This window comes from Enoplosus armatus, chromosome 12, assembly GCF_043641665.1.
Source record: "Enoplosus armatus isolate fEnoArm2 chromosome 12, fEnoArm2.hap1, whole genome shotgun sequence".
In the NCBI taxonomy this organism is placed as follows: Eukaryota; Metazoa; Chordata; class Actinopteri; order Centrarchiformes; family Enoplosidae; genus Enoplosus; species Enoplosus armatus.
In genome coordinates this window covers 9370595-9442683 of record NC_092191.1, presented here as the reverse complement: position 1 = coordinate 9442683, position 72089 = coordinate 9370595, and the positions used below count along the sequence as shown (strand labels likewise).

General features: G+C 39.7%; 1 protein-coding gene across 1 annotated transcript; it reads left to right on the top strand.

Annotated features, from left to right (window-relative positions):
• Window positions 1-56270: 56270 nt before the first annotated feature.
• insyn2ab (inhibitory synaptic factor 2Ab) lies at window positions 56271-69758 on the top strand. Its single transcript, XM_070916572.1, has 3 exons — window positions 56271-57436; window positions 61016-61087; window positions 69575-69758. Exons 1-3 carry the CDS (start codon window positions 56271-56273, stop codon window positions 69756-69758), a joined length of 1422 nt encoding a protein of 473 aa, XP_070772673.1.
• Window positions 69759-72089: the final 2331 nt, after the last annotated feature.

Below are 72089 nucleotides of genomic sequence, written 5' to 3'. Positions count from 1 at the left end.
CAGTCTAATTGTAAACAGTTGCAGTGTTTCATAAAGTTATGAGGTCTCTCCAAACAACTCACAGTGGTCAGTGCACACATGCAGACAGTCATAACTCTTATTTCAGTGATAATCAGTAGAAATGGTGCCAGACAACAGACAAAGAAACAGACACAAAAGTCAGACAGTTAAGATCATCAAATTATGAAGGCTAATTACCCAGGCACCTAATGAAAAATTCATATGGCTAAATTAACTCAGATTAACCCACACGACTTAATGTGCCAGCCACGATAAAAAAGAGTGTACTCAAGATAACAAAATGTTAGAATATAAAATCAGTTTGGCTAAAGTTTGGATAAAGGACTTGCTTTCCCACACTGTAAAAATCCTCTCTGGCTTAAATATTTTTCTTCTCACCAAAAGAACTTGAACAAAATCCATAAAACAAATCTCTAAAACTTCAAGTGCACACAAAACTGATTGTGAACAGGGAGAGGAGTTGCAAAACTTTTTGAATACAAAACTCTGGGATGGAAAAATTGATACCAGTGTCCTCCAGTGACTGCTTGTTTTGAAATTTAGATACTACAGTTGAGGGGGCATTATTAGACTCTCATCTCCCCCCATTGCTCTTCCTCCATTCTTCTTTCAGCCCAGGAGTTTCTCATACCTGATGGTGAAACCCTGAATAAGTTCAGATAATAACATCTAATCGGGCATCTATGGCAACCTCTGAATTATCCCTCAAGCAGATGGACTTCACTTTGAGCAAGAGACGTGGATCATGTTGACTCAACAGTGACTCATGTCTTTCTACACCCACAGTTGTCATATCAATGTGCTGCATTCAAATGTCAAAGTTCATATAAACTGTATATAATCCTTTATCATACTTATACAGTACAATGGCCAACACTCACAGCTATACTGCTAGACCAGTTAAAAACAGGCCAGTGTGAATGCATTTAATACATCAGCATCATTCTCACCTTAGGATATTGAAAAGTCATCATCAGGAAATTAATCTCTGCATTAGCATGTGTCTAACTATAGCTCATGTATTCCCGGGGGGGGAGATGTGAGCCAAATATTCATACCACAGATGAGGAATCTGAGGCAATACTAAAATTAACATGAGCTTTTATTAGGCCATTTAATCAGAGATGGAACTGAAGGCCAAGTTATTGTGAATGAGGTTATGGTGAATGAGGGACATTTATAAAGCATGTATGAACATGTGACACTTCCATCAGTTTCATACTGAAACAATTATGAATATCATCTCATTGTGACATTATTATCACATTAAGATCAGAGTCTGTACTAACCAGCTGGGAAAATGAATTACATCTTCCTGTCTATTCCTTTTGCTTTCAGATACAGGGTCAGTATTTGCCACTCCTGCTATAATGAAACTGGTAGAAATGTGGGACCATGTGTGGAAGAGATGTGTGTGTTTTGAAGATGTTTATTTCATCTTTTAACTAAAGGTTAGATCTGAAAATGCCCTTGCATCAAAATAAAACGACCTGACGCAATGTTATCCTTTCAGGTGATATAAAACAACCCATACTGTGTAAGCTACAGCGTCCAGTGTGATGGTTGAGTATGCAGCGTACAGGCCTGTCTACTATACTACATGTACTCGCCCCCTTGCGTTTTCTGTCTAGACCAGTGATGCTGCATATAGCCTACCCAATGCGCCCCCATCGCCATAAAATCTGAACGGAATTTTAGCATGAAATTAAACATTTCTCTGCTCACTCTACAACTGATGTAACAACAATGATTGTTAAGAGAGAAAATAATCCAGTGAAGCATCCTGGTGGTCGCAGGGCGTATGGATTTGCTCCACTAACCCATATTTACAGTAGTCCGTGTTGTCTATGTTCAGGAATGGCAGCGGAATAGAAATATCCAATCCGTTGTCCCTCCCTGGAGATCGGCTGTTGCAAAAGCATTTTCTGCTTTCAGCGAAACGCAGTGTGGTGTAATTATAAGAGAGATGCATGGAGCCTAATGCATCACAGCTACCCTGAGAGCGGGGGAGAGGTTTCAAAGACGAGGCTGGATAAATAACCGACAGACAACAGTCGGTTTTTACGCATAAATTCGCAGATGGAGAAGCAGCCCGGCTGGTTTTCACTGCTGTTTTTTTTTTTTTTGGCATCTTACCGTGGTACTCTGCGGTGACCTCGCCTCACACGGCGCAGCAGCGGCTGATGATGTCGGCTTGTGTCTTTCCTGCGCGGACCCGACGCCTGCCTCTTCTGTTACGTCCTTTGGAGAATAACACAAAACACGCCGAGTTGTCGAATCATCTGACCGCAGCCGAAGAATGCGTTTATGTTCCCCTGATGATCATGTTTGCTGCAGATCTCTCTGAGGATGCGCTTCCCCCCTGCCTGCCTGCCTGCCTGCCTGAGCTGAGCCGTGTTATGGCAGCCGGAGTGAGACTGGAGACCCTCCCCCGGGCGCAGAGCCGTGTATCAGGTGGACACTCAGCATCCCTCACATTCCTGCATCACTGGACGTTAAAGGGCATGCCTGTACATAAAACGGCTCAGTTTGTTCTTGTTTTCAGTCCCTTAAGATAGTTTTTTTTATGGTTGACATTTTCTTATGTGACGTTTTTTTTCAATACATTAAGAAGGCTGTACACTGAAACAGTCCTGTAGTGTTGCTCTGGAGGTTTTCATGACGAGTTCACATTGAGCTTATCAAACTTTATGGTGGGTTTTTTTTTTATGTCATGTGATGTTGCAAACTTGCATGTACGGTGGCATATTTTTGACAACCAGACCTATTTCTGTATTTGTAGTATTTTTCTATTTTCTATTAGCCTTATTCGGCTAGGAGTTCCAATTTCCAAAAAAGATGGAAGACGATGCAGTTCAGAGTGCCTTAGGCCAGTACATCACAAAATCAACCTTTGTGGTAAAATATGAAGAACTGGCCAAAGGTTTTCTTACTTATAGACCATACAGTGAATGTATGTAGAGCCATCTGCTGGCAATCCTGAACCTGCCATGCTGCCATCATGTGCTCACAAAAAGTTGTAAAAAGGATGAGCAAACAGTAAAAGAATGAGAGAGTGATATTTTTTATATAATTTCATGTTGACAATTCAAGGAAAAGGTGTAAAATGTAATATTAGTCCTAGGTGTAAGTTTTGCATTGGTGGCGAGTATACAAAACATTTCTTTTATGTATTGCTTTGTTAATTTTGGAATTTTGTTTTGAGTAAATTATGGATCATACACAATTTGCATGCATTATTCTGCTGCATCACAGCTAACATGTACGATCACATTTTGTTACCGTGCTAATGCCACCAGCCAGTGGCATTAGCATGTGTGACTCATGAGTCAGAAACATCAGCTTCTAAGTAAAACTTGAGGGCAGTTTCGTCAAAGGGCAGCTGTGTGAAAGCTCCTCTATTCCCAGGATGTGCAGCCATACAGGCTCCTTTCAAGTCCACAGAGGCTGATGAATAAAAAAAAAGAAAATTTGGCATTGTTTAACATAGCTAGAAAATGTGGTAAACAAATGTGCTTCTTGGACAGCATGTCGGATATTCCTCTGTGGCGTTTATTGACATTCGCAAAACATGAAAACAAATCATTTAGTATAATTGGCAACTTTTGCTGACCTCTTGTGGAAGCTAGATTGAGTTAATGATGTGATTCTTCTGTTAGGGGGAATAAACTGCTGCAAAATAAATACATTCAAGAGGTGGGGCAAATCATTTACAAATGATGATGTAATGTCTCTGTAAGAGTTGAGGGATCCATTTATTTGAAGGTGTATTAAAATTGTGTTAATACTTTTAAACTTTGTAGTTTTTTGATTTGCAGCTTGATGGAAGTAATTGGACTGGGTGGTTATAAAATCAGCCATCATTATTTTTCAGTTCTGTTAAAGTAGTTTTGACGAAACATGTTGAGGATTTTCTGACAACATTTGAGTCTGCACAGTCATCCCATATATATGAGAGAGAGAGAGAGAGAGAGAGAGAGAGAGAGACTGTAATAGCCATTAAAGGACTGCGCAGTTTGGTAGTTCTATTGCATTAATTATGCACACATCTCAACAACTCTCTGAAGTGGAAATAATTTTAGAGACATTTACTTGAAATGAGGCTATTAACAGTAAGGGAGATTGAATTTTCTTTTAATGTGGTGCAGAGCCTCATGGACGGATGCCTGTGGGAAAATACAGTAAAAAATTTTTTCCTGTGACCTGAAGTATTTCGTGTAGGACAGTTGACACAGTCAAAAAGGCCCAATGTAAAATAAAGCCGAGCCTTTCAAATCAATTTTGTAATAAAGTCAGGACCATAACTAAATATTCTTGGAGAACTAAAAACACAGATGACAAAATAGACTTTACATGTGTCAGTTATACAGAGTTAGCAAGAGATGTGTTTGTTATCAAGTGTATGAATATGAGTCCACATGACCAGGGCAGCAGGTATTTGATTCAGATGACATTATGTTGTTTTTGTAAGGGTTAGTCAATGTTGTGCGGTTACTGAACATATGATTCTACAACCTACATAACCTCACCATCACCGTGTCACAGTCAGCTGAAGTTTCCCATGTACTGATGCGATTACACGCTGTCAGAGATAATCTATATATTTAAATATTTGCCCTGTATTTTGACTCCATAATATGCATTATTTCAGATGAGATTGTACATGTAAATTTAAATTTATAGCAGAATTTCTGATCAATTTATAGTATCACTTAATCATTGGTTGTGAGTTATCAGCTGAAACTCGTTTTCAGTTTCAAAACATCCACGAGTCCACTCATCTGCACTGTACCTTTGAAATTATTTAAGGTGTACATTTCTAAAACCATGTTTCTGCATAAATATGTGTTTTAAAGCACAATTTGCGTTTGTGTTCACTTTTCTCTGCAGCATGTACTCCATTGAACTTGCAGCACCAGTAGCACACACCACATTTCAGCTGGGGGCAGTGTTGCTCTATAAATACCGAAAAAACATCTACTAATGCTGTACTCTGCTTAGTGATTCATAAAGTGTTGTGTGTGTGAGTTTGTGTGGGTGCAACAATGACCCAATCACTTACCTAATTTACCTCATCATATAATTGAATTGTTTTAGTTTCACTCCATATTGAAGTCAAAAGAGATCCGACCGTCATGCTCGGCTCTAATTAGCCAAAATGCATTGTGAGTGAATAGTGTGGATTGCTCGCCCAGCTGAAGTTAATTGCCACAGATGAAACACTTAAGCATGCTGGGTAAAAAAAAGAAAAGAAATCATCTCTTAAATACAGAATCTTCATAGAATATCTTTGTCCTTATCAGTGCTGCAACAATTAGTGTATTAGTGTCAATAGTGTACCTAATTGCTGTGGTCCTCAGCTGTGGTCCTCATACTTTTTTCTTTTTTTTTTGTTTGCTTTTTCCAGATAATATTAAAATGTGCAGGTTTTTCACAGGGAAACAGCACTGAGGCTTTTAGCGCAGGGCATTTCATGGATGGACAATGTGGCACTATGTTGTAGGTACATTTGCTTCCTCAAGGCTCAGGAGACCTTTAGGGAGGAAAATGTTTTCCACCTGCATGTCAAATAGACTTCTGTCCTGGAAAAACAACCCAATCTGACCTTCATCACTTCATTTTATCACATCTGTGGGAGGGATTTCTTCAAGTGGCATTTAATAAGACAGTTCCAATGTTTTTTTCTTCATATCTACTACCATACATTGATTGATGACACTGATTTGATATATTAATGCTTACCACAGAGCAGAAATATCTTGTCTGGGACCAATGGCAAATCCACACTGCACATCTTAAGCTGTGCCCTTGTACTTGAAGCATCCACAGCTTGGCACTAGCGGGTATATTGCTCTGAAATAGGCCATGATGACAAGTTGTTCACTAGTGACCGCTGGCAGTGATATAAATTTTTCTTTCTGTCGTGCCTGTTGGCTCTAATGCCAGACTAAGAGAAAAGGCACTGCTGTGAGCTTTATGACAAAATGCTTTATCCCCCATTAACCTTCACAGAGTGAGTATCAGGAGGGGATTTCAGGTGGAATAAAGCACCGGTGTCAATAGGCAGGTGTGTCACTGAGCTCAAAGGAGACGACAGGCTAGCATGAGGCGCCCTCCGTCCTTCATTTCTCCTTTCTTTTGGGGTCATTCCTTAGCTGGGCTCTGACAGCAACCACTGATAAGAAAATGATTAAGTATCATGGACTCAACCACAGTCCAATTCACGTTCCTGGTTGTTCTGCAGACTACATAAAAGCTGTGTCAGAAGCTTTTTTTTTTTTCCAATCAGGTAAGTCCTAACAGCTTTTTGATTGCTCTCCATATAAGCCACATGTGTGTAAGGATGCCTTACCTACAGCCCGACAAATCAGGCTGAACTCTCCACTGTATCTGAAATGGATCAGCCTGAGTTGACATACTGTAAAACACCAACTCTGTGGAAACATATACATACACAAACATACATATACTGTATGTGCAAAGGCAGATTTAGTCGACAGGGATCAGCTATCAGCCGTGAAATTCCACCCGCGATGCATCTGGGCACCCATGAAAATGGAAATGGCAGCGGCTGATCTGTCGATGGGGACCAATCTGCCTCCTCATCAGGGCTCTTCATTAAAGTCGAGCACTGTCCATTAGACCCCATAATCCTCCTCACCCAGTGCCACGCACGACCTTGAGGTGTAACAGTACACACTGTTTTAACAGCTCCGAAGTCCTCACAGAGGTATAGTAAATGTCAGAGGCACTTTGGTTGCTGGCGTCTGTTGGAGAAAAAGTTGTTCTGAAACAGGATTTCAAGAGTTCTCTCGACTCAACAACTCCTTGTAGAGTCGTCAGCCACATTACAGCCAATCATAACTCGTAAATTAACTTATCCTCATGATGCTGTCAGTGCACAGTGTGACTTTTTTCACTGTCTACTACAGAATGTGATCATTCCTTGCTCACCATAGTAGCTGCTTAATTGAGCTGGATGCGCGTCAATGATTTCACTTAGAGGGGATCATCAAGATTCAGACAAGCACCTGGTCTTTTATGTGCCTGTAGAAGGCTGGCAGGAAAAACGATTACCGGCCTCATTTGTTCTCTATAGACAGTTGTGACCTTTCCAATTGGCACATCCTCTTACGAATATGACAGCTTTTCTTTCCTGAAACCAGGAGTGATCTTGCATTTAATATGCACATAAATTGCATTTTCGCCTATTGAGTAGCTTGGAGCAAGAACATACTGTACAATCAGCATGGCGGTGCTTTTTGACATTGGATGTGAGAGTTGTCAGTGGAAGTTTATGGTATGGTCTCATTGTGCTCGCCTTTCAGCTCCATTATCACAGTTAAAGGCTCCTTCAAGCAAATGATTTCTATAGGTGCCTGAGCATATGCTGAATTATGGCTTAATTTTATGTCCAGCGTGGTGAATAAATAACAAGTCATGTAATATTAACAGTAGATTGTGGAGGTTGTTTTAAAAAAACGAAATTTATCTTGAATGCAGATACATGTAAATGTATGAAGAAGCTGGGGCCATACACAGCAATTAAAACAGCTGTAATATTATGAATGACCGACATATAAGCCTTTATTTGGCATTAAAATGTAGTGTGCCATGCCAACAAACCCAATGAGAACTATTGGCCTGGAAGATCTGATTTGCTGGACCGTTAACACATGCTGTAAGAAGTACAAGCTAAAATACACACATGGGAGATACATAGCAAAATACAACGTTCACAGTATGTACCAATAAAATCCCCAGTCTCCCTTTCTACGGTGTGGTTAGATTGTATCATAAAATGCATTTCTGCTGAGGGGTTGGGGATGGAAGCACAAGGAGCGATTGCCAAAATCACTGTTTACTTGAATGGATTACCTTTCAGTGGAACTGTTAGGATGTGCAATCACCAGGAAATATCAGTGCAGAGAGAACTGGCTGGACTATATCAAAACAAAAAGCTTGAGTGGATGTTTGATTTGGAACTGGTATCCTCACCAGGAGCCACAGGGTTTACAGTAAATGCTATTTTTGTACTTGATAAGTGCTGTTTTAAAGCGCAAGTCCACTTCTATCATGTTTATCATATAAATAACAGTGTGAATGCTTTTAATCCAAGTATTTTCTGGTGTATGTTGTGTGTTATGGTGTATCCCTATAAACGACACTTTATTTTCATTTGGTGGAGCTTATAGTCGTGTATCGCACATAAATTGCATCGCTAAGGCCTTTTTAGTAGTGAAAAAACTGGGCATTCATTGGGAAACTGAAAATGAAACTGAGGAAAGAAAAATAGTCAAATACTATTATCAGTTTTAATTAAAAATGTATAATTTTTCTAATCTAATATTTGTCTTAAGATAGTGAAAGGGGGGAAAAAAACACAGCCAGGAAAATGTGGTGTGATGTTGACCTAAGGAGCACAGCTGACAACTCGAATTACAAGCATGATGCAAAGGCAAAGACTTCTCATTTTTGCACGACACAAAAGCGAAGAATTCAATTTGAGTAGGTTATAGAGAAGAATTCATCTTTTTTTTTTTTTCTATTGCGAAGCAACAGAGAGAGAAAAGGCAGAGAGGAATATATTCCAGGCCCTTCTCTCCTTCCATGGGAGTGTTAATGCTTTTTGTTGTTGCTTCTGTTTGTTGTGCAGTGCCCGGGTCGATCAGTGTCTGCTGCCTCACTGTCTGTGGAGGCCATCTCTAGTGATGAGCTTGCACAGACTGTGTCTCAATTGCCCACACATACCCCCCCCCCCCCCCCCCCCCCACACACACACACACAAAACACATACAGTACAAACAGAAAAAATGACACATGTGTCCATAACTCATGGACACACGCAAGGGAACCCACAAACACACACAAACTGTGTTTACACACCTCTCTCTTGCTTCGTCTAGCTCTCACACTTTTGAATCACTGCTTCTGTTTCAAGGTTTCAGCCAAAGGCCTTTTAAGTCATTTTTTAACCAGTGGCTCTTCTGTCCATCACTGCTTTCATATCTTGAACATGATTGGAGCCCAGTCTAAACCTGGGCCTTAGTACTGATGACCACAGGCACAACAACCATCTGTAATGTGTCCGCTCCTCCCTTCAGGGAGCTGGAGAAGGATCTGCTGTCACTCTAGCAGGGGAAACATCTGTTCCCATTAAATTACTGTGGCCCTGCCATGCAAGTTATCTCTACTGCACTCCATTTTACTGCCTGAGTCCTACGCCTGTCGACAAGGGGATAAAACAAGATTAGTTAAATGACTGGGAACTGGGGAAGTAGTAAGGGAGGGACGGAGGGGCAGAGCAGCGAAAGAGAGGGAGACGTCTCTTCCCTTGTCGTCTGCTTTCTTACCAATTAGAAACTGGGGACTGTCCTCGAGTGAAGCAAAAGAGGGATATAATCACCTCATCCATCAGCTAACTTGTCACCACACAGCCTAAACCCATTACATGGGTAACACTGTGAGTGGCCGGTGAGAAGAAGCTTGTCCATACTGTAGATCTCTCAGCTTTTCAGATGTCGCAATGACTGTGTGTAAAGACGTTGTCCTGGCTGGTCAGGGTCGGAACCTTTTTACATTTTATTTTCAAACTTGAATCTGTTTTGAGCAGCACCCAGAACGCAGCTGCTGCAGTATTGTGGTAGGATTGATGTAGAATGAATGCATCACGGACACCACTGTACATTGAGGTTGACAAGATAAAAACTTGCAGCTGGGCATATGGCACACAACCACAACCTGCAACATCTGGTGTTATCTGACTGCAGATGAAAGAGCTGTAACTGTGTCACATCCAGTTTTGTTCTTTTTCTTTCAAAGGACACATAAATAAACAAAGTGCAGCACAATTTGGACAGTTTGTTCAGTCAGCATGAATTAAATATAGCAGAGGAAGGTTTCTGTGTGTGTGTGTGTGTGTGTGTGTGTTCATGTTCGGCTAAGTGCTCTCTGTGACTTTAACCTTTGTATCGGATTTCATTGTAGTTTTGACATTCTCCTCTGACAGCTAGAAAAAAGGCGGAACAATCTTGATATTTATGCATCTGTAACAGATGCCACTTGAAGTGAAGCGGAGCAGAATATTTTTTGGGTATGAATTTGTTATGTAAACCTGATTCTTCACACATGCATTCATTTGGTATTCAACAAATACAGATGTGAGCTAAATAAAAGGCTGCTGTAGGCTCCTAATGCAACACGCCAGCTCAAAACCCTTAACAAAGATTTATACTGTCATGAAAGATCACTGTACTTTTCGCCACAGGAAAAGTGCCACTGTGTTTTTAACACATGCTTAAGAGCATGAAGTATGACCACATGTGGCATTTGCTGCTGAAATGCATTGCAAACTACAAGTCACAGCATCAACTGAGGTACATTACATTTTTAAAGACATTTGGCACACAGCTTTGCCTTGTGAGGTTTTCTTTTTCTTATGTGACGGTAAAATAGAACTATTTCCTTTTTTTCCCATGTCATGTTACAATATTGACATTGGTCAATTACAGCCCAACATTGTAGGAAATGACATTTAAAATGTGTTTTTAATTAAAATAACAGATGACAATTTGACATTCGCTTTGCAGGAGTTTGAGCTGTAAATGACTGCATGTTTAGTCATTCTGTCACAGCTTGAAGGAGCGCAGGTGAGAGTTGTGTGTGGGAAGAGGACTGGGTGAGGAACACAGGGCCAGCCAGGTAAGAAGAAAAAGAGATATCTGGAGGGTAAAAACAGCAGGGGAGACGAGAAGTAATGAAGAATATTGGCTGAGAGAAAACCCTGCTGAGTGTCATGACAAAGTGAGGCGGCAACGATTTAGGCTAAAAATAGAGATCCTCAAGTGGAGGGACATAAACCAAATGAAAGCAATCGAGTGACTTTTGCATAGCCCCCCCCCTCCCCAACACACACACACACACACACACACACATGCACACACACACATCAGATGACATATGTGTCCTTGACAAAAGAGAGGGAAACTAAGTGTGCTGCAAGTCAGAGCTTTGCACAAAGATCTGGAGTAAACTGATAAGTCTGGAAAGTACAGTGGCCCTGAGAGCTAAACCCACTTTATTTTAAGAACACACTTGCAAACAGACAAAACACATGCAAATTAGAAACATCCTCATCAATTTAACAACACACTGCGAATACATAAAACGACAACACAAGTGTTTCCAGAGGACAGTTAAATGGGATGAACACAGCTTGGACACGCTTGTTGTTGCCATGGTTTGTGACTCATGAAGTTACTGGATCATCCATTTATGTTTGTGCTGTGACTAGCTGTTTCCCCCAGCTTCCTTTCTTTATGTTAAGCGAAGCTAGCTGTAGCTTCATATTTGATGGACAGATATTAGAGTAGTATCAACATTCTCATCTATAAGTGTATTTCCCAAAATGTCTAACTATTCCTTTGAATCTACTGTAGAAAATAAGGGTTTTTTACACCTTCACTGTATACATTCTTTAAACATATTACAGCATAGGCTCTTATAACAATTAACTCCAAATCATTAAGCTTTGCAGAGGCGACATATTCCAGCCTTTGCCTCATTGCCGTCTATCTCTCTTGATGTCTATCACCTGCTGACTTGTGCAAGCACAACACACTCATTCTGTGATGATCACCCTGAATAACATCATAGGTGTAATGTATTCCCATACAGCTGATGGAACGAACTGTTTCATAGTAATTAATAGACCTTTTAATTATTCGGCAGAGTTTAGCGAGTGTCATAAAGCTAATAGTAAAAAGCAGGAGTGGCTATCATCTTTCACCCGGATAGTTTAATTCTTAGCGCTGCCTAAGTCTGATTAAAGCTCTGCAGCTCATTGCTATGCTTTTCAATACAATGCCTGGGAGCTGTGATAAACAACTTTTTAATTGCAAATGCCTGAAGTGTGACCAATGTTAGAAGTTTGCAGTTTCCATCAGCGCACTGTTTCCATTGCACTATGGCTCACCTCCCCTAAAAGACGGTGAAATGCATACCCAGGCTACTCAAAACACTAAATGCTGATTTATTAATTTACACAGAAGATTCAGTTTTGATTTATTTTTTACTTTACATGGGTAGCTTAAGACAAATACTACATGGTTAAGAAATGTCCCATGTGGGCACCCTTTTTTGAATGTGAGCATGATAATTAATCACCTCTGAATATTCATTAGAAAATCCTTATTACCATCTACTACATGTAATACATCACAAACCATCTTTCTTCTGATAAGGACGTAATTGTCTTTCGGGGTCCGCAGACACTAGTGGGCTTCAAGAGATTCTCACAAAGTAACGATTGGCCTTCGGTGTTGGACATGGATAATCAATGTGTAATTATTCTTTCAATGTGAAACCAAATGAATATGCAAAGACGACGACACCGGGGCTCAATCTTTCTCTTGAGTTTTAATCACTCAGATGAAATACTGCTTTGCCCCCATTTCCATGTGTGAATAAATCAATGACATAAAAAGAGATAAGAGAATCTATCTCTCTTTTCTCTCTCTCTCTTATAAATCTGCTGGCCCATGACTCCCTCCATCATTCAGATTCGTTTTACAGTAAACTTTTACAAGATAGATATCTTGTAATGAGACAAATATAGATTTTACAGGTTAGCAGTGTCTATCTGGCAGAGTTTCTTCCCCTGCTGTGATAAACAACATTTGGTAATATGCATTTCACCTTGAAAAATGTTTGGCTGCGTCATCACTGTATCATAAACAACAGTTTGAAGCAGTCTTATCATTCCACTTCATAAAAAATACAAAAGAGTGAAAATAAAACACTGGGTATCTTGATAACAGAGCAGCACCCGGCTTTCAGCTTTCATCAATATTTATTCAGAAACAAAACACTGTATCACTGTTGTGTAATACAGGCTTATATTATAGAATTGCATTCACAGCAAACAGCAGCAATACCTACATGCCCTTGATGCCCCATGGTACAGTATAAGACATTTATCTTGCTTACAAGCACATGTAAGCATATCTTAAAGCATGTGCACACACAATATCACATGAGCACTCATGCACAGCCTCTGCCTTGGCCTCTTTCTTGCTCTCATATCACAGGGATGCTTCTGAACTACTTTGAACACAAAGAACGAGCATCATGACCTCTGCTGTGGCGAGTCTTTGTAAATTGTTCCCTTTAAATTATTCATCACTAACATATTTGTCAGCCAGATCCTAGTGTGCTGTAGAGGGTTTTAAATATTGAATATATTTCACATCTAATAACGCAGGAGTACGCGCTAAACTTCATAAAGTAACTACCAGGCAATGCATGACTCATATACAGGATGTGTCAGCCAAGCTCTAACAGCAGAAGAGAATCCCGCTGCATATGTCAGCATCACTCCCAGTCTGCCACTGTGCTGTATGAAAAATGGTAAACACTGTGAGAGCATCCCATTGAATCTGCCTCCCACTCACATTCTCTCTGCTTGGTTTTCTGACACTCTGCTGGTGGGAAACAGGGGGGTGGGGGTCAGAGTCACACTGCCCTGGTGCTCAAGAGAACATAGAGTTCAGGACTAGCTCTAATTGTGGTTCTGGAGTGGAGGAGGATTTGACCTTTACTGATTTATTTACACACAAACATCTCTATCATCACAGGCATGGCTGGTTATCTTCCCTGTGAGAAATCCGTCATGGATCCAGCTCCAAAATACCTCTTATGAATAAAGGCTGCTTTTATAAGACAACAAATACACACAAGCAGTGAGACTGGGTTTTGCAAGTCCTGGAATACACACACACATAAACTCAAGCTCACAAAGACACACACACACACACACACACACACACACACACACACACACACACACACACACACACACAAACACTATCACTGGAGCAGAAACTGAGCAGAGTCATTTGATATTAGGGCAGCGTTAAGATGAATTAATTAAACTAACCAGTTTGGGGTTACATTTAAATCTTTCTTGAAGGGACATTTTCCTCAGGACTTCAGTAATGCTTGCATTTTATTCAGGGCTAAAGATATATTGTTCCATATATAAGCCCCAGTGAATATATTCAAATTTGTAGAGAGGTCATTAAGTAACACTGTGTTCAACAACAGTGTCTCTTCTGATGTAATCCCCCAAATAGAAACTTAAATTCTTTAAGTTTTGCCTTTTATGTTTTGTATTCAGGGTCACTTGATTTTGGACTTTCAACAAGTTAAAAGTATTGGACTGGGGCCTTTCATCATGTTACCTCAAAATAACAGCCAATAAAACCATTGATTACTTCCACCGCAGCTATATTATAGAAATCATATAATGGTGCTCATGAGAAATACACCTTTTCAGCCCCTTTGCCAGCAGCAGTGTTGCTAACATTACAGCAGCAAACTGCTACATCTTTCATTTAAAGGGAAATAACCTTTCTTCACTCCCCTCCTGTTACAGTGCAATGCAATATATGTTGTTTTTTGATGTCGTCAATTGTCGAGGTCAGCATTTTCAACCTGAAACACATTACATGATGGCTGGAACACAACAGTAATCAATGCAAACTGGCCACCAAATAACCAACCAGCTCAATACAGCACCATGTAAAGCTTTGTAAAAAATAAAAACATGCATCTTCCAAATGCTGCAGATATGTAAAAATACAAATACTACACAAACTCAAACATGGCAATCATATCTGAGGGTTGTGTCAGGACAAAATCTCATTAGAACTTTTTATATTCTATATACTTTATGGAAGGCTTCTGTGTAAGTATTATTTAAAGAAAAGGTCATGTCTTGTTTCTGTGAGTATAACACTTCCTCAGTCCCCCGTCTTTTCTCTTTTTCATTTTATGTTTACATTAAAAGCACGTAATTGCATGCAATAACTTGCCCTGAAGGTGGTAGTGAAAACCTGACAAATCGGATGAATATTATGAAGGTATTGCAAGTGTCCTCTATTTAGTTGCTGAATCGTCATCTAAGATCATGCGGCTAATTTAAAAGTTGAGTAAGAGGTATGCCAGGATGAGAAATTGAATACTGGTCATGCAAAGAATAATGTAATTGGATCAGGCAGATATGTTGCAAAAATGATTAATTCATGAAATTACAGCACATAATGAGATACAAAGAAACACCATCTCACACTGATAAATGCCTGAAAAAGTCTAATTACACAAACATAACAATCAGGCTCAGAACATTAACAGTGTCTGTGTGTCTGTCATCTCAAAACTATTTGCCATCAGTGGAATGAATATCTATCTTTGGAGATCTGACTTGCAAAATATTAGACTGGGATCCCTGAGATGAGTCAGTTTGCCTGTTAAAGAAGGACGCACATCATCATTAATGCAAAGGCCCAACACAGTTTAACAGCAGAAATGGAGACAAGAATAATTGTGATGTGTCAGTGTGTCACTTGCAGCGTCCCTGTTCCCACAAATTGCATTTTAATTACCCGGCTTGCCCTTGCTGGTAAAATTACTTTGTAATTCGTAAACTTAAAAGTAATTCGATTTCCCAATTATGTTATGTTGCAATGCATTTTACCGTAGCTGCCTGGATTATGTTTTCATGCAAAGGAAGTTCTTTATTTCTGTACCACAGACAAGTCATAGGGATGATGGGCATTGACTGTGCAGGACTTTTAAAGATTTCTTTTTGGAATTTACGCCTTTATTGGATGCTGATGATGTGGACAAGAAGAGAGCGAGAGGGATATGACAAGCAACAAAGATCCCCGACTGGAATCAAATCAAAATATGTCATGTGTCTTAAACATTTTGCTACCAGATGTGGTTAGGCTAAGGTAACAAAAGGGAAAGATTATGGTTTCTGTTAAATATTGAAAAAGTACACATGTCCCGTCTTGTGCTTCAAGTCAGTGTCTAGCGGATAAAATACAATCGTAAGAGAACATTTTACTGAGTAGTATCAACACTTTACAACTTGCCAGATATGTTAATGAATGTTTCCTCAGCATGTTGATAAAAAAAACAGCAACATGTTGTTCTAAATCAGTAGTACTGTATATGAACATAATGTCTAATTCTAATGGTCCTTTCAGGGCTAATAGTATAACCACAAATTAATTAATGTTGTTCACTTGCTATAAAATGTCAAATAGGAGACCTCTTGATTCATCAAGTTTTTGGTCATCATTAAACTCGCATTCAAAATCATCACTCGACGAATGTGTTCTTGATAACGGGCTATCTCTCCCGGTGAGACATAACCTGAGCAGATCAAATTAACAGGCAGTACACTGAGAATTTCTCCAACGTTGCTCACCCACCATGTGTGCAGCGGCCACAGGGGACAAAGTGAACAGCAATAAAAGAAGATGAGTGAGGGATTTGGATAAGTCACCCAGGATCACCCCATTATATGAGCTATTCCTTTTTAAACCCTCATCAGCATAGCAGGGATTTCCACTGCAGCTTTACCACAGCTCAGGCAAGACTACAGTCTCCCAAGAGAAAAAAAAAAATCTATCTTTTTATACATGATGCATGATGCAGCTGTCACTTATCAGCTCGTGAAAATAAAGACCTCCTCATTTATGAGATTTAACAAATTCCTGAGGCAACACCTAACATTAAGGTGGTATCTCCAAAAACTTCCTATGGAATAGGGAATACTCAATTCTTTAAATGTGCCATCCGTGTCGTGAGAGTAATTTGTAGGCAACTGTTTATCTGCAAAGGATATTCAATAGGTCATCCTCAGACAGTGTTGAATAGCTTTCTGTGACAGCTTATCTAAACAAGGAAACACAATCGAGAAGGCAAGGGTCAAGTGTTTGTGTCAGACAGTATCAAGTGAACAAGCTTTGCGGTCAGAAGGTGACAAAGTGAAGACGATGGACATGGGAGGACTCAGACAAAATAACTTAATGCTGCCTGAGGGCTCTGACAAGGAGAGAAAAGACTCCAGATTCACTAAAATCTGCAGAGACTCAACCGTACATCCCTTTCTCTGTTGTCCTTGTAAGCCAATACGTTTTTCAAAACATGTGACCATTAAAGTGAAAGTGCTGGCTGTTACTTGGATTGCTGTTGTAGTTAGATGTCATTGCTTTGGTCAACCCGGAGCTGCCTCACAAACAACACAGGAGACCTCTGAAGCAGCACACTAACAGGCAGGATTGTGAGCTATAAACTGCAAATATTTGAACTTATCTTTGTTGTTTAACCACATTTGTTTGTTTGTTTAGTACACAGTATGTTCTGTGTCCACTTGAAATAGGATGTCCAGGTGAAGAAGAGTTTGTAATGACTGACTGTTCTGCCAAAATATTTTCACTTCTGAGAGAGAAGAGTTTAGGTTCAGACAAAAGTCCTTGCCATGTACTTGAGTTGAACTTAAAACAGCTTACAGTTAAATATTGATTGAACTTCTTCGAGAGGAAATGGATGTGGTTGGCTCCAGTCAGCAGAACAAAACCCACAGATAAATGTTGCATGTTTCCTTTAATCAAGTCAAAAATAATTAAATAAAGCTGACCATCAGTGGAGGGACGTCTTCAGATTTAATTTCCTGTAAATAACCTATGAACTGGTGCGTTGCCAAGTCTCTAAGGTAGAAGTGCCTCTCTGCTGTCTTTTATTACACTTAAAAGTCCATGATAAGTACTGACATTGACCAATGCTTGTGGCAACTGGCCAGTGAAACATCCAAGCAAACTGGATTTGTAGATGTGTTTTATTCTATACAGGAAGTGGCCAATGCCAGTATGCATAAAGGTTTGAGGTCCAATAATAACAACGGGTGGCAGATTTACCACTGGAAATTCATGGCCATTTTTGAAACAATGGGTCGTTGAGTACAGACAGACAAAAGCTGGCTTTAAATTTTTAGCTGGCAACTGTCCATTTTGCCATATGAAATGACAGAAACTGTCTCCAACTGACGTTTTAACGTTTGTTGCTGACTCATTTTAAAATAAGAGTATTGTAAAATTATCTTAAATATGTACATAATGGCTACACACATGAGACCGTGATTATTTATATAATAACACAATGTTTTATCCATTATTTACACTTTTGCTCTTGTGTTTTTGATTTTAGAGAGGCTCTTACTTCAGCAGGTGGAGAACTACAAAGCTTGACAGGTCTGTTGTGCATACAGTTGATAAGCTATGATTGGACAATTGCTCTTCAAGGGTTATAGCGAAGGTTTAATTGCTTACTAGAATAATTTAATATTTGTTTCTGCTGGCAAGTATAAGTTTCAATCGGTGCTCCACAGTGCACTTTATGATACTGATTCATTTGCCTGAATTGTGAGTGTATAAATTAGACTCAGATTTATTTCTCTCTAGGCCATTTAATCGCTCCACTGTAAATCTATTATGAGGGGGGAAAAACATGAGGTGTAATTCAAGCACAGCAGGCGCAACCACAGACCTTCAGAGCAGGTGTGAGGATACAGTAGAGAGGCTTTATTAAGCCGGTGTCAGGTAAACAGACCGCAGTAGAGAGAACAAGTAGCGGGGGTAGGTGTCATTCTGACAGGCTGCACAGAGACGAACAGGGGTAACAGTGCTGGGATCAAGAAGCACCTGCTGCTCCCTCAAGAGCTCCTCAACAGCATGGAAATGCGGAGAAAAAGAAAACAATAAACACTTTGCTATGCAGTGAACAAATAATTGTAGCTAGGCGTTTTGAGTAGGGAGCCTAATAACGGCATGAGATGTGTTTCCAATTCCATCTCTGCTGAGACCGTAATCACATTATGCATAACATTTTTGCGTCTGAATACAACTGGCCCTTTTACCTGCACAGTGGGACATCACGACATGCGGGGCTCAATTTGCCAAATACCAATCCTGCTCTTTTCTTTCTGTCAACCCAGGGAGGCATACACAAAAACACACATGAAAACGTTTCATATGTATATTCATGTGCCGTTTTAGTTCTCTCGAAGCTGCAAATGGCAAGGGCATGCGATACTGCAAAGTTAGACTTCTTTTCTAACAGACATGCACATACATCACATACGTAATGTTCCAAATTAAACAATGTTAGCCTTATTTTAACTACCACGCAGCGGTGATACACCACTGCAAAGCTGAGTGGGCTCACACTTGAATAGAGGTCAGCACTGAAATGATGACCGACAGAAGCAATCAGAGCTCTTTCTCCAGATTGTGTTACTTTCAGACAGCACTGTATGTGTTCATTATGCACCCTGGGCACATCCCTTTAGTGGACTACCAATTCCTTAGCCTCATCACCCGCAACCACTGCTTTTTAAACTGAGCCAGTGCATTTGCCCATGCATCACAGCTACTGCACAAATCAAAGGGGAATGACTACAGGACTTAGAATCACTAAAGTGTGTTAAAGTGTTTTTAAATGCCAGTGTAATGTAATGATGCTTTACAGTGAACATTTTCTTGTGAAGCCTTTTTCTGCTTTTAAATCTGTGTGAGAAACGTAATTGCTGCCAGGATTATGTTCCCTGGTAACATGACGTTTAAGTGTGAGAAGCAGCATGGGCTAGTCATGGGGAGGTGGTCAGGGCGGATGGCACATGACTTAGACTCTGGAGACCAGGGTTCACATTCTGAGAAGAAAGAAAGAAAAAGGGCTTTAATTTTCAGGTCGTTATTAAAGACGCTCAACTTAGACACATTTAAAATGATGATAAAAAATTAAAAAATTATTTGTCTTTTGAAAGAGACTATAACTATTAACACCTCCCTTGCACAACTGCTTTCACTGAAAGGTGTCACAGCACTGAAGACACTGACAATTGGTGCCAAATACCTTTCATAACCAAAATGAAATAAAGGATAGAACAAAAGCCATAAATGCATTTTTCTAAGAAAGAAATATAGTTAAATGGGAATACTTAATGTAGTCCCAATAAGGCCTTACATCATCAAAGCAGTTCAATAATTTAGCTGCATGATAAAAAGGACCTATTTCAGATGGAAATCACAAACATATCCACGCTTACAGATTAGTATTACTAATCTACTAATAATCTAATTACAGCGAAAGTACAGTGAAACAACCCAAAAATCACCACTATGTTACAATTCCACAAAACCTTTATGCAGAGATAATGTACAGTATCATGCTTAAAATCTATAAATCTATCTTTTATGCCCACTAATTTTATGTTTTAGGGTTTTGATGCATTTCCAATATACATCAAAACACATATCATTGTATCATATTGTATCAAAGGACAAGGTACATGTATCATTGATGGGGTAACGTTTTCCATCGTGTGTAACTGGAAAAAAAAATCATCATTAGTAGAAAACTCTCTCTTTCTCCACCCACTCTCTGTACTTTGTAGGATATAATGTGCATCAACAGCAGGGGGTCATGTCATGTGAATAAAGCCTGAATAACACTGAATGAAATGCATATACAGTTTCATATTGCTGTTTTGGAGCTGAAGCACCAAAGACATTCAACAAAATAAAAGATGTAAAATGCCTGTTTTTGCTTAAGGCATGTGACCACAATAGAATACAAATGTTTGATGTAGGCCAAATTTCAATAAAAAAAAAAAAGTTAAAGTTATAAGTTAGGAACCAGAACAAATCTAGTATGCAGAAGTAGAAACATGGCGTAAAGTGGGGGGAGCAATGGCCTTTTCCCTTCCTCCTACCCCCCTACGTCCGGCGCCAGACATATAAACACCACACACCGACTCACAAGGTGAAAACAATACGAGCCACACGCTGTCGCGGCTGGTAAATATCAAATAACATGAACACCCCTCTTTGTTATTAGTGTGAGTTCAGCAAACACAGTGAGGGGAACCATGACAAGACAAAATGAGAGTCTGACATGCACCACAACCCTGCAGTTAATAGACTCTCATACGCCATGAATGATTGTCAGTGATAGCGGAGAACACCATTACACATGTCCTCTGTTTCCATTCTTCATCACGGAGAGCGGGTGGAGAGGTTAGCAGCCGGAGAGTTAAAAGGAAGAAAAGTCATTGATTCTTGCTTCAATGCTATTTGTTATACTGGTTTTAAAATGAAAGTTATGCTGCATCGAGATACTCCTGTTGTAATGGAATATATTTTACAATATTTGGCTCATGTACAGTTTTGCCTGTTTATAATAAATCATGTATTTCCACAGGCAGGTACTGTTTTACTGTTAGGTACTGTTTTTATTTTGCAAGGTTAAGTAGATAAAATAGAACAACTGGTGATTTTTCCTCGAAGGTTGCTGGGTGCATCTTTGTGTTGCAGCAGAGAGAAAAAGAAACACAAAACAGTGATTTCAAAGAGGAACCAACGCACATGATACAAAAACAAAATCAGCAACCAGTTGCCTGCTCGTCCTCCAATCTGTATTCAGACTCTATCGTCCTCATCCAGCATGGATCATCTTGAATCAATGGACAGTAATGCACCAACAATGCCCCTGTCATACACACCTCCCCCCTACAAAGGCAACAGCACAGCGGCGAGATTAACGATGGCTCGGCTCTGTGCTGGAATTGCCAGGTGTGATCACAGAGAAAGAGTGGAGAGAAAAATGCAGACAGAAACCATACTTAAACACACAAACACACACATTGCACATCCAGAGACTGGAGGTCTAAAAAGCCCAATTTGGAACGGATTATGAAGCTCCCTGTCATTTCACTACTGCGCTCTGAAGACATTTTTCATTCTCAAGTGGGTCGACTGAGTTATTAATATAAGGACATAATGGAGGAAAAAAATCCCCCTGTATTTTGATTTACAGAGGAATCAGAAAGTTGTAAAGGGATTAGTCTCCATTAGCATGTCCTGCCAGGTATTGAGACTTCAAATAAACATCTTTCAACCTCAGCTAAATTGACAGGGCTTAACAGTTGCATTCGCTGTATCCACGACAGTAATGAATTCTATTTTTAAGGTCTTACTCAGAATATGCTGCTAACATGCATTTAGTTTAGCTTTATAAAATCTTTTCCTCCTTTCACATCAGCAAACAATCAAAAAATGTCAGGTAATTGTATGCTCGATATTTTCTTGACACGTTGGTCTATCAACTCAACTTTGAATATCAATAATGTACACAATCTGAGCTTGAGCAAGAGCTCGTGTGGAGCGCTGTTGATGGCGAAGAGAAAAAACATGAAAGCCTCATTGTTGAAATTGTGTAGCATTATGGAATCAAACTGCACCCGTCTCTTAGAAATAACATTTATGTGCTACTAATTTGCCAATTAAATTTAGTGAGGAAACGTAATTGCTGCCAGGATTATGTTCCCTGGTAACATGACGTTTAAGTGTGAGAAGCAGCATGGGCTAGTCATGGGGAGGTGGTCAGGGCGGATGGCACATGACTTAGACTCTGGAGACCAGGGTTCACATTCTGAGAAGAAAGAAAGAAAAAGGGCTTTAGTTAAGGTCAGGTTTCTATTACATTTTAATACAGTGAACACCTCGTGCTTCAAGTCACTTTTTACTTTTTGAAGTCAACACTACAATCGTTCCCGATTGTTAAAAAAGTGCTGCGAGTCCCTAAACACGATCATAAAAACAAGAATAGGATGAAACCTAGCATATGTGGCCAAATTGCTACACAGAGAGCCAGTGGTTGTGCCTATGATGTGAATTAGTGTCCAACACCAGCACAATATTCTGTTCTTGGTGTGCAATAGATTTGGAATGAGTGGCAGTCAATGAGTGGAACCGCTGTAAAAGCCTCCTGAGGACATAATTGAGGACTATTGGCGCCTATTCATCTTGAAAGAGCAACGGTGTAACTTCATCACTCGCTAAGTCAGGGACAGATGTTTGTGCTTTTAGGGCTGGCCCCACTCTGCTGTGGTCCGGCCAAAAACATCAATCATGCTTTAGTTGCTATGAGAGGATATTGTATTGCTATGAGAAGATATATACAATGAAATACATTGTCAGCGTTTTGCACCTCTGCAGATATGTCACATAACAATCTTTACTCATGACGTTGATAGAAAACATAATCAGGGCGGGATTAGATTTCTTAAAAAACGCATGTGCTGTTGCAAAGTAGTTGCATTAAGATAAAATTTCTATGAGAATGGCTTGAGAACAGCTGCATCATTATTGAGGTTATTGTACATGTAACATTATTTCAGCATATCTGCAATAAAGCTACATACCAAGTTATGCATTTCTTGTGGTTTTCAAAACAAAATCTTAGAGTTTTTTTAAAAAGTTATGGTTTGGATTTATGGATGGACTCTTTTTCTAAGTCAAAATCCACATAGAAATTGAAAGTTTGGACTTTGGGGAAGTTCAGCCCAGATGTCGCCAATCCATAATTGATGTGAATAAACATAATCTCCATATCAATGACATTCAAATGACTTTCACATTAGCTTCACTCTATTAATTCACTGCCGTCACCAGAGGCTTTGTGGGGTGTTTTGGTACACGTGGTAGCTCTCCAAATGGTCCCGTTGCAACAATGGCACGAGGGAGTCACAGCACTGCTAGTTATAATGAAGTGAGTGCTCTGATGGCAGTTTAAAGATGTCACTGACACAGACGAGCCAATGGTTTTTGAGTATTTCTTTAGTAGGTTGAAAGCACTGAGACACTTAACACGACTCACATGTCATTGAAATCAAGTTGGTGACAGTTAATTCCACTCTGTGATGCCTAGCTGGTTAATGAGAAGACTGCTGTGGGTTTGACTAGTAAATTACATGAGAATTGAATCTGAAATAGTAATAACAATAAAAACGATATTGAAATTTGAAGGATGATGTTTAAACCAGAGTTTGTGACAGCATAAAAGTAATATTATACTGAGTATCTGTTTCAGGATAACCACAGGTTACATGTTGCAAGTGATTTTCATTTGTCATTGGATTGATGATGTAACTCATTTCAACTGGGATGCTGATGAGTTGCAAGTGCTAGCAAGTGCTTCAACAAGCCACTAAAATACCTGCAGTTCACAACATCCCTGTTGTAAATTGTGAAATGTTCCAGATTTTACAATTGCTTAATCTTGTAAATCTGTATTTGTATACATGACATAATTTTTAATGGCCGACTGATTACACAAGGAATCTACTCCTCTTCCACTCTCAGAAGAAGCCATGAACACAGGTGGCGCCTAAATATGAATGTTTAGCCATTCACTATGTTGCAATTCCCATAATGAGCCATATTTTTGAAATAAATGAAATAGCCTCTAATGTGAGGATTCTGCAGTCCTGTGTTTCATAGCAATAAGGTTTCCTCAATTAAAAAGGATAAATAAATAAGATAACTTGTTAAAATTTGACACAAATGACTGCATTTTGGCTGGACTGGCTAAATGTGGTATAATGCTCAGACAGCACAGTAAAAGATAAAGGGTTATGATATTCAGCAGAGACTTGCCTGGCCCTGGTTTTTAATAAGGGCTGACTATGAGCTGCTGAGATCTGTAGCGCTGTGTATTTCCACTGGGACTGTGTTGTGTATCGACTCCATACACTGGCTCTGAACACACCTATCACTGAGTCTTGCTTGCTTATTTCCCTGACTAACCATTAAACACTCCATACTTGGTTGCATCTCATTTTACAGGATGTACCAAATGATTTACTGAAATTAGAAAATAAAACCAGATCTCATTTAATATCTAAGATTCCAGCTAATACCCTTGGAGCAGATTTTGAACTGACCCATGCATTGTTTGCTTCTGTAAACATAATTTCGTTGTAGTATTTGCCTTTATAATGCTGTTGTAGTCATACCAGTATTATCCCTGTCCTGTTTTCATATTCAGAATATAATACAGATAACAGACCACAGGTTTTTTTTTCTTTTAATTCAGATCAAGGTTCCCTGGACTTATTCCTGTTAACAGAAAATCCAACATTTCCAACATTGTTCTGAAAGTCAAAAGTGATTTCACTGATTATGCAGAGCAGCGGAAGTATTCAATTTATGCACCCTGAGTTTGCAGTGAGTGGGTTGTGCAGTCTCCCCTGAAATCCCATTGTTGGCTTTGCTTGTCAGATGTTTATTTCAACCCACTTGTGAATCTATATGGACTTTCTGGGGTTTACTTTATCACTTGATAACTGCGAGAGGCTTACCTCACCAGTTTCATATCTCACTCCATATTTGCCTGAAAATAACCTCAACTCAAATGAGCACCAGCAAATTACCCTGTGTATTTGAATGTGCTATGTACTGTACGTGTTTGTGTGTACCTCTGCAAGCAATAGCTGGCCAAACGCCACAAGATTGCAAAGAAAACCAGCCTCACTTTGACACCGCTGAATAGGAGCTACTCTTGGCCTGTTCCATTATAAACTATAAGGAAATGTCTGACAACTTTTCCCAAGCAAATCTAATCAGCTTTCCAAAATAACTAAACCTAAGCAAAACATGGCGTTTGAAAAGATCGGCAGTTAAATATGTGTCACCTTTGGCTTGCCCAATCTTTTAAGTGTATTAAAGATGGCAGCCAACTATTCTTCTGGGTTTCTTTCGAACTGTATTGGAAAATGCTGGATGCACAAGAAAAAGGGCATAGAGTTGGTAGCTATTTTTGATCCACATGAAAACACCCAAAGTTCAACTCGATAAAAGCATCCAGCATCCAAACACTGCAGCTGTGCATAATTAGGGCCACTTGCCCTGTCACAGTGCATTTCCTGTCAGACTATTTTTATCATTCAGAAGGCATTTTTAAACTTAAAGTAAATTTACTTGAAATGTGTGTTACTTGAAATGGCTCATACATTGTCATGGTAAGGACGCATCACGTGGTTAAAGAGGCCAGTAAGATTATTTCAGCAGCCGACTCACGTGTAATAGATTATTATGTAAATGTAGAATATATACAGCACTAATGTTTGGCGTCTAGGCCTTGTCGCTTCCCACAAGGAAACATTGAGGTCAGCTCAGAAGCAGATGAGGAATGACAATACTAACTTTTTTGTTTTTTGCCTAAGATGCTCAGTATACATTGAAAAATATAACCACATGGCAGCATATCATATGTAATGTGGAATTAATATGTGCCAGATTTATATTTCTATAAGACTGCTTTAACCCATTGGACTAGTTTCTCTTTGGCATGTTGACATGTGTCTAACCAAATTAATGTTAATTAGCCACGCTGGTTTGTCACCAACTCCGGTATCAGAACTCACGGTCACGCCCTTTGACCCCGCACCTCCAGCTGGAGGTTTGTGACTCTCTGCAGGCTTGATAAAAGGTGCGATAAGAGTTTTAGCAACTAAGAGGTAGGGGCCTGTTGAGAGAATTGTAGACAGAGGAAGTGGCAGTCTAAATGGAAAGTAATGGATTGACGATGGGATGGAGCACATACAACTTTTTTTTCTCCAGGCTCTGACTTCAGCAACCTCCGCTCTCCCTCATCTGGGCCAGTCTGTGTGACCCGAGCCCCAGACTGTTGCCTCTTCATTCATTATCTCTGCTGCCCGCTTTCTGTTCCACTCTCAGTTTGAACTGCCCTCTCTCTTAACATCCCTCTTACCCTACAAAAATCTCTTTCATTTCAAGAATATTTGTTTCCATTTAACTTCATTCAAACACATAACATGCTGTTAGAAAGTAAAGGAAATTGTACAGTAAAGAGACGGACGGCATGAATGATGGATGAGTAAAGCTCAAATTAATTTTGAACCTGTTCAAACAGGAAGATTACCTAATCACATAATTCACTAATTCTCGTATTAATCATATTGTCTTTGCTCAAATAAGTATGTGCAGAATTTGTCAAGTAATTTTACATTACAAGCAGTAATTTTGCTAAAAGCGTAGATTTGGTTTTGTGGTTTGAAAATGGTTTATAGCTGACAGTTGGTTCAAGCACATTACCTACTGGGTGTTAATTAAATATTTATAAAGAAGTTAAAATGTGAAATATTGGTTTAAAATCAGAGAAAATGTAATATGCTACAAGTCCTGTTTTAGGCAAGCTACAGTATATAATCAAATACAGTGAATAAACTACACGTTTTGCAGAGTCAATCTCTTTTTGCGTGTACGTGTTTGTGTGCATGTGTCCATATGAAAGAGAAAAAAGAGAGACAGCAAGTGGACACACACACACACACACACACACACACACACATACACATACGTGTGCATACAGGTTGTCTGTTAAAAAATGTCCCTACCAAAGTTAAAACCAAATCTATGCTCTTCCATTATGCACATGATACTGCATGGCAATGTGTAAAGAAAAACAAAACAAAGAACACGTGAATCTGAGTGATCTTCCAAATCCATCATTTTGGGTGCTCTGTCCCTCCATTTGTACTTCAGGCTAATTTTAACATATATGTGATCATTTCAAAGCCCTACACACCTCAGCTTAAATTAGCTAGAGGGTATACATCCAGAAGTTCCCATCAGAAAACATCAGATTATGGGGTGAAGAGATTCCTGTTCTTCCACTTCATTCATGACAAAAGTATGATATAAGAACACACTGTATTTCATAGAGGAAGATAAGCAAAATTTTTAATAATTATATTGATGAAACAACAGTTTAACATTTCCAGGGCTACAGATGTTGGCAGATTAGCAGTACTTTATAGTAGAGCAACACACTTTGTCTGTGTCAACCAGAGCCTGCAGCTATGCCTGTCTGACTCTTTCAAAACCCCTCATGCATTTACACAGGAACACATTGTATAATTCATCAGCTGTTTTCTTGATGGGGAAGCCCTTGAAGTTACAGTGGGTGATTCATGAATTGTAATACAATATCTGGGTCTTGTCAAATGCTTTAATGTATTACTTGGCTGTTGATTCACTAAGTAAGGAACTGTTTATGTGTACTTAGAACTCGTCCTATCTTTCCTTTGGTGTGTCAACAGAAGAGGGATTGATCTGTACCGCAAAAATCATTCAGTCATGTGATGAACTGATTTGAATATTCCGGGAAAGGGCATGCATATGTTCGGGTTAGTCTCATAGAGTAAGTGATGAGTTGTCAGTTCCTGGAAATCCTATAGGAAGACTGTGTCCCCTGACACATAAACAGGTAAGGAATAAATGAGCGCTCATTTGTAAAATGTCACAGGAAATTGAAAAGGCAAAGACGGTCATCTCATGTATGAACTGAGAGAAAGGTTTTGCACTTTCCTGTTTCAAATAGTTTGATTTCATATGAAATGACTCAAGTGACATAGTTAAGTGCTGACATCTCTCTGTATATATAACATATTAATATAAAAAAAGCCTCTGCTGTGCTGCACTGTAAACAATACCAAGAGTCTACAGCCACACTAGTGGTTCTGTGATGACATTTAACAGGTATAATGTTTACCATGTTCACCATTTTTGTTTAGGTTGATAGCATGATAACATTAGCTAATTAGCAGATTAGGACAGGTTTGGGGGCTGAGCCACTAGGGGCGCTGCCGCGGACTCGGCTGAGGACAGTAGATGCGGCATGATAAAGTTGTTGTCTGTTAGAGTTTACATTTCCACTACGTTCACGGTTGATCCTGTTGTATTCCTGTGTGTTCGTCCATAGAAATAACCACACACACACACACACACACATACACACACCATGCATTAAAGTGCACTAAAGTGAGGAAACAGTGTCAGGATCCTTTATTTTACACCAGTCTTGGGGGAGCATAGGGAGTGCATTCTGGCAGATGCACACTCTGTGATTAAAGCTGAGAGTAGCCAGCTTGTAATAATCGAGCCTCCACAACAAGATCAGCCCCAACCAACATTCCACTCAAAAACACAAATGTCAACCTCATGAAGGTGCTAAAGGAAAAGTCAGGGGATCACCTATATATACAGACATTATATGGGGACCATAAATATCAGTGGTTCAATCCACCAAGTAGATGTTGAAGTATTTCACTGCATACCTAAAAACATTGTGCTTTTTCCACATTAACAGAACAAATGAAGAAACTCAAACAATCTCTTTTTGATCATTAACCACTTGGATACAGCGTTCAGTGTCTGTGTGTGGGTGTATGTGTGTGCATGTACTGTATGTGACTGACTGACTGAACAGTGAGGCGTCTTGCAGCCAAGAAGAGGGGTTGCAGTGTTGCTTTCTGGTAAGCTCTGCTTTTGTTGGACTCAGAGAGAGCGTGTCTGGTTTAGGAGAGGGATCAGACTGTTGTGCAATTGATGTCTTTGACTGGATATCCAAAGCTGCAACATCAACAGTGAAAAAATAGTCAAACTTTTGAGCAGTGCATTCTTGGATAGAAATTACTAAAATAATTAGAATGGATACTCAGCTAGTTAAACCTTGGAGCAGCAGAAGATGAATGTGACAAGCCTAGTAAATGAAGGGTTCAGATTTGTTTTCCAGAGAGAAGTTTGGTTTGAGCAGATCAAGGAAGCACAAAAACAAAGAGGTCCTTACATGAACTAGTGAAACTGACATTGTGTAGCGTCAACTATGACAGTAATTAAATGCAATGCACATTTGTTTTGCAATGCATGTTCCAAACTTTTCTTTCAACAATTTATCAGTGGATCTCAGATTTGGAAGCAAAGCTGGTGGAGGGGGGAACAAATATTCTGTTGGACATTTCAAAAGATTAGCACAACCACAGAGTTGTGTAGTGTGAAATTGCCAAGTGGTGTACTGTGAACGATTCTGCAACTGAAAAGACCCTCACCATAAAATGTTTCTTCTCTTATCCAGTGTGTGAAAATAAAATGTCTGTAGTTGCTTTGGATGATAAAAGTGCTCAAGTTCTAAGAGATACCAAGCAGCAGTGAAGTGCAACAGTAAACACACATTTTAAAACTCAGACCAACGTCTGTTTCACTTCTCTACAGTTGTTGCCTTTTTTCCCCCCATGTTGGTCATACACAGGACTCACCAGAAAAGAATTTTAAAAAGCTGATAAAAAAAACTCTCTTCCATCTCTTGGAAGTGCCATTTTATTATCAAAACAATACCACACAGCTATGCAAAACTAAAAATTTAATAGTTCAGAACTCATTCAGAGCTTGTGATTTGCTACTTTGAATGTTTCCTTTTGTAACTGCATCACAATGTTGGAATGCAGAGTCATCTTTGCTAAATGTTTGTCATTTTCGTGCTCGATCATTCACTCAAAAATGTCAGAAAAAGATGAGCTTGATGAAATGTAACAACTAAAAAAACTAATGTTCCAGTGAGGCCAACTTTCAAATCAAGACATCCAACTGGCGCCTGCACAACTATGCTACCAGAGCACAGACTCTTCTTTTTGTACACAGGCAAGTGACAAACAGCAGTAAACTAAACTTTAGCATCATTTCCATATATCCACATCCCACTGTCTTCTTTTTCCTTTTCTTCCTTCTTCACAGTACTATAAGTGTTCAATTTACTGCCTGTCTGCATTTGACAAAAAAGCCAGCTTTGAACTGCAAAGAGAAAGGGACACATCTGATCTCCTATTGTTATGCCACCAGAGTGTGTAAAACATTGGTACCTCTGAAGTGAAACAATCTCAGCTGCCACAGTTTCGGAAGTCTTTTGAGTAAAGTGTCAATCGTATATGAGAGCGTACATATACACCGCCATGTTCAGACTAACAGGTAAATGCTTTTCCTTCAGTCTATCCATGTCCGATGAAGTCAAGGTTGCGACAGTCAGAGCTACAACTACACTTTTTGATTGATTTCCCTGGTAAAGGCAAAGTTAAACTCTATCAAAGTCCATTGTTTGAAACTAGAAAACACACCGACTAATATTTATCAGCATGACCACAACAGGATTGTGCATCTAAGCTAGCACTGCATAGTCTATCAACAGCTAAGCATGAAAAAGAGCATGTCTTAGTTCATATGAACTGCAGATTCCTCCATGACATTTGACAGAATCTGATACCCGCAGCTTTCACAGTCAACAGCAGAACCTCAAAGAGGTAAAAAGGTCACAATGTCTAAATTAATTCACATTGCTAACAGCTACCAATCCAGTACTGAAGTCACTTCAGTGAGATAAGCTTTATCTGGTGTTACTGATTCAATGGCATACTAGATATTGTGTGTTTTCCTTGAGATTGTGACTTTGGCTTCTGGCCATCTCTGAAGTTACTAACCACCAACCTGCATGGCAGAAGCAGAGTCAGTGGGCCATCAGAGTTGGATTTCTAAAACTGGCCACTGTGGAATCTGTGCTGTTGTAAATACAATCTCCTTTGCTGCAAAAACAGCTTTAAAAAAAAGAACGATGACACATGCATCATTTAAATGTTCAAGTCTGCCGGATAGAGTTATTCTGTCGTCTTGACATTGATTTTTTATTCACTGGTTGTCAAGATTCCATCCAAATGTAATGCAAATTTTAACCGAATTTCACATAAAATTGGCAAAAGTAAATGGGATTTAATGCATGATATTATCCACTACTTATTACTTATGTGAATATTAAGAGTTGAGCGAATTGAGATAAACACTTTGTTGCTGCCAGTTCTCCAGTCCAGTGCCATTAAACAATTGCAAAAGAAAAGGGCGCAAAGAGATGATGGAATTAATAAGAGTGCCACTCAAACCTCAAATGATAGAGCGCAATGTGGAAAACGTGATGGATATCTGGCGTCTCTCCTCATTGGTCCACACATACATATGTGATGTTTTTGTCTGGACAATGACACATAAGCAGGGCTGGACTGTTCACACACATATACAACTGCTTCATTTAAGCACAAAGTAAGCAACATGAAACGCGAGGCTCAGCTTCATTTTGTTCTTCTTGCCAGTGTGTGTGTGCGTGTGTGTGTTTACGCCTGCAGCCCAAGCCAAGAGAAAGCCTATTTATCAGGCTGCTATTTATCAGGCTGCTAATCAACCTGATAACCTGCAGCTGTGCCTGCTGCCGGGCTGAGCCACCCTTCACTCTTCACCCGCAGCCAGTGTTAAACCACAGCACTCTGCTATAGTCTCATATTTCACCCTCTCAGAATTACATAGTAAATCCTTGAACAACCTCAAAGACTTTTAATATACTACCCAACTGTGAAAGGCAGATTTAAGCCTGACATTTTGCAGATTACAGACATAGAAAAGAGCTATGTTTTCTGATTTCTGTCATTAACCATCTCAAACTACAGGATAACGTTCAGATTTGTTGTACAAAATCAACAGCTAGCTCCCACTTGGCTACGGACAGGATTTGATCCTGGAAAGTATTTATAAAGAGTTAAAACATTGTATTTGCCAGACTATTAAGGCATTTTTGGGGGATTGCACCTGGCAGTGGGATTACACCTCCCACTGCCAGGGGTAATACCATATGACTTGATGGTTTATGCTGTTTTTAGTGTTTATTAACAGGATTATTATTTCTAGTTATTCTGGTTGATTAGACCTCTGCTCAGATTATAATATGAACAAGCATAGCTCCCTAGCAAAGGCTCTGTTCAAGTGTCCCATAAACCATAACATCCATGTTAATTAGCTTACAGTCCTCTTCTTCTTAGTCTTTGTTGGCAGATCACAGCATATCTTGCTGCATTACTGCCACCTGTCGATCAGTGAAATAGTGTGACACCATTGATAGGACTGTGTATCGCGTCACCTGCATGCCTGTGAGTGCACATCCTTGTGTCCAATAAATATCTCTATGAGGCAACTAGAGGTCTAACCTTTAAGCAGAGTCTGCACATCCACACAGCCCTGTGAAGAGGTCTAATCAGCTGAAAGTGAAAACACCTGCGGGGATGTACCACAAAATGTCAAAAAAACAAGCCTGATCTCTGAAGATAACCAGATGATTGATATGGATTAAAACAAAAAATGAGCAACAATTGCCAAAGTCGGCTTCCACATGTAGTCATTTTCTTCTGTGCTCTTCATCTTGAAGAGGAACTCCGATTCTACACATCAGTATGTTTAAAGGTACTCGGTGAGCTTACCAGACCTCTGTAGCCCACTCCTCATCTCTGCTTGAGGCTAATAGCTCAAGGCGACATTAGCTGCTCCTAGCAAAAACACACGGCTACACCTCAGCAGTCGAGGTGCATTGTGGGTAATGAAGGCACCAGGTTTTGACAATGAAGAAGAATGCGTGGAATAAAAAAGATATCTCTGGTTCTGCTGTGTCGATTTTAATCCTTTTTCAGTCAGAGTTACCTTTTGTGTGTTTGTGTCTGTGTGTGAACATACATTCATGTTATATGGCTGATAATATTAACTTCTACCAAACCCAGTGCATGTGTTACACTGTAATTGCAAACAAAAAAACCTAAAAGGAGAATGCAGCAAAGAATAATAGATTTGAATTTAATTAGTGGCTTCAACAATGCACTGAACAGTTTGATAGACACAAACACACTTAACCCTGTGCTGTCCATACAGTTCACTTCATTACAGAGTAATTGAGAATCACACACTGTTTAATTAAACTCTGTAGTTGTAGACTAGAAGTCATCAGAGGAAGGCAATTTAAGTCAGACAAAAAAATCCCCATTGAGCGATTTATTAGAGTTTTATTGTTGTACGAGTATAGCATGATGTGTCAGGTATTGCATGAGTGCACTCTCACAAAACAATGAAGTGTCATTCAGTATTCATAGGCACTGTTGCACTGGTGAAAATGGCTTTTCTCATTGTGTAGCATGTTGCAGGTTGCATGTATAGCCTTACTATTGTGCTTCTCCAACGTATCCAAGAGTAGGAGAATGTTTTCACATAGCAGTTGTTATCGAATAATATTCAAGGGGTCCTGTTTCGCTCACACATCCATCATTGTCCACATGCAGGCATTTTGCTGAATCCCTATAGATTCATTGTCCTTGTAAATACCCTTGGGCCCAGTCAAAGACAATATAGCAATCATCAATTCTGTATTAGCATTTTGATGCCAAGAAACATATTTGAGTGGCCGCATTCATACCGGTATACACCATCTGGGGCCTTACATAGAAGGATCATCAAACTACAGACAAACAATCAGTCCGTCAACAGACTGACAGACTCACTGGCCAGTATAATGGTGTTACACTGAACATGAGTCAAGTAAATCAACTGGGAGTTGATAAAAGCAAAGTTAACAGAGCTGCTGCTATCAAAGAATAATCATAATTTTGTCAAACATCCAAGACTCACAAAAAATAGCTCGCATGTCTCCAATATCTTATCTCATTGCTCATCTGGAAGAAAGCGGTGATTACAGGACATTGCACGGTAATAGAATTCACCATATATAAAAGATTAATTTACCCCTGTCTTAATGTATATGATAATGGAATAGCAAATGGGATGCCCTAAAAGAAATGGTTGTGCCATTCTGCGATATCAAAGACTAAGATGCATGATTAATGTCTGTTGGAATAAAGTACTCTCAGAAATGTGCAAGGGACCGTTTAATACAGTCAGCTTGGCGATACAACCTTCCCTGTTTGTGTGGAGGGCATATTATGAAGGAGATCATAATAACTTCTTTGAGACAAAAATTGGATTAAAAACTTTTATACGAAAAACTGACAAACACAGTGTGCTACCTTGAGAGGTCGAAACCAGTTTAACATAAACAGAACAATTTTATGAGAATAGCATTATCCAAGTAGTACAAAGCAGTACTGTATATGTAATGAATGTATACATAGATTTTTTGCCACTGAATAATGAAAACTCAGAAAAACATTAATCATGGTTTACTGCATTGCAGCTCATATGTGCTACAGGATTAAAAAGGTTATTATAATATGGAATATCTGTCCAATCTTAGTTTATGTACAATCCATTTCACTGCTGCCATTATATACAATGTAATCTAATGGAAGTAATTAACTTTAATAGCTAAGTAAGTAGCTTTTTTCATGTTATGATCTTCATTTCAAAGAAATGTGTCTTTGTGCCTGTGAGAAATGCTATTAGTGTTAATCCATTATAAAAAATATGTAAATAACTCTCAGGGTAGGTTATGAAAGGAGAGGATATTACCTCCATTGCTCTTGAGAGACCCCAGAGCTCCAGTGCTAATGCCACCACTCAGCATCTTATTCTTATTCTTTAACTTTGTGAATTTATGTTAAATCATATTTCAGGTATTTAAACCACCAAAATAGAGAACAAATATTACAACTATTATTGAATGTATCATTAATACACTAAAGTTGAGAATAAGTCTTGGTTGCTGTTTGTTTTCCTGTAAGGTTGCAGTTAGTGACGAGTTTTAGCCCAGCACCTAGACCACCAACCCACTGCAACAACATCAGCACAGGCATCCAATAGCTTTCTCCACAATTGGCTCAAATAGACTCGAAATGGAGTCATTTAGCTCTCTTCGGCTGTCCAAGCACATGCCTTTCTCCAGGAGACGGCTTGAGGGGATTTTGTCTGTCTCCCATTCGCCATATAACGATAAAAAGTAGGGTCAATCTTGCCGCAACTTAAAAAAAAACTCCCACATTGAAGAGGGACACTGTAATGAGAAGACTGGCAGATGGGGTAATCCATCCTGGTTGTCCAAACAAAAAAAGGTTAATAGCTTAAGTGTTTGGCGCTCTTAACAGGAAAAAAACTGACCTGCCACAAACTGTCTGGGGCAGCCCACAGCCTAACTTAATTTCCTGACTACTGATCAGGATGGGATTGGATTAACTTAACTTGATGTAGGTCAAGAGAATAGCAATCTGGAGCCTGTGGTGGGTCACGCCATTATTATAACCCACCTATAGGTGCAAGCCTGTATGGTTCAACTATTTAGATCTTCACATCCCATCCAATTATTGCTTTAAATTAGACAGGAGTCCCCGATATGTGATATTCCTGCTCTTTCTTCGCCACCAGTGAGTCTGCAGAAAGCCCCTCATATAGATGCCGCTCATGAGAATGACTTTACACATAGTCAGAGAGAGAGAGAGAGTGGGGATTTAGGAGAGGAATGATGATGTCCTGCTAGACTTTAGCACTTCTTCAGATTTAGCAGATATAGCTCTTAATGATAAATGGATCATCTGCTGTTCTTTTTTTATTTTCTTAACAAATTTCATCATGACCAAGGCCATGATGAAATGTTCTAATTTATTGAAACTCCTAGAATATTTTATTCATTCATACAGAAAATATGTAACACCATGTCACAGCAAATTGTGCTCCTATGAGTCAAAGATGCAAAACTGAACAGTTTGATGCGTTTTCAAGAACATACAGTAAGCCAGCAAAGAAGTGAAGGGATAGAAGCACAGGAGCAAATCATATCACCATCACACTCAGTTTATGTTCTAATCACTTGGACTCAGCATATATGGAAGATGCTTGAATGGTATACTTTTATGTTATTATGTTAAGGAAGCCATATTGTGAACTCGAGTTTCATGTGAAGAACATTCTCTGTAAATTGGTGGAAATGTTTTTGGCATACAGTAACTCTGTACATTGGGATATTTACAAAAAAACCCCAAAACATTCCAGCCCCTGTAAGCAATAGTGCTCTCTTCCATTTGATAGCGTTGCGCCTAATAGGATTATGCAAGAAGAGGCTGCGTGTGATGGAGAGGAGGGGAGGCTTCCATGATTTACAAGCCTGACAGGAACAATTAGGAGGGCACGCTCAGTGGGCTATTACTCAACACAGACTAAATGAAAAGCCTGCCTTTCATTTACATCAATGCAGCCACGAGGGGAGCAAGTGGAAGTGTAGCTGAATGGAGATACTCTTTGTTTAACTAGGGAGCCTATTAAAAGCTGAAATAGCCTCTGCGTTTATATCTTGCATGATGCAGTCAGGCATTTTTGGCCCAGACATGACCACTGCTCTGTTTTCCATGTGTGCTATCCGGATGGTGGACTCTTGACACTTACACAATACATGCTCCAACAATACATGCCATGTGGTACAGTGCGCTACTACTATAGTCACTCACTATAGAGTGTGTAATTAAGGGATGGTAAAGACTTTTTCTGTGAATCTAAACCAGTGGGGTGAATAGGTTGAACTTTAAAGTAAAAGATGAAAAAAGGATGAGAGGATGCTACAGCTGTAGAATGATTATTAGTTTAAGATGAGCCTGTATCCACATCCATTATCATCCTTTTCTATACAGCATATTCTGGCATTATTTACTTCCATATGAGTGAGTGCAGGTAGATGAAAGTCTGCAAACAGGACAGCACGGCAAGAAGCAATTAGAGCAGCTGCAGTGTTTCTAGGCTGGCCTAATGGGTCACGTGTGAATGCAGCAACGAGGGACTTCCAGCAGCTCCCGTCCCCACATCTGCTGAATAAATGAAAAGATCTCTCCGAAAAGCACAATATTCGTTGACAGCTGATCAGAGTAGTGGGGAAGGATGTATATATATGTGTGTGTGTGTGTGTGTGTGGGTGTGGGTGTGGGTGTGTGTCTGCTTGTTGAATGGTTGGAAAGAGGAGTAGCATACTGATCACTGTGGCAACCTGTGCTTACAAAAAAATGTGCAAAGGCCTGGGCATACTGATCTGTGCACACATTCATTTTTGTCATACACTAAGTAGAGGAGATAGAGGTTTAAGCAGGACTGTTTTTGTTTAATCCCACTCCCACCTGCTCCTGCGGGCTTTTGGACTATTACCGCCTGCTCCTGCAAAAGCACCATTCCCCCTTGTTCCCGCTGAGATTTTGATCACTGCCGCCCTCAACAAAGTTTTCTGTTGAAAATGTGTCTCCCACATGCCAGATGATAAGACATGTGCAGCCTTTATGGATTTTTTCAATCTAAAGAAGTGATACAGTAATTCAGTTACTCTGATGTTTAACATGTCACCTCAACATAAACTGAAAATAAGCCCCAGCAGTGGTAACAAAAAGTGGATAAAACAAACTGTAGTCCTCATACTTGAAGTCACTGTGCCAGGCCAATAGAAATAGTCCAGCACCTAACACCCATAAAACCAGAACTTGTTGTTTTTGAACAGTTTCTTGTTCCGATTCTTGGAAGTCTGAACTTTAGAGTTCCAGTGGTAGGGTTATTGTTTACAGATCTGTCTCCAATTAATGACGAAGTTAAGAATGTTTTCAAAGAGCATTTCTATGAGTGCTCTCAAACTTCTACAAGCATTTCCCAAAGTACTAGTTAAGAGCAAGAGCAAGTGCATGGCATTGAGAACGACGGCTCTCTGTGGTACTGAAGATGATGCTGACTGTCAGCCATGCTATATATTAAAGATACATACATCACAAAGCGTAAGCGCTGTGAACACTACACGTTTTATACCTGAAATTGTTAGGTATGAAAACAAAGCTTAATGTGCAGTCAGCAGTCGACAGCTTTCAGCCTTCAGAAATTAATTCATGTTCCTGAGTGGAATTCAGTTTAAGAAAGTAAACTTTGTTTAATTTACTTGTCAAGGCAAATGTCACTCTTTCAAGCAGTGGTCATTCCTATAATTTTGATGAATGTGCATGTCATCTATTGTGAATGTTCTCATTTCTGTATTAAACCTATGAGCGTGTGGCAAACAACACACACCAGACAGAAAAAAAAGAGAATACTTGGAAACTGTAAAGTGTCATTTCAGCAGAAGAGATCAATATATTAGACGAGAAGAGAGAGAGGAGGATGATGACGACAGAAACTGGCAGATCATTTGTTGAATTAATTTGTGTGTGTGTTAATTTTATTTTACATTGAACACCATTCAACAAAGAACATCAGTGTTCATGATAAAAGTATCTTTAAAAATTAACTTATAAATGTAAAATAATAATTTAAATGATGCATATGAATTATACATTTATCCTGCATTCATCCCACTATATCCTATTGCAGCCCTCTAAGAAGAGGCATTAACATAGCTTTTATGAACTTTTTAGTTGTCTTATAATTAAGCTTCATCGTTAACGACAAATGATGTTAAATGAAAGGCAGTCTCTCCATCTGTTCTAAACACAGACAGGAAATCACGCCACTCATTTCTCCTTTGCCTCATTAGTATGAAAGGTCATCCCAGTCCTTGATGTCACACTATATGATAGCTACTAAGTGAATATCACTTACCATTATCTACAATGCACACACGCATTGTTAAAGGGGACAGTTAATGGGAACCACTGACATTTGCTGCGCCGTACCTGACACAGATACAAGCCACAGGCTAAACTGAGCCATAATCTCATTGGCAGTTCAACATCATCTTTCTTTCCTCAAAGAACTCAATGCCCTTGAGTAAACATGGCATATAGACCAAAGTTGCTGGTGGACCTAGTGCATAACATTAATTCATTAGGTGCTTTTGTTCTTTGTTTGCTTTGATTGTATATCTAAAAGATCTGTGTGCCATCAATGTCATTGTTTTGAGGCAACCAGGGTTTCCTAAGACCAAAGCAGCATTTTACTAAAAGAGAGGGAGACCAGTCGGATGGAAACTGAATGCACAATAATCATCTTCACAAATTACAAGTATATTTTTGACACCAACCCTAGTTTTTAAAAAGAATGCCCTCGTTTGTCATGTATACAGTAGTTACAAAAGTTCATGTTCATTTCATATTCAACAGAGAAACACCCATTTTTAATTCATGATGTTTAAATTCTCAAATTACCATCATTACACTTCTTTCATTATTATTAACTGGAATAAACATCCACAAAGAGTGCTTTGTAAACTGCAGCGCGTAATGAACTCTTCCAAATAAATCAATGTTATCAACTTATTTTGGAAAGTTGTCCACTAAATTTTATATTTATGCATTTCCTATATCCACATGTTACACACTCTCACCTCCTCGAGGCTAGAGTGACACTTAAAATCAGTTTGACAGCAGAGATGCTATAATTTTACAACTTACAATCTGCCGGCTGTTTGGATATAGAAAAGCCATCATTGCAACAAGTACAACTCTCAACAACTCACACTGCCTCTCTCTAACACTCTGGTAACATTTGTATGCAGGCTGAAGCTCACATCTACCAGGTTTATATCTCTGTTAGACCACCTGAAGCACCTTTTAGCAAGACTCTGATCTATGATGTTAGTGCTTTACCAAATCGATTTCTCACTATTCAGGAAAACCTTAAACTTTTGAACAGTGTTTACTGTATTCCTTCTCTTGTTTGATATATATTCTATGACACACAATGTCTATAGTTATGTTTATAACACCTAATTGTAAGTACACCATCCTCTCTATGTAGGGGCAGAAGACAGAGGCAAAGGCTAGGGAAAACACTGCTTTTATGGTTACATAATTGGAAACCTCCTGCTTCTCATGCCGGAATAACCAATTTGCCCGCGACCTGTGTCCCACAGCTATAATTACTTCTATCCAATTAGAGACAGATCTTTAGCTCAGCCTACAGCCGGTACCTTGAATTTCCTTTGCCAGAAATGTTCCCTTTTGATTTCAGATCTCTTTTCATCAGGATTGTGCCCTCCATCCAAATCATGGTCCCTGCCCCCCTCCTCCCCCCCAAAAAAAATAAATTGGTGAGTATTCTGCTGAGTCACAGCAGCTGGGAGTAAAATGTGAACTTGCATGTGCATGTACATCTGTCTAGATTGCAAGAGTTGTGAAGCTAAAGAATGACTGACTGATGTTTTTTTTTGTCAGATGCAGATTTAGAGCAGGCAGTCTTTCCTCTGTCCCTCTGGCCGACGTGACAAACATACCACATATAGTAAAACATCCTCAACTACCATACAGTGAACATGTTTTGGCAAAAAGAAGTCAATAGGCATTGGATACTGCACTGAAACGTTCAATAAGCAGTATATGTCTGTAGAGAGACCAGCAAATGGTGTTACAAAGAGCACAGTGTGTAAACCCAGTGATGAGTAAGCACTTACACTATTGCTCTTGACAGATCTGACAGCTTCTCTCCAGTAATACCGAGCTGCAGCTTCATCTCAAGGGTGTATGAATTGAGACAGATTATTTGGAGAGTGATTCAGTGCTGTCATTATTAAGTCCTCAATGCAATCTGCTGCGATTCGATGACGCCGCCTTGAACAAGCGGTTCTGCGAGACAAAGTCTTAAAACTATTCCAGCTAATGTAGACGTGCAGGCAGCATTTCCGAGATTAACTGATGTTCCACTACATGTGTTATGGGACAGCGTGTTACACGGAGAGTGAAGAATGCAGAAAGATGGAGGATTGAAAAGAAAAGAAATGGTAAGTGAGTCAGAAAGGTGGTGGGGGAAGAGGTTTCAACCTCAGAGCAGCTGACATATTCATGCATCACCGTGATTAGAATTTCTATTCTGCCGCTGCAGTACTAACAGCAAAGTCTTCTGTTTCAGGTAATGTGTGTTTGAAGGTCTGTGTATGCATGTGAATCAGTGACTGCATATAATGTGATATTAAATACAGTCTGTGATGTGAATGTGGATGTGTTATGTGTGTGTGAGTGTGTGTGTGTCTGCCTGATGCTCACCATGTCTTAATGGCTGGCTGGCTACAGGTCATAACACATCATATTAAGTGTCTAGTTGAAACATGCTGCCATATGGTAAGCTGAGTGTTATCATTATTATTATTATTATTATTATTATTATTACTGTGGAGACATTACTTTATCCACACAAATTAGAATATACAAGTGCTCTCATTCATTTGTGCAGTTTTATTTTTGAGCACCAGCTGCTTGAATGAATGTATGAATGTTAGAATCTTCTATCTTCTTCATCTAACACTAGAAAATTTGATCATATCACACCAATTTTAGCTTCCCATCACTGGCTCCTTATCCATGTCAGATCAGACTTTAAGGTGCTTTTAATGATGGTCTCACCCCCTCATACCTGTCTTATCTCTTTAAACCTTATATCCCATCCTGTGCTCTCAGCTCTCAGAATACAGGCCTCCTGTCTGTCCCCATTGTTAAAAAGTAGTCAGCTGGCTGCAGGGCCTTTTCCTATTGTGCCCCCTTCCTGTGGAATAACCTCCCTGTTGACATTAGACAGCGTGACTCTGTTGGGGCCTTTAAATCCAAGCAGCTGCTTATTCTTGATACCTTGTACCTGTTGCCATTATCCTTCCAACAGGTCGGTCTCATTCTCAATTAATCTATTAAGCCTTGTACTTCTGCGTTTGTCCTGCCTACGAGAATATTGTAATCTATCCCAAAACCACTGCATGTCTGTAACCCTCTGTCTGTTTGTGTCCCACAAGCACAGCTGTGTACCTCCCTCCCTCCCTCTCTCTCTCTTTCTCTCCCTCTCCCTAGTTTCTCCTCCTCGTCCTCTTTTTTCACTCAGGCTTCTCTGTGCTGGACGATCAGCCATCCTGGGACCTCTCTCTTTCCCCTTGCTGTCAGTGCCCATCGCCAGATGTTCTGGATCTGGATCTTTGTCCTCCAGGAGATTCAGCCTCTCCTCTTGTCTCTCCCTCCCTCTGTGTCTGTTCCTCTCTCCTCTCTGTGTGAACGGTGCGCTTGAGTTTTGCCTCTTGTGTGTTTGTGTAGTCTGTCCTCCTCCAGGTCTCCATGGTGGTGAGGGAGTCGTGTGACTCTCTTGTCTGTTTGGTGACACCTGAAGTTGCTGAACATCCTCTCAAATCCATATTCTTCATATATGTTACAATCTATTCATAACTTTGTTATCATGGTTGTCCATATTGTAATTTTACTATGTTGTTCTATTCTGTACACACAACATCTATTGCATGTCCGTGCATCCCTCCTATGTTGCTCTTCCTGAGGTTTCTTCCATTTTATTTTTTCTGAATAGAGGGTCTAAAGTTGAGGCAAATTTGAGATTTGTGATATTGGGCTGACTCAACTTGAAAGCAGCATTAAATTTGAGATTTTAAAACTCCATTTCTGAAATGTATATATTACGTATGCAACAGATTACAGTGGTCAGCACTGAGTGGAAAATGCCTATTTGCCTGCATGGTCTTGAGTGACGTACTAAATCTAATTTAAATGCTTACCCATGCTTATGGGGCCTACAAGATCAGAGACACTAAGAGTTATGTGGGAATCATGGCATATTGCATTCCTTGGCTAATAAAGTATCATAAATCATGGCTCAAAGATGCCATGTCAAGGGTTAATCCCCTGATATTCCAGCAGCACACAGCATAGTCTGTATGTCTGGCTCACTAAATGGCCAGTGGGGTTAGTTACCATTGAGATAGCATATGAGCTCAAATGGAAAATCTGATGAGTAACAGTGATTTAATTTGGATGAGCAGAGATGACATCTTCACGCATGAGGAAACTTCAAAGCCATATTTGGTGAGTCACAAACGATGGCCCACTGAAAGTGGTATTCTGGAGTTCTTATATTAGCCAAGATATATCAAAGTCCTAGCTACACATGTGTGATTAACATTTTTTTTTCATCTACCCTATTGAATATTGTTCGAAGCTCATCTCTTTTGCAGAGCAGCACACAGTGCATATCTTTTTACTAATTCCACATAATATGATCTGTTCTTGTGCTATTCTGAGCAGCATCACTTTATTTGATAAGATAAAACCACTGCAAAACTAATTCATAGCTGAAAATATCTGATTAGTCATAACAATATGGGCTGCCATGGAAACAAACATCTTCCAGTTTGAAGTAGTGCATGTGAAGAGAAATGGGAACCAAGCACATCCAGCATCACTCGGGCTCAGAGATCATTTCTCACTTTGAAGTGTGTTGTCGACCAGAGCCTGCAGTTGGTGTTGACACAGACTGGGAGCAAACAAAATCCAGGCCATTATCTATTTAATGATGGAAGAGGAGGTACAGTTGTTGGTGGGGTTTTTTCTCACTTTTTTTTGCCAATATTCTGATTAGGAGCGAGTGTTTTTAAATTGTTTGCCAGTCTTTTTAAATTTGGCCTCACTGAGATTGTTTTTGGGAATCATACTGTGGAAGTATGTATCATGCCCACTCAAACTCAAACCATTTGCACAAAGGAAATAAATTGTCATATTCCTCATCAACTCAAAATGCTGGTACATTATGTTAACAAGAAAAGTAATAAAGAAAAGTATGTATATTTATACTACCTGTTTACAAGCTGTGCACCCATCATAGTTTATATATTTATGAGTGCACTGCCTGTCTGAGAGCAATCCTGTTCTTACCTCTACATAACCTGTCTACATTACAGTTTATTCAGTTTATCATTATTGTATACCTGCCTACCACACTATTATGTTTTATTCTATATGAATTATATTATATTCCTATATTTTAACTAACCTGTGTGCTTTTACATATTGTCTGAGGATTGTTGGAGGGAACCTGAGAATTAAGAATTTCATTGCCAATGACTGCTTCACTGTAATTATTGCTCTGACTTTCCTCTAGCATCACTAGCTTCACTTATTCAGTGAAATATCTCAACATCTACACAATGGATTGGTACAAAATTCAGTATTAACAGTCATGTTTCCCACACAATGAATTCTACTTGTTTTTTTTTTAAATATCTCAAAAACAATTGGATGGATTGCTGTGCACGCATACATTCATGGTCCCCAGAGGATGGATTGTAAAAACTTCAATCCTCTGATCTTTCATTTGCATTTAATGCCATCACAAGTACAGCTTCAAAGAGCCACAAGCATGGCAGTAGACTTAAGTCAAGTGTTACTAAAATATATTCCTGTCAGTATTTCTCCTGAAATCTCCCAAAACTATCTTAAAGTAAACAACAATCTTGTAATCTTATATTCAAATCAGCTTTTTCCTAGTGTGCAAACATTCAAACTCTCTTGGAGCTGTTACAAATGTCTTAACTGTAAAACAGCAACGTAAAAATGAAAAGGTTCCTCATTCCCTGTCTGTCGTTTGTTGATCCAACGAACGCATGCTGCTCTGAGTCCCCAACGCCAGATTAGCTGTGTTTGAATGTGGTCTCAGGAGGGCTGGGCACACAGTGCATATGCAAATAGTATTACAGACAACCAATTACACTGAAAACTATTCAAACAAAAGCAGGCCACCAAGGAGAGACCTGTCATTTCTGGATAGAGAAGGCATAGAGAGCAAAGAGTCAAAACAGTGACTGAGAGTTAGAGACACAGTGAGAAGAAGTTTTGATTATAATGTGCTGGATTAGATTATAAATTGGATTATATTCAGACTGAGTGGTGTCACTGGGTGAGAAAGAAACTGAGACTACACTTCAAAACACCAGTATATTATGCCTGATTTGTCATTGTGTTTGTACACCATAATAAATAGTTACCCAGTAATCATCGGCAGCCAACAGGGAAATTATGTGTTATGTAACAATTCTATATTACATTGATTATTTGTTTCGTGTTTACGTGCCTGTGTTGTATAATGGAAATGAGTTAAACAGCATTAGCGTTGGCTTCTCTGTGGGAGTTTTTACAGATAGTTAAGCCAATTTTCCGGAGACATTAATAGTGATTAATGGTGCTGTGTTTTTAATGCTATTTGTTGGAATAAAACTGGAGTGGCAGTGTGGTGAAAAGACTCCTAAAATAGAGCAGGAGTCAATGCATTAAGAACTGTTATCTCCTTAACCAGGACAATATCATTTAACATTATGGCAGTTTGGAGAATGACCACCATCTGTGTTCAACAAAGCGTGCATTTCTTGTGTGTGAGTGTGTGTATGCTTTAGGAGTAGGAGGTGGATGGTGTGTGTGTTTGTGTGTGTCCATGTCTGCCTGTGTTGTAAATTCACAAATAATGCGATTACTCTGGCCTGTATCAGTATTCATTGCTTAGTAGAGACGGATCATCTGGAAGAAAGACAATGCTAACAATTCTGATGTTTCGCAGGTAATGTTTACCATGGTCACCACTGAAGTTTAGCATTTTAGCATGTTTGCATGCTAAAAGTCAAGGGATCACCAAAGTCATAAGGATATGTCATCTGGCAAACCATGCACATCCGTACCAAATTGAAGTGGAAACTTTGACCTGCTGGTGGTGCAAGAGGAAAAGTCAGGGGATCACCAGAATCTTTAAGATTCATCCTCTTGGGAACACGGATAGTTGTACCAAATTTCATGGGAATCCATCCAATAGTTGTTGAGTCATAAAAAACAAAAACTCAAAGCCACAGATGTCAATCTCCTTGTTGCGCTAGAGGAAGTTGGACTCAGTGGTGGGTCATCCTAGGTCATTACCTAGGGTCATCATGTATTTCTGGTCAACATCAGACACCCTCGCCCGGACAATCCAGCCAGTGGATCCAGAGCTCTGCACCCTACCTCAATAGGCTCCATCCTCGATCCACTCAATCTTTTATCCAATAGTTGAGATATTTCAGTCTGGACCAAAGTCGTGGACTGACTGACTGAATGACATTGCAAAAAGTGCAACTAATGTGATGTCATCAGATCATTGTGCTCAATACCTTATGATGAGTATATGTTCAATGCTGTTCAACTTGTGCCATAGACTCCAAATCATTCATCAAAAATTTTTTTCAGCCAGTGCAGTCAGGATGTGTGAAGCAACCTCTCATAGTGAGAAAGTCCTTGTTTATTTGTGGCTATATTCAGTGATCTTACTTGTTCCGATCCCCATGTGTTTGCTGCATACAGTGGGAAAATACTCATGAATAATTTAGATAAAAATGTATGTTTACTGCTTTGGCTGTTTCATATGCTAATGCAAACATTTCTCTTTCACCTAGGGATGCTCTGTGGATCTGAGAGAGGCATTTGGCAGTGCACACTTTCCCTCACCTTTGAGACTTAGGAGAACTCAGTAGAGATTGGGAAATCAACCGGAAGAAATAGAATAGCGTTTGTCATCATCATTCTCCATAAATCTTTTATGCAACATCTGCTGTTTTCCTGTTCACACATTTTCACTTTCCCAAGCCTTCATTCAAATACGCATTTCCCCAATTTCAATGGAGTATGACCACTTTAAAGCCTCTGCATGTACAGTGACCTAGAGGCTCAAGCTGTCCTCGGGGATCCAACCATAATAAATGGCTAAGCTGACAGTCATCGGCGTGCAGTGAGGGCTTTTTTGCATAACTGGACACTCCCATCGCAGGCTTTGGCAGGTCAATAAACAGCATAGTAGAGAAGGGATTGAGGAGGGGGGGATTTTCCCTACTTGTCAACTCTGTGTTGTTCCAGTCATTAAGCACAGTGAGATTAAGCTGGTGTTGAGACTGAGGGGGAGCTGCGGTTCGTGGCAGGTTGGATTGGCATGCATGCAGTGGGCACAGTCAGAAGCTCGTCATAGTCCTATGAACAGGCAGGGCTGGGAGGGGAAAAAACAGTCAAATCAATAAGACAGCAGTCAGCAGATCACTGCGCCGGCTACCGCTCCTCCTCGCCGTTTTGGAAGAAAAAACTAATTTCAAAGAGCTTTTCTCCTATTCAGATTCAGGTTGCTTACATAAGCAAATAATGGTAAAACTTTGTTCCTGTGGTGGAGTCATCTTATGACATCTCTATCCTAACTTCAACCTATAACTCCAAAGTAATCAAAGTTAGTTAAAGTCAAATAGACAGCCATAACAAGCTGTGCTTTAAAACATAAAAGTGACTTTGAAACACCTCTCAAGGTATGAGTGCTCTATAATCTTCCTCCTGCAGTAAATGACTAAACTAGAGTTTGCTCTTGAATCGACTATTACGGTGAAAGGTACATTGGCAAGATTTTACTCTCTAACAGTCACTAAATCTCTAGGGCAATCCTATGAAGCAGCAGAGTGCCAAACAATGAAACCTGTTACGACTCCCCAGGAAATTAAAAGTATTAGTTCACTGAATTTACTGCTCTCTCTTACAGTTACTTCTACAGTACTTAAATATATGCATATGTTGACACACACACATATAAACACACATATGTGCATATGAAGGAATATATCACCTGTTGTCAAGAAAATGTTGGAGGCTTGGCAACTATGGGACATCTTCTGTTTATTTAGGTTCTTAATTCTGCCAACTCCTGAGAATATCTAGTTCTCTTTGGTTTGTTAAATGCTTGACTTTCTTCACCAGCCAAAAGGGTTATAGGTTTTCAGGGATTTTATCCATACTGATACAGCTTTTCAGTATGTACTTGTAGTGAAACTTTAATCTCCATAATTTGTTTGTCTGTAAATGTTACACTGCAAATAAACTGAGTTTAAAGCCCCTTTTTGTGTGGAAAGTTTAAGTAATGTTAGCGTCTGCAAAATTATTCTGAGAGCATAGAAAAATGAAACAATCCCAACAATATTCTTTCATTCTCAGTGTTGCCACAGTGGGATCTGTGGGGTGCTGTTTCCCACGGTGTCTTTTTGCTGCTAGGAGGCGCAAATAAAGACAATTATAATTCTTACACACATGAGCTGAAGCAAACTCTGGAACTGAAAACTAATAGAAATAGATAAATAAATGAAAAAAGACCTTATTCATGGAGGAGCAAAGATCTAACCCAAAGGAGTTGGCTTTAGCTCAGTAGTGTTAGCTATGCAAACTAACACATAGACCCAAAAAAAGCTGTAAGAACTCTCACATAATAAGAACTTGTTTGCACCATGGTCTTTTTCCCATAATATGATTATGTGCTTGTGCAAAAATATAGCCCATGCTTTTTCACAGTGTTATATTGTATTCCCACAAACTAACATCTCATACTTACAATACATACAATATATTTAAAAAAAAAAAAGAATCATCTTTTGGACCTGTTGCAGGTCTTCCCTCTTGAATGTCAAGTTTGCGTGTTATTCCCATTGACTGAGATTATTTTGTACGGCTTTGATGTAATCCCCCACCCCTCCTTATGAAATGTAGTATCTATTGCAGACCTTAGATTGCATTAGACTGTACAGGCATTCATATTGTTAAGTCCATTCCCTGTAATAACAGGACTTTATAAATCATTAAGCCATGAACCTCTAAGAAATTTAGAGAAATCTAAGAAATTTAAGACGTCTGCAAAGTCAATAATCCCCCTTTTCCAGTTAGGTACATTCCTCTGTGGGTCTCTCTCTCTGTCTCACTGTCTCTATTACTCCCTCTCGTCATTTCATTTTCTCTCTCGTCTCAGATTCTCATTAACACTGCTGCCCTGTTGGCTCTTTGCCTCCTCTGTTCCCCCCTTTGTGCAGCTATAGTGTCACTTCTCTTCTCCTTTGCTTGATTCATCCCCCTTTGCCACCTCTCATAAACAATGTGTAAGATGTATGAAAGTAACGGGGGCCAGGAGACATCCAATTAAAAGCACAATTCATTATTATTTCACAGCTCCCCCTCTCTGCCGTCTCCCGAAGCCCTTCAGATTATATAACAGCTCAGTGTCAACGGAGCCAGCCTGTGGAGGACAAGTTAAGGGGGTCTTCGCCGATGATGCAGCTCATCGACTCTGGACTTTCCCCAGCAGCTTGCGTATTACCCCTCACTCCTCCTCCTTCTCCTTCTCCTCCTCCTCCTTCTTCCTCCCTTTGCCATATCCACCCACCCATCCACCCACCAGCCCACCCTCTCCCTGCCTTTCTTACACACACATACACACATACACTCAATCACGAATGCACAGGGATTGCAGCAACAGCAGCAGCACCGCGAGATGGAGATCTCCGCTGCGTGTGTGAGTGCCTGTTCCCGGTGAGTGCAGGGACAAGAGCGAATGAGTGTCAGTGATGCTTGAATGAGGTGTATGAGGGAGAAGAGGGGGAGAGAGCAGAGTAAAAGGCAGGAGAGGGATGTCACTGAGGACCCGATGAGGTTTTGAGGCAATGTCTTTCTGCTTTTTTCCCTCTCCCATCCCGATAACCTGAATCTTTGCCGGATGTGCCACAACTACTCCAGCTGTCACTGCACCGGCTGCCTCTCTCTCTGTCCTCCCGCAGCCTGTGAGAGCTGCTCCAGCGGCTGGACGGTACCCCTGAATACATGGATGAACACTGGCTCTACAGGGGATCTGCGCTTTCTTGTCCTTTGCACCTCTGATCTGTTTCTCAAGGTAAGAGTTACGCTTCCTTTTTTTGAGTTGCACACATATTCACAGGTATTGCGAAAAGAGTGTGGGATTCATCTGGTCTGCCTTTTAAAAATCTTAATTGAATCAAGGTGGATATCAGAAGCATGCATGGATTATGATGAAATACTGTTAAAAGTCTTTGGCTAGTGATGCATGCATGTGTATGATCCCTGAATGCATTAGATATGGATAAATTAGGGAGGGGGAATTTCTACATCCAAGCATTGCAAGGTTTAATGACTAATCAGTAGAACACATCAAACGTTTTTCTTCACAATTGATAAAGAAGATGATTGGTGATGTAATTTGACTTTGATTTATGTACTTATCATAATGCGTGTCTTTGCAGCCATTGACAGACATGCAGTATTTATCTGATGAGGCAGAGGCTGATTATCGAGATTGCTGTACTTGTGAATTGTCTGAGCTTGATAGTGAAGAATATTGATGAGCGCTCACTCATAGACTATTGTATATTGTACTGTAATAGACTGTCGGAATGATAATTATTTATTGGAAAACACCTATCGTATTAAATGACGTATACTATATGACGAATTCATATGCGATGAGTGATGTGCTCCTCAAGGCTGAATTTGATGAAAGGTGGATTCAGACCTATCATGACTAATGACGTGTGATCTGGGAAGCTCTAGGGTACTGCATCACATACACAGCTGCACTTATATTTGCTCTCAGTCATTGCCCCCCCCCCCAGTCTCTGTCCCTCTATTTTCTACACGTCATTCCTTGACTACCTGAATTTACAGGAAACACAGAGTGTTACAACAGTAAGGTACCAAACACACTGTGGCTTGTCCATCTTTTTCACTTATAAATCATCTTCTACATTACACCCGGGTTAATCATCAGTTTGACCTGACTACACATGTATGCCCATAGCACAACCTCTTATTAATCAAGGAACTCATCTGGGTGATGCACAATAGATGTAAGCTCTAAAAAGTTAAAGGCAGAGACTGCTTTCTCCATTATTTTTTACAAAAAGAGACCCACGCTAGCAGGAGAGCATGTGATCACAAAAAACCCAAATGCCCTTCTGCATATCAGCCTCTCCAAACTTACTCTTCCCAAGGATCCATTTCACAGCCAGTGCTCTCATCCGGGAGATACAGGGATGAGAGCTTTTAAAAATCTCCAACTATTCCCCGTAACAGAAAGTGCTGCTCAGTGATAAATCTTTTAAGCCAATGTCATAAAGCAAACTTTCACAGGTATAGCCGGCAGCCCGGATAGACACAGATAGCGCTGGGACGACAGCTGGAATAAGATGGTGTGTGTATGTGTGTGTCTTGCATGACTGTGGAGCTCTCAAAACTGGCTTGGATTGTTTTCAAAAATTGAACAAATGACAATATAAAAGTCTTGGACCAAAGGGGCTCACATTGTTGCAGGAAAAAGAGATTGATGTTGTGCAGAGAGAAAGATTACTGCAACGTGGAGTGTGTAGGGGCCGAACCTTTACTGTACAATTGCACTGTGCTATAGGAACTACATACAGACAAACAACCTTATGGATTGGACAAAGGCTGTGATATCTCGTCCTTTACATTGTCCTTATGAAGACGTAGTTGGTGCAATGTCACTTGCAAATAATGAGAATACAAAATGGATACAATGCACACTAACAATGCATACAGTAGAATGCATGGGGGATGATGAGCACAGCATCCACCTGTGTTATAATGAAGAGTGAAGCATTGACCTTGTTATACACCCTTGTTTTAGCACATATTACTAAAACGATGAGCTGTAGCATCGAAGAACATCCCGTGTTTATGATGCACTCAGTTTGTATTGATGGTGCAGTGGCGGTTACTATGTTTGAAGAGTGGGATGCCACTGTAACAACATTACTTAACCATTAATGAGAGTGACTAGACAGCGTTATCCTATGTAAATATCCTACAGATGCACTTCAGTAATTATTGCGCTGACGCGGGCTGACAAGGATGTAAGGCGATCTAAGCAAAGCCGTCTCTTTCCCTCTGCTTTGCGGTGGGGCATAAATCATGAGTCAGCAGTGTTGTAGACCTGCTATTGCAAGGAAAATGGATCCGACCCTCTATTAACATTCTTTACAAAACAGCCACGTTTCTACAACATTGTGGTCATAATAAATCAATCATGATACTGTAGCTAAAGGTGTCCCCCCCCCCCCCCTCATACAGCATTTTAGCGTGAAGAACTGAAGGGCAATTGGAACTGACAACGTGGTCTGCCAGGGTACATAAGGAGATTTCAGAGGATTACTTTTGCAATTTTAGAGTCAATGCATTATTCATAATCCTTTGGATAGCTGAGGCCAAATCAGGGAGGACCTCAGGTCATTAGCAGAGATATAGCTTGCTTTGAGAAGAGGAGGAGGAGGAGAAAGAAGGAGACGATGAGGCAAAGGAGATTCTCGCTAAACTATCTGAATATATCCATGTGTCACATCAGTCTCTCTCTCACTCTCTCTGTATCTGACTTCCAACAGTAATAAGTCATTGAAGAGCTTTTCTTGATTCCCTTTGTGTGAATTACCATTTAGCTGCTTTACATGCCTTACATGACTGAAATAAGAAATTGTATGCGCTTAGAGGAGACTTCCTGCAGATGTGATTACCTTTTCAGTGGTGTGAGATTGGTATTTCTGAGTGTGAAATAGTATGATCCCATGTGAATCAGCCTCAAACTAATTCTTTTTATCCATGGAACCGCTTCTGACAAACAACTTACACTAAAATCAAAGTGCATACTAAGCTATGTTTCAGAACAAATACCACCCCCCTATAAAATTCAGCTGCTCCAAATTCCAAAACAACTGTGTGTAAATTCATGACACAGCACACCGTATTGTTCGTGTATAATGAGATTGAGCAAGTTGGTTGTTTTTTTTTTCTCATCTGGCACTGAATGCATTGCAGTGACTGAAGTGACACTAGAAGCTGTTGGCATGCAGCTTTTTTTCCCCAGCATTAATAGGAAGCAAGATGAAACACAGTTGCCTCTAAATATATTCCATTTCATCAACAGTTTGAGCTGAGGGTTAGGTTACCGTGGACAGTCGGCAAGGTGAAACACATGGCAGGAGTCCCAAGAAATACACCCTCGTGCTTTTTCAGTCCTTGCCTGTTGTTGTGTGTGTCACATGAAACAAAGACAGTTTTGCAGTAATTAAAAAGTGTGTATTCTTTTCAAGTACTTTTTGCACATTTAGTCGTTACGTCACTGGAACGCTACATGCATTGCAGATGTAGATCAACTGCAGATCAGAAATAAACATTAATCTAATCTACCCCTGTTTTTCCTTTTACAAATTTCATGGGAGTACTGAAACTGACAGTAAGGAAATGTCTCTTCAGTATAAATTTCCCCACCAGAACAATCACATTGATGGATTTACATTGTCTCCGAGTGATAAAACATGATTACTTTCAGAGAAGCTGCGACACCATGAATAGCTTGCTTTTGTGTGGTAATAAATGATTCATTGGAGTTTATTTATCGCATGGTGTCTTGTCATATGAAAATGATTAACCAGCTCTTTCTGATGTTTTCTTTCAACCATATCAGACATCAACTCATTTCCTTGTGCTGCTTGATATATTTCATGCTCTAGCTATGAAATGTGTTTCATCACGGATGAGACAGAAAACGCAATGTTTCTCATTTGATCGTATGGACCTTCATTTGAAACTCTGCATGGGGAGTGACTATAAACAAACAGCACTTTTTTGTATTATGAAAGTAAATTTCAACTCCTTTGTGTGATCAAAGGTATTTGCGATTTATTACATAATCAATCATAATCTATATAAATCACAATCCATGAGAAAATATTGGAAATATGTGAAAATGAAGAAAAGACTTCCTAATAATGACATTAAAAGTGCATATTAATTATATGACAAATGTATGTTAATAATTGGTGCATCATTAGCATGACAATAGTTAAAAGAGACACATTATTGTATATATTATAGATTAAGAACATTTTTACTTAAATTCTAGCTCGTCATAGTGCTACATTTGCAAACACTAGAAGTTATAATTTTATTGAGGCTCTATAAATGATTTGCTGATCATAAACAACTACGGGTTGGATGCTTCAAAGCAGTAATTTACATTTCTATCATTAAAACTGTTTTATAAACCATATGTTAAAACAGTTGTTAGAAAATATGCTCTTTGGAGACTAACACTCCTACTCTAAAGTGAAATTTGGTTTCTCATTTACAAGTGATTGCAAGCCATTTGTAAGCTTATTAGATTACTTATGGTTGAGTTGCAAATGTCTTCAAGAAATGTTTGTTTTTCACTGTATGCAGGCCTTAATATAAAGTTGTAACAAATAGTAATCTGTGAACATTTAAAGTTTAAGGTCAGTTCAGTCAGCCAATTCACGTGAAGCTGATTTATGATGTGATCACATGTTTATATTTGGTGTCTAGGCTCTGACCTTGTCACTCCGCTCAGCACAGCAGAGATTGGGAAGTGATGATAATAAATTTACCCCTAGGGACTCAGAGCCTACAGGTGGATACAGGTGGAGGAGCCCAACACCAGCTATTACGCAGAGTCTAGTATGTGTGAGCCACAACTGCTCTGTGGTCAATTGCTCTGCTAGGGACCTCAGACCACAAGGGGAATATATTATATATTAAACACCTTCTACTAGTGGGCAAAGCACCAACCGCCCCACGGCCATTCCTTAACAAGACACCTCCAATCATCATAGGGCAAAATACTTTCCAGCAATCTTAATGCAGAAGCTTACAAAAGTATATGTTATGAAATGTTATGAAGCATTGATAAGGAGTGGGTGGATATCAAGTAAGCTTAAGGTTGGCAATGAGTGCAGCAGTGCAGAGGAGAGAACAGGAGCTCAGCAGTTCAGATGTAATTATGATATGAAGAACTGTAATGCAAGCTGTCACAGAAACCCATTTGTTTAAGTTGGAATGCTTCCCTAATGTATAGATGAATAAGATCTGTGTGGACAAAATGTAAATGTGACTCTCCTATGTGCGACAAATGAGGCTTTCCCATGAACACTTATAATACTAAAACATTTCACCACTACATAATTCAACAACATAAATGTGTCATAATACATTTTTAAAACAAAAACCAAAAGAAGAATAAGGTCCGCTACTTAAGGTGATATTGTCAAGCACAGAAACATCTCCTGAGCAGAGCGACGACTTTAACTCACATTATTTACTAGAAAATACTTAGCTTGATGAGGTAAAGCAGTGATCTGGCATCTCGACAGTGATAAAAGCACAAATTAACAGCAAAACTGTGCTTCTAGCTTGAGGTGTGTATTTGAGGCTGACAACTGATATAATGAACAGTCAAGGAACAGAGTTTCTGAATGGTGAAAGCAGCAGCAGTAACCTTGGAGAGCAGCGCAAACAGTTATTATTCCAAACAGGTGTCCTGAAGCAAATGATCAGAACTGTGGCAGGCAAGCTTACTTGTGAAAAAATGCTGTTCATGACTAGTAGTTGCAAGTGTTGGCAGAGTTAGCAATGAGGTGGGTATAGAGTTGCGACGTGGGAGGAGCTTTTTCAGGCGGCCCTGGTTCTTGAAGTAAGGAACTTCCATTCATTTTCTCCATAGACAGTTTTAGGTGACTCACAGTTGGAGCACATTTGCAACTTGGATGGTCATGAAACTTTTCAGGCTGAATCACCAGTATAAAAAATGAGCAACTGTGTTAATAAATCTGTTTCTTAGATAAAAAAGTCGAAGGTAAAAAGCTTGTGTACATAAAAACGTTAGTTGAGAAATCAACTATGACTCCAAAGGTGCATTTCCGCAACAAACATCCAATCACAGAGCTTAAAATTCTGTTACGTGACAGCGAGTGGAAGCTAAAGATTGTTTTGCAGTTTAAATTAAGTTTTGTATTCTCTGTCAATTTCAGGTGAATTCAGCAACTAGTGCGCTGTTTTGTTCAAAACTGCACCTAAAAAGTTTGACTGGCTTTTTCTACATGGCAAACGGTGGCCAAGGCTCATGGGTATTGTAGTATTTAGAGCCGTCTGCCATGCCAAATTGACGGACAATTTCGCCAAAACAAGTTGCAATAATTAAAAGTGGTGGCCATAACATAAACCTATAGCATTATCCAGGAGAATCCTGTGATTCTATGTTAAGCAACAATGAGGATTAAAAGAGACATTTGAAATGGGAATACAGAATGGGAGAAAAACACTTCCCAAACATCCCAATCAATAATTTGTGTGACAAGATACTATACTACTACTAAGTATTTTCACATGCATAATAGGAGAGTTTGACTAGAAGAAATATGATTATTTGTATCTCTGTCGTGTAGGGTTTTTGAGGTTTTGCTTTTAGCACATTTCACCATGTGTATTGATAAATACTGTGCTTTAAATTTTGGATCTTGGATCACACAGAATAACACACAGACTTTTTTTTTGTTTTTTACCCTTTTCAGGAAATATGGTGAGCAAAGAGGACACCAAAAGCATTGTTGTGTCAAATTCAGATGAATCAGATTCAGAGACAGGCCCATCACACACTCTTGATGCGCAGTCTGGACCAGAATCAGGCAAGCAGCAAGTGAAGAAGAGAAACAAGGCCTTACAGGTGCGTTTTAAGGATATCTGTGATGCTCAGAATGAGCATCGGGGAAGGCGCTCCAGATCCATTTCCTGTAAAGTGACACACAGAAAGTACATGACCATGCCTGCCAGACGCTCTATTCCAAACGTGACCAAGAGTACTGGTGTCCAGACGTCGCCGGACCTCACTAAGCGATACAAGACTTTCCCTTTTGAGAGGAAAAAAGGACATACATTTAAACACACTGCTTTGGTGGAAGATTACAGAGGACAAAACAATGGTTTTTTGAGTGATATAAAGGCAGGAGGAGAGGATGGACAAACTATTGGGGAGCCCTGTAAGTACAAGGGTAAGATTGTGGGGCAGACAAAAGCATTGCTTCACCACACTGATGACAGCAGTGATACAGAGGATTTGCTTTCCAGTGCCAACTGTGTGGATGGACCCTCTTGTCCAGACTCTTCACATTTCTCGGAAGAGTGCCATCCGCGCAGCTCTCCTTCCAAAAGAGAAACAGAGTACCAGGTTTGTGGGACAAGGACCAAACACAAAGGATTACCCAAAGAAGACATGGACGCTGGCACTTCCTCAAAGCGCCAGCTGGCTAACTCAGAGTTTTCACAGGACAAGTCAAAGGGCACGGGCCCTGTTGCGTGGAACTCTTTGACACAGGTGGAGTCTTTAGGAAGCCCGTCTGTGAGCTGTAAACGGAAAAAGGGTACACAGCTAAATGAACAGCAGTCACAGACACTTCCCCATAGTGCCAAATGTTCTGTACAGTCTCAAGGGCAGTGTCGGACAAGGCATGTGTCAGCCTCCTCTAAACTCCAGCAAACAGTTGGGGGGGACGAGGGCTTTCCTCCAGGAGACAAAAGAGCCCCAGGCATGGGGAGCAGCCAGCAGATAATGCCCTTATCTGGAGACAAGGATATCAAAGCACAGCTGCAGGCCATGGAGAGCCTCATCAGCTCGAGCCAGGAGACCATCAAGGTCCTACTTGGAGTTATTCAGGAGCTGGAGAAAGGTGAAGCACAGAGAGAGGGGTGAGTAGAGTGAGCTTTACAGTGCAGCACATACATTATACACTGTACATGCATGCACCTTTCTCAGCGTGCTGTCAAGAAAAAGCTATGATGAAGGGTAATTCCAGTTGATTACAACTGGAGTCTTATTTTCGTAGCTTTGGCCACCATTTCCATTGGTTATTACAACATTGTCACTTAAGTAATTGCTAAGATCTGGGAACACGGCAGCATTAGTACAACGCAGTTCAATGCCAAGAAATACAAGCAGATAGCCAAACTGGTTGTAAACAAGTCAACAGTTCAGCCAGATTATTATAACCGCTGTATTTCGAGTTAAAACCAAAGGAGAGACAACCGTAAATGTTAGTAATAATTATGATGTTTACAATAGAATACATGGCAGTTTTTGGTAATAATTCTACATTTTGCGTTTGTTTTCTCTTCCAGATAAATTTGGCTGTAACCTAGAGGTTTGTTTAAAACCTGGATGTTTGTCTGACTGCTGATGTTTCTTGCCTCGCCAGATTTTTAGCAATATCACTGTATTCCCAGATTTTATTATGAAGACTTACAATGATGGCCTAAACTACAAAAATAAGACCCAGGTTGTAAACAAGACTAATCGTTTATGTCCAGGCTAGCAACTATGTCAGTCTGTACTTGATGTTTACCAGATATAATGTTTACCACCTTTTAGTTTACCACCAGTTTAGCATGTTAGTCAGAGGATCACCAAGCAATGCTGTTAGCATGACTAAAAATTGTATAAGTGCTGTGATATGATAATCACCATCAAGATCTAATGGGGCATTTCACAGTACAATACATGTCTCTCGGATGCTTTATGTGTCATATTTCATTAAAGATGTACCTGTAAAGGAGAAAATGCATTAACAAGCATTGTCCATAGCCAGACTCTTGCAGCAATGTAATTGTAAGAATCATTGTCCTCCATCTCTAAAACCCATAGCAACAGAAAGCAAATTGTATTTAAGTCTTATCCATATGCATTGGAGAACAAGGCACCCTAGTGTGGCTCTGTGGAACTTGGTTTTAAAGGCCCAATTAGTGCAGCCTCATAACACTTTGCCTTTCATCTCCACAAAACTGTGCCTGCTATAGTGCTTTCACTGTGTTGTGTTCCATCAACTTTATTAGAGAGGTGCAGTTACAGGATGCAAAGCCTGCCTTCCATAGTACATTCCCAAATACTCCTCTTTTTTTGCATGGCTAGACAGTCAGACAGCCTTCTTTAAAGCTAAACTTTAAGTTGAACCAAAAAGCAACTAAAAGCCTCCATGTTCTTACCCAGTAGTATACATGTAGTGATAAGGATAAAATAATCTATTCGTCCAGCAAGGGTACAGGGACAATGTTTGTAAGAAGGCATTTTATTTATAGGTGTTATCCCCATTCCACTGTTTACACTGGAAATAACATCATCAAAAAATATCATTATTCTCCATTTTGGGGGATTTTTCTTGCTGTCACATGTCCCGTGAGCCGATTATAAACACAAAAAATATTTCCGGCAAAAGTCCAGCAAGAAGTCAAAATAACGCATATGCTTCACATCTCCTTAAGCTTGATGAAGACACACTTTATGTTGTATACTTATTAATGACACCCTGCAGAAAGGAACTGCAAACAATGCATTTGTCATCTGTTTCACATCTCTTAAGGTTTTGCTTGATGTTTGCCACTGATGAATCACATGCCTGTAGTAAATTAGATTACAATTGTTCTAGCTTCTTACTCAATCACAGCATAATTGAATATATCTTTAAACCCTGACCAGCTTTTATGCATTACATAAACTGCAGTGTGTGATGTGGGTGACAGACAACACTTTCAGTTACACACAGAATATTAGTCTTTTGCCTGACCTATGTAACAAAGGTCCAGAGTGTGATGCATGTCAACTCAATGTTATACCGTATTGACAAAATTGCCATTGCCATAATTCTTATTATACATACACGATGACATACAAATATGAAGGTCTCTGCCCATTCAGTTCATGGTACTGCATTATATAGTCAGTAAATGTTACTCACAAAATAATGTTTGAGGATCTTTTCTGTATCTGCATACGACTGTATATACAGAACATTTGTATAACACAGGATGACATACAGTATTTACCCCATATAAAAAGCATAGAATGTCATGTGAGACAATGTGGCCTGATCTGAGCTCAGACAGTCAGAGCAGCAGGCACATAGGCAGGGGGTGTGGACAGTGAAACTGGAATGACGAGGGCAGGACATATCCCAGGACAGCTGACGTGGGCAAACAACACAGCCGTGAATCTGTGCCAACAAACAGTTAGCTTAGAGAACGGCTTTCAGAGGTGTAGTTATTTTTTCCCCCCTTGAAGCGTCTATGAAATCATTCTCTGTGACATTCTGTGCCTTAATACAGTGCCACTATATTGGGTCATGAACATTTTACCCTGAATGGGAAAAAGAAGGTTTTTTTGTGCAGAGTACACGCAGTGATTATAAATTTAGGTTAATGCGCTTTGATTATTAGAGCGGAGCTCTTTAAATTACGAGGACGTACATGAAAAGCCAGGCAGCAGCACAGCACTCGTGCAGACCTTGTCTGTGCAATGAGTTACTGTCCTTGCTCACAGCTGTTCAAAGAGACTTCATTTGAGAACAAGGCAGGATGGATGAACTTGCTGACCTTGAGCTCCCATCAGCATTTTCGATCCACACAGGCTGTTCTGTCTCCCCCAATGAGGTCACCTCTCATGTCATGGTGAGCAGTTGAGGTCCAACCCCTCCACATGTCATCCAACAGGGCGAAGGGCTACCGTGACAGCAAGCAATTACATGTGCAGCTCTAACACACCCCCTCCCATCATCCCCATACCACTGCAGCCTGCCGTTGCATGCAGTGACATATAGCTTGAATAACAATGTGCACACCTACACACTTATGTAAATTCAAATGAGGACAGATGAATGAAAAAGTGCATTTGATGTGTCTTCTTTGACATGTGATAGCCTCTGTCCTGCCCCAAGAGATGGTTAAAGTTGGCACTTTGCAGAGGTCTTTTAGCATCAAAAATGACAACTCTAATACAGTAAAGACAACAGACCCTTGGGTCCGGGTACCTATGCCATAAACAGAGCAGATACAATTTGTCTTGTTGATTGCTTTTTTGAATCCTTCATGCTCAGTATGGCTGTAGCAAATTGAGTTGCATGAGAAAAAAAGATGTACAGTTTAACGTAGAATGTAAACGCATTGATTTTTCATTACACATGATTCATGCAGCATTTAGTTGCTACTTACTTCCTATTTCCTATTGAATAGAGACACAGAGCATATTTTAAAACTATGTCATGGCAAAGCGAGGTAATCCTATTATGTAAAATCAGCAAGTCTACACACTTTATTAACCAAATCTGAGAGAACTGCAGGATCAGAGTTCCTGCTACATTTTCAACTGTTAGGAATAAGTAACACTGGGTGAAACCCAAGCGGAACAAATTTGGCTGTTAGCTGATGCCCACAGGTGTTGAAATATGAAGCTAAAGCCTGCCACTGGAGATCACATATATCTTTTCATCTCTCTGTTCACAGGCTCTCCTACCGAACAGGACAAGACACAGCAAATTGTGACACTTGTCGAAACAGCGCATGCATCATTTACAGGTGGGCCCTTTTCACTGCCAGTGTGTCATTAATGCTGCATTAAATGTTGGTTTCTGTGTGATCATTCGGTGTGAAAGGGATGCTTACAAGAGGTGTTTGGTGCAGTGATGTTTTTCTGTGCATAAAATGTAAAAGGAGATGTAGTATGTGGAGAGTATTGCATATACATTGATCTGACTAAGACAGATAAAAAATAAAAATGTTATAAATGAAATGAAAATGATGTCGTGTGTAACAATAAGTGAAATCCAAAGAGAAAAGATTCATAAAATAAGCATCAGGGATATGGAAAGAATAACTCAAAGTAGTAAATGTGTAGCTACTGGCAGTACTGTATACAGTATATGGGGGTGATGCACTATAGCATGTTTTTTCTACTATGGATGATGAAATAAATAAAACCTCCAATATCATTCGAAGGGTTTCTGGGGAATGTATAAATTCACTGTAATGAATAAGTAATCATACACAGAAGTGGGAAGTGAACAAGACAAGATAGGAAATACAGTTGGCCATGTCACAGAGAATATGAGGACCTAGAATTTTATTACATCCCATAAAACATGTAAAAAAAAACAAAGACTGTATCAACCTATATAATCCCAATCAGCATTGCACTGATTTATTTTTTTGTCATTTTTAGAAAGACTATATTTCTGTCAAAATACAGTTTTGTGCTGTGTAAGTGTTCTGAAATGCTCTGAGCTGAAAAATGGCTCAGGAGCAGGTTGGAAATCCACTCAAGCTTCAACCTTGTGTCATGTGTCACTTCAATCCAAAAACCTCTGAACCCCCTTGTTACTTTGTTCTCTAAAACAGGAAACAGACAGCTGTTTGGAAAATACTCTCAAGCCCAGAAAATATGTGCAAGGGGACTTTTCAGTTGTTTTCACATGGGCTTGAGTGAAAGTGGCTTTAAAAATACAAAATCACAAAGATGTAAACTTGGTATCCATTCTGAATATGAACATTTGCTGCAGTAAAGGGATCTTCTTCCCAACTTCTGCTTTATGCTTCTCTTTTTATACCTTCTCCACCACAATAAAGACAACAGCCTGATAATAAGTGCTGTCCACTCTGCTGACCTTTTGGATTATTTTGGATACATTTCAGATACTCACCTTGAATATTCTAAACTCTTTTGGACACATAACTGTGGACATTTTTTTTTACTACAAAGAAAAGGAAAACTGCCCTGTCCTGCGATTTATATAACATTTTCAAGATGCCTCCTCTCTTCTCTGTTGACGAGTGCATTGTGTCAAGCTGACCCAGATATGTGGTGTGAGACCACTGTGGAACTGGAAAGCAGGATCTCCATTTCATATCAGATACAGGGGGATGAGAAATCATTGGGCCTGGCGCAAGAACCACAGCAGAATTTTTCTTGAACAGTGTTGCATTTTCATGTATTTAGAATCTTTTCTCAGGCGCAAACAAAATTCCCAAGTGGCTCAGCCCTTTTGTACAAGTCATAAACAGATAGTCTGCCTTTTTCCACAGGGGGAAAAACTTGTTTGACTTGGAAATTATAACACCTTAATCTGAATGAATTTTGAGTCCAAACATGTTGCTTGATCAAGTGAAACAAACAAAATAAAAACAAATGTGATATGAAAAGGAAAATTCTCACACTTAAACAGCTGCCTTAGGGTCTAATGAAAGTTACTGTCCAGGGGAACCTCCTCTGTTGCACCCGACTGTATAACATCGCCTACATAATTAAAGAGAGAGAATATCTACCGTCCATCTCCATGACTGTCATGTCCCCTTAACCGCCTCCCATCTAAGTCATGGACTGCTTTGCTCTAGCAAGAAGATTTTTGGCATCTAAAGTCATGTCAAACCATTCTTAAGTTCTGTCAGTGTGGCTCTGCTCCGATGACATGGCAATGACGGCTGTCGAAATATTTCTCAGTTTTTGGTCCCCGAATACCATTACTGACACTTCAAAATTTGTTATTTTTTTCATCTTCTGATGTCTGACAGCAGGAATTAAAGCTCCACGATTGTGCCAATGATCAAATGATGAAGACCTACTGAATATGAACACCACAACTGACCCAGACATGAGCCGTTGGCTTGCCTGAGGAGCAAGCAAACTATTTCATCTTCTACTTCTGGTGCGTCAAAACAGGAGCTTTGGTCTGAAGTTGGTCGAGGTAGAAGCAAAAATAGAAACAAAAGACTTTCCTCCGTCGATATATATTTCCAAAAACACAAGATAACAGAGACATGTGCTGCAGAGCGACAGCCACTCTCACTCCTCCACACCATTGCAAAACAGAGAGTAGCTGTGGACTGTAGTCAATAAAACTGAAAAACAGATTTAAGCCTCTACAGAATTAGCCTGAGTCACCATCAAAGAATAAGGTTTAACAACCATCGACAATAAGGCACCACTCCTCAGCAAGAACTGAAAAACTGACTTGGGACCCCTTGGTAAGGCAAAACAAACAAACCAGATCTCAGCAACACCAAAAAATTGGACCTGAATCTGAGTCAGCTATCAGAGACATTGACAGATGTCAGCAGTAAGAATGTCAAGTCTATTGCTTTCACTTGACTGGTGGATCTCTTGTGTCTCATCTAACTAAGAAGATCCTTCAAATCTTGCCTGTTTACCAATCTGTGAAGACTCTTGTGCATCTGGGACTTAATGATGTTATTAAAACAGATGGACTTTACCTAAATAGAATGAAGCTGTTCACCTTTAACCTACGTACAGCTGTTCATACCACTCTTAAAGATGTCGACGTAAACAAGGCCAAGGTTGGACAAATTGTCATCCTCTTCCTCTTTCTTTGCTCCAACTTGGCCAAATGTTATCAAGCTGTCCCGATAAAACACAATTAATATTTCCAGGGTCTTGGTCTCCCCGGCATCAGTTTTCCAAATGCTTTATTTTCTATCTTAGTCCCTAGGACTTTACTGAGCAAGAAAATTGGAGAGAACAGAACTGAAGCAGCTCTCCTTTAAAGACAGCTCTCCCAAAAGCAGTACCTGAAAAACATGTATGGTATCTCATTGTTACATTTGGTACAGCCTGATCTCCTGGGCACAGTTCTTGACTCATTACATGTACAGGATACTACTTTGTAGTTACTTTTCTTGTGGTGTGCCCCAAGGTTCAGTCCTGGGCCCCATTCTTTTATGTCAGTACATGCTGCCATTATAGGCCCCTGTCCACTTACTTATCAGTGTCCATACCTACGCAGATGACACACCGCTCTATATCTCAGCAGACAATCTGAGCCAGGTTGACAATCTTGTAAATAGCATTTCAGAAATAAGTGATTGGATGACATAACATTTTCTTAACTTGGCCAAAAAAAATAAATAAAAGCTTTAAATGTCATTTTGTGCCCTTAAAGAATACAGGCAGGTAGACAACGAGATCATGTGGCACTGCAGAAGATTAGGTTACATCGTAGACAAAGAAATGGACATGCCCTCATCCATCAGTCCCATCAACAGGTTAATGAACTTGATAAACCGGACATGAAAAATGCTGCAGTGTATCAAAGGCAACAACATTGAATGGTAAACCAGGATTTATCCACAATAGCCCTACAATATCAACACTCACAGTTTAGAAAATTCCAGACGTTTCCACTGTCAGAAAATTAACGATCATTCTTAAACTAAATTATTAAAATCCCAGTAATTGTTACATGGTCATAATTTCATGAATCATGCAAAGATCATAAATGATTGCAACAAGGCATACAGGGTGAGTCTTAATCAAGGTATTCACTGTAACAAAGAAGTATTTATTTATTTATTTATTAAATATATTTTATCGTGTTCATTCTCCTAAGTTTCCTTTTTTATGTACAGTACTGAAGGTACTCTCTTGTGTAACAGCCCAAATACTGCAGTGTGTTGGTGTTTGTGTAGCTTTGTGTCCCTATTGATCAAACGAGCCTTTTCATTGATTCGTTTTCATGGGTCTAGCCAATACTTCCTAAGTAAGCGTGGCTTTCAATGTGGGGGTTTAAGCAGAGTGGGTAGAATATTTAGAAACATGTAAATATATGGTAATAAATGAGCATGTGAAGGGTATTTTCTGTGTCATGTGATTTTGACTGGACCTATTGTTTAATTATGCCTTACTGCAGATAAATGGGGCAACTGAGTACATTTGTGTTTAATCTAACTGAGAGGCAAACATTATAGATGTAACAGCAATATAATTTGTAAGACTAAAGCAAAAAGCCCACTGCCAAGACGAGCAAAGAAAAGTCCTAAAGCCTATATCTGAGTTTCTCTTTTTTTAAGTCACCGATCTTTGCTTGATAAGACAAAGTGTGCCGACTCTCTATGCCTGTGAAGCAACTTGGCTTAATTAACAAACTCTAAATAATTTCTGATGGCAAAAGAAGTGCCTTCAGTCTATTGTCACTAAAGCACTAAACATGTGGTATAATAAAATTACCATGAAAATGCATTCTGCAGAGTACTAATAAAGTGGAAGATTATCATTTCCTCTGTTCTCTGTATCATTAAATAGTTGGGTTTTTTTCAGTTCCCCCAACTGGTTTTTAACATTGAATAGAGCAGAGCTGTAGCTGGCAAGCAGGGCAGTAATCTATCACAGTCCTATCTATCTCTGCCAAAGCAATTGTCATAAATATCTTAAATTCTGCAAATAGCGCTGTTTAATATTCTTTAGCAAAACCCAGCTGCTCAAACCTGAAAAGACTGAATTATATTTTTAGAGAAAAAAAGCATTTCTTTATTGTTTATCTCTGCTCTTTATTTCTGATGTACTTTTTATTGTCACGTAAAACCACCTCACAACTCAAACTGCTGTACAATCCCATCACCAGCATCCCTGTTATTATAATAGTCTATTAATCCAGTGAGTTAAACTGCTGATAGGGCAGCAGGACTCACCTTGCTGGACCAACCACTCTGTGTGACACCTTGATTAGGAGGCCTGAGTACAGTGAGGCAAATTAAAACAAGCCACAAAAAGCAAGTTGGGACCAATTACCCCTCAAAGTTAGACAGCAACTGCATGTTGCAACTGTAACCAAAAGCAGCCTCTGAGATGTAAACCTTAATTTCAGCACAGTCCGGCATCTTCAGTATGTCCGATAAATTCAGGACTCTAGCAGCTGCTTAGCTCAGGTAGTCAATCTATGGGTCTTATCCAGACCTCTGCTCTCCCCTGACAGTAGCCACCCACCCTTGGTATACTGCAGCATCTAATATATCATTGCAATAAATAGGGCACATATATGACAAGTAAGAGAAGGAGAGAGAGGCTGAATGTATGGATGATAAATTAGGGGGATAACCGTAATGATACTGTCCATCATATTAGGGAAGAAAGGGTCACTTAAGATACCCTACCTCTAGTGTTATCTAGCAAGTGGTATCTGGAAGTGTTTTTCCACATTCTGTAGTCCCATTTAAATTTTCTTGTCAATGTTATAATGGACTCTCCCAGATGATGTAACAATCCTATAAGTTTATCATATGGCCACCAGTTTTAATTATCTCAACTTTCTTTCTCAGAAATCATGTTTTGTCCGCAATGTCGTTAACCTCTACCTCAAAGTTTTTATGTACACAGGCTTGCACCTTCGACTTTTTATCGACTTAGTATCATCAGTTACAAATTATATGTGGACCACCACTGAGTCAACCTAGAGTACGGCAGTAAGCCCAGTTTAAAAAACATTCTCAGATCAAAGCATTAAAGGATTTTTTTCCTATCATGCTGTGTTGAATAAGAACCAGAATTTGAATCAAAGTATACAATGTAGTGTTTCCAAGTTGGAACTAACAATGACTTTGAAAAACAGTTAAGTTCAGGGAAAGGCAACTGCAAAGCAATATGATGAGACTCGGAGCTAATTAGCACTTGTGTCCCATGCTGAGGTGGCGGAGCTGTGGTTGTTTTGGTGAACAATTGTCAGGATTGCCTATTCTGTTTTGTTCTCATTAATGAGTTTGGGTTTTTCTCTGTGGGTCTGTGAAGCAGAAAGCCATGTAATAGACAACGGCAATGGCTTTTAAATCTGATATACATGACAGGGGAAGAATTTCTGCATCTGATTTACATAACCTGTGGGTAGCTTCTGCCTCAACTGTTGCCTGTCAGTGGAGCAAATAACTGTCACTCTCTGGTGATTTAGTCTACTATGCCCCGTTATGTAGTTCTGAAGATGTTACACTATACTGGGCCTGAACCTCTCATCTTGTCAGGAGGAGAGTTTGAACTGTGAATGGCCAAAGGGGAAATCACGGGAGGAGAAATGACTTTACGGTGAAAAGTGCAAGCAGCAGAAAGAACAGAGAATAGTAGCGAGCAGGTATACACTGCGGAATGAATAGAGTACGCCGTGCTAAAAAGATAACTCACAGCAGCAAGATCCCTCCCAGGAGCAACAATCATTGAATGGTGCTCAGCACGCCACGACCACAGACAAACAAACGGCTCGCCACTGATCACAGCAACAGCTACTCGCACTGCATAGCTAAAGAGATGATTAATCTGCTTTGCTGAATGCCCTAGAAAAGCCTCCCTGTCTCCAGCCGCTTCAATCTGTTTTTGCACAGAGATGATCTTAGATATTAGGGCTTTTGTTTGCTGAAGCACCTGCTCCCCAGTGCCACCCGCATCGTACAGTGCTGCCTCTGGCTTCCCACTGAGGCATTTGTCCACAGCGTACAGTAATTGCAGTGAGCTGCCAAGTGATTAATTGCTTAATAATTGCTGAGGCTATTCTGTGTCGCACTGTGCTGCTGTGTTTCTGCTCTGCTTTCTGTCAAGTCAACATTATTTAAACAGCAGTTGTAAAAGACAAAGTTTTGAGCATAAAACAAAAGATACAAATAGAGATAAAAGGAGGAGGAAATGAAACAATGGATGATATGAATAAGAGATTTTGTAAAACAAGTGCATCACTTACTGCAAGAAACAGCAGTTCTGCCAAGGTAAAGGCTTCAGTCCATCCTTAAAACTGAGTTTCTCGTCGTCAGGGATTCAGCGTTCAGAAGACCTGCGAGTGTTAGCTCTCATTTGAAGTGGAAATAGGGAAAACGCACATAAGAAAATGAAGAACAAGCATAGCACTGTGCAACAAGAGGTTTTGTTTTGATACAACAAAACATGCTCAAAAATCCCTTTTTATAGCAATAATGAGTTTCAAGCAGCCACAAACCCAGGCTCCTGTGCAGTTGTTACGTGCTTTTCATTTAATCTAACATATTGATTCATTGGAAGTCCCAGCCTGCCAAACTACTATCCAGCCAGCCCTCCATCTGGTTTCCCCCCTGAAGGCTTTAATAGAGCTCTGTTCTTAACTGACACTTATCTTAAGGGTAAGGACAGTTCCCAGGATTCATTATGTCACTTTGAGTATAGCATATCCTTCAGCGAACTAATTACACTGCCCATCAAAGCGGTTACCCTATCAGGCCAAGCTTTGTACCTTAACGTCTATTTGTGCGCCTGCAGACAAGGAGCAGGACTACATGTTTGACCTTGGCATGTCAGATGTCATCCCTTTTGGCAGCTTCAGTTCTCCCTTCTACCTTTAATCCTCCAGACTTTGAATGACAGGAATGAGCTTTGTAAGCTGTAGTACTCACTAGTATTCACTGGGCTTTTTAAATGCAGAGTGTTAAGTAATGTTGGTGATAAAAAAAAAAAAAAAAAAATGAGGATGAATCAAAAATGCCCCAAACCAAAAAGCAACAGAACATTTCGTTATCAAATACGGTTTGTTGAGGAGTGTCACTTTGGCAGACACATAGCAGATGATTCATTCTCTTTTATTTCCAGAATTTATTGCATACCCCAGGAATAAATACATTAACAGAGCACTACAAATCAATAGCAATAAAGTGAAAAGAGATGGTGTATAATAACGCATTTATCCCTCGCTTGAATACAGGCAGTTAATCAGAGTCTGCTTGGCCTCTCGATGGTTTCATTTGGATGGGATTAAGCCCCACATTTCTCCCAGGCCTGAGAGATTTAATCGGAGAGAGAGTTCAACTACAGTGCCGGAACAAAATCAGACGATGACCAGCCTGGGATTATACTGGCGGATGTGGAAGTCTGATGTCAGGAGCAACCCACATTCTGGCTCATTTTTGATACAAATATAATCTATGCAGGAAAAGCCCTTTGACTGCATGCATAAAAAATACAGAGATGATGCAAAGGAACTCTATTACTCGGAGGAGTCTCTGAAATATGGATATGTGCCGCAATAGATATGTGCTGCCAGGGTGTCTGTCAGTGCATGTGAACCGTTTGCCTCCCTCCCAGCCTCCATCTGGACATCAGTGGATTACTAACATAAAAAACAAAGTCAAAAACTGAGTCATAAATGTTACAGCCGCCCAAAACACAAATCACTAACTTTTAAAACCTTCAGATTGATGCACCTGATTTTGTAAGTACAATACTGAATTGAATAATCTACTTATTCTAAAATTTAACTTCTCCTGCTTGTCTTACAGTGTCGAGCTGGACTTCAAGCAGCAGGAGGACAAGCTGCAGTCTCTGATGAAGAGACTTTGCCCCCTGGACAGTCAACAATGCCCCGCTCTGCCTTACTCCAATGAAGTGTTCACATCCACCCCGAAACGCAAGTCCAAGACAGAGTCCAAAAAGCATGCTCGCTGGAAACTCTGGTTCCTTTGAATAAAACATGAAGGCTTTTTGTTGGGCACATTAATACCCCTGTTATTCTCAAAATGGATGAAGGAGTACTCAGAAGGGAGCAATCAACACATGAGAATGGAACAACAGAAACCGGTTCATTTGGGGCTCTGAGTTGAGACTGCACATTAAGTCAGCTGGGGGACAGCAGAGACAAAAAACATTTTAAATTCTGTCAAACCTTTTTTCTGGCATGTTTGCTGAAGAGGATCAACACACACCTGCAAAAACTAGGTGAGCTTTGGGATACATTTTTTTGTACATGTATTTTTTAAGCTGCGTGAAGATGGATGGTATTTGTACACTGGGTAAATGCACCTCTCACTTTATATTTACGTGTTTTTATTGCATCCTCCAATGCGATGCACTTTTGGTCTTTTTCCCCTTAGAGCATATTGCTTGGCAACAAGAGGAGGCGCCATGCAGAGGGCCTTTTATGAGTGAAGCTATAATCTTTGAATGGACATCAGCCCCACCTCCAGCAAAGCACAAACATTTGACTATTGGGAGGAACATGCAGACTGAAACACAGTACAGTACATGGCAGTATGTCAGCGCTGTTCTTATAACCCCGTCTATTCTCTCCTCTTCCTCCTTATCTGTTAACATCCTGCTCAGTTGGTCTGTTTGACTGAACGTCTGCCTGCCTTTGTTAACAACCCCTGTCTCCCCCCTCTCTTTGTAACTCTCTCCCTTTATCTCTCTCTGTCTTTCTATCTATCTCTCCATTTAGTTCACTGTGTAACCAATCAACTAGACAGCCAACTTTGCCTCAGTCATCCTGTCCTTTTTCTGTTGGCTACACTGACACATAATCTTCAGAATTCATATTTTAGAATATCTGCGTCCTTTTTAGCAAAATACTGTGAAATTACACTTTAAAATATATATGTTCGGGGCTCTCCTCTTGAAGCAGGTTGAAAATGAAGTCTTCTGGGTTAGGTCAGATTTTTTACGCAACATATATAATGTTTTGACTACTTCTAAGGCAGAATATTTTCTATTATAACTTAAACAGTGTTTGTTTTTTTGTTTTGAATTTCCAACAGAAAGTAAAGGCTATTTTGACATTTCTCTTTGAGTCCATTAAGAGTTTGCCTTGCCTCTCAGTCACTCATTGTGTCACAGCAAAGCTCTGATGTGAAGTCTTGATCCCAATTTATCTTATTTAGTAATCTGTTTCATGTCAGTTAGCTAACACTTTAAGTGTTGTTCTGTAATACTGATTTATCTTGCCATTCAACCGCAAGTTCCATCTTGTAAAATGAAACAACTTTTTTTTTTCTCGCAGAAGACACCAAACATCTGTCTACCAACCCACACAAACAACTGTGCACTGAACTTGCAAGAGTAGAAGGGCTATATACAGTGCTAAAGGAGTATGGTAGCAATCTTACAGCAGAGAAGACTTGTAGCCACCAGCTTTGGTTAAGTACAAAAAAAAACAGAACACTGATGATGTAGCAATGATACTGAACTTGTACGCTGTTATAAAGCAGGTATTTACTGAATTCTTAAAGTCATTTTATAACAGCAGATCTCATGTGGATTATGGTACTGTTAAATGTCCAAGAAATGTCAGGAAGACACATACTGGCCTCCCATCGTTAGACTACGCGGTAGATTACATTATTCAGGTCCCCAATGTCCATGCAAAGATCTGTACCTTGAGAAAGTGCAATTTAGTAATTATGTGCAATATTATGCATTTTTCTACTGTTTCTACATCACAATTAAAACATTTTCAACTGAAGGCGATTCGGTGTGCTGCTATATCTACTGAATGCTAGAGGCACTAGAGTTGCAAAGTGGGAGGAGCTACAATATATTAGGCGCTCCTGGTTCTGGAAGTTGAAGTCCCATTAATTCAGCCGCTTCTACAACTTCGATCGGTATGAAACCGACAAAAGATCAGTACAAAAGATTAACAGAACCATACAGAAGATATATGGTTCTTTGGTATAAATATGACAGTACAAGCCTGTGTAAATTCCAGGGGAGAAGTTAACTAGAAATCCTATAATGCATTTAATTAAAATTATGTCAATGGCTGGCAGAAGCTAAAGATTACAGTGTTGAGAAAACTTTACTTTTGATTTTTGGGGTCAATTTTGGTTGAATTCAGAAACTATGGTGCCACGTTTTGGTAACAACTGCAACAACAAAGCGCTTTGAATTTGTTTCACACCTTTGACTGAGCGGCTGAGGCTGAGGCTCATGGGTATTGTAGTATTAGAGCCTTCCCCCATGCCCAAAACATGATTGCTCAGAAACAATGTTGAAATAATTAAAACTGATGACCATAACATACAC

Bases quoted from the DNA above. Each gene is read 5' to 3' on its own strand.
- insyn2ab (XM_070916572.1), top strand. From the start codon at position 56,271: ATGGTGAGCAAAGAGGACACCAAAAGCATTGTTGTGTCAAATTCAGAT. The intron at 57,437-61,015 runs GTGAGTAGAGTG...CTCTGTTCACAG, and splicing joins GGTGAAGCACAGAGAGAGGG to GCTCTCCTACCGAACAGGAC. The intron at 61,088-69,574 runs GTGGGCCCTTTT...CTTGTCTTACAG, and splicing joins AGCGCATGCATCATTTACAG to TGTCGAGCTGGACTTCAAGC.